The sequence below is a fragment of the Scomber scombrus genome, chromosome 11 (assembly GCF_963691925.1).
Source record: "Scomber scombrus chromosome 11, fScoSco1.1, whole genome shotgun sequence".
In the NCBI taxonomy this organism is placed as follows: Eukaryota; Metazoa; Chordata; class Actinopteri; order Scombriformes; family Scombridae; genus Scomber; species Scomber scombrus.
The window spans coordinates 9748896-9820984 of NC_084980.1; the positions used below are offsets into that span (position 1 = coordinate 9748896).

A 72089-nucleotide genomic window follows, 5' to 3' on the forward strand; every position below is an offset into this window, starting at 1 on the left:
ACTGGTGTTGGAAGGTTTAACCTCGTGTAATCCTGTCATGCCTGTGCTCGCAAAAAACCTTTCCAAATCTTTGAAACAAGACAAAGTGTTGTACATTAAGAGCGGAGGCGGTGGAAAATGAAGATTACTAAGTGAGCATAATGACACTTTCACAGCATGCCATCTTTGATTGGAGCTTTAGTAAGCCTCAGCGCATACTGTATAACAATCAGTTTAAATGCTTGAAAACCCGCTCAAGGCCATTGAATGCCAGCATGAAACGTCCTCCCACATAGCAACCGGTGCTCTTCCTGCTGTAAGAGACTCAGCACTGCCGACTGTCTGAAGCCGTTTCCTGGTGACTCATTACCAAAGGTAGAGAGATCAACGTTCGGTGGATTAAAAAAACAACAACAAACAAACAAAACAAAAAAAAAATGCGTCAGTGATCAAACACACTGAAATAATGTACAAAAAAGACCAATTACAGAAAACAAAAAAGATAAACAGAACAACGAGAGACTGCCAGCTAAATGATGCACTAAAAATAACATTAGAAACATATACTTTACCCATCAATTTAATACTAAAATATGTAAAAAATGTAGAACTTGATTTGACCTAGAATTTCCCATAACACTAATGAAGGGATTTACTCAGTTTTATACATTCTGGCTTTTATGATAGTTATAAATTTCTTATTAAATGTATTAAAGCTTTTAGAGTCTGACAGTGCTGCTGTTTGGGTGCTGTCCATCTTTTCTTTGAAAGTGAATTAGACAGTAATGATCAACAAACTTCCCATCTTGCCACATTCCCAGCTTGGTGGATTCCCTCGGTGTCGGAGTGCAAGCCACGAAGTCATGTGTAGGAATATTTGTAATCCTCGCGGGAGGGATACCATGTATCACTGAGTGAGACACAACATTTGTCACATGAGCGGCAATATTGTTTTTTCTAGAAGATTAAGCATTGTGGAAATCATATCCGGCATTTATCAGCAGTCAGCCCCAACCTCTGGTTTCCCCTCTGAGGGATGAGAATTCTTAGTTAAATGCCCCCTGGAAAAAGTGTGGGTGTATTTTCATCTATAAAAATTAATTTCTTATGACTAATAATAGTAACTTAAATGAATCAAAAGTCAAAGATGCACCTGACAAATCGACATTAATCACAAAGTAAAGATGCACTGTCCTTCGCCCACTGGCTGCGATAAGGGAGGTTTGCCCCTTTTACCTAAATGTCATACAGGTTCATCACACCTCTGTCCTCAGCATGTGACATATCAAAACATAAAAAGGGATTAAAAATTGGTTGTCCTTTCACTATATTTTGGTCTAAAGCACAAAGAACTTAACTGGGTTAACTGACAAACACGAGACTGCTTCTTGCTGTTAATTCAATAATACCCTCCCAGATGATTTCTAGGTTTGTAAAGTCAAGCAGTTGTTTCTGTTCCAGTCTCACTTTGTTTTCCTTGGGTTTCTTATTCCAATGTTTTGTTCATTCACTGCAAGAAAGTAGTGCGAGGGGAGTATTGGATGTCACATACCATGTCATCTCTCATACTGGCGTGGTCCCTGGGTGACATTACTGCAGCAGTGATGACAAAGGACCAAGTCATGAAAATCCATCTGTGGTCTCACTGCTCACTCTCGTGTTCACCCTGGAGACCACTGATAAACCAGTGTGTGACTCAAAGTGTCTCACACAGGAACACTGTTTCCTCATTTTGGAGGTTTTCATCACTCCGTCCAGGCCTGTATTTATCAAACTTCTAAAAATGACACTTATACTCTAGAGTCAATTAAGGAGTGACACAGTTCTCTGAAATAAAGTAATAAGACACATTTATCCTGTGAATTACTCCTAATTATAGCAAAGTAAGAGTTAATTGATTATGAATTGATTGAACAGCTATTCCATTTTTTTTATTACTTGACAAGGTTTCAGTGTTTTTTCTCTTGTGTTTGTATGTTGTATCTGTTTTTTTGGGGGATGGCTGATCAGAGAGGGGAACTGGCATAGTAACACAGGATGTGACGGTTGTTTTCCAGTTTTCCTTCTTGTTTTTGCTTTGAATGTTTGATAGGCCGAACACTGGGTGTGGAAAGTTGGAATATTTATATTTAACATTAAGATTATAGATAAAATATAAATAGCACTTGATAAGTATTCACTTCTTCCTACCCCTTTTAAAAAAATGTTTACTTATGTTGTTCATTGAGTTTGATGTATATGTTTGCACTTAAATTGAATGGTTATTCTTGTTTTGTTTGTATTTTTTTATTATTTTAATGTTCAAAATCAAAAAAAATCTATTGATGTTAATGTAAATGTATTTTAAAGTTTTTCTTTCAATATTTTGTGACAGATCTTGTGTTTCTGTTCTTTGTTACCATTTTAAAGTGCCATAATTGCATTACTACTGTATTACAACTACTACTACTACTAATTATTATTATTATTATTATGGTGATTAATGGGATAAGAGAGAATCCAAAACATATTTCCTCTACACAGGGGTCACATGTATACAGTGCTTCCTTTTAAGAAGAAACAAGCCAAAACTGCTTTCCATCTGCTTGCACCATTTCATCATATATAGTAGCACACACACAAATCTTTTTTGTACTGTATGTGATAACCATCCCCTTCACGTCTCAGCTGTGATGTCTTCACAGAAACACGTTGTCTCTGTCCTCCTTCTGTTTCCTCTCCCTCTGATCAAACCAACACATCCAGTCTACTTTCACATCCCTGCTTCTGAGACATGTTATATAGATGGTTTCCTCCGAGGCTTACGCAATGAACCACTGAATCTTTTAAATTAAACGCTTAAACACTTGAATTGTGGGTGAAAGCATCACAAATAAACACATTTACTATTGTGAGAAAATTAACTGCAAATGATTTGAGATTTTTAAGTAAAAGTGAAATCCTACATTTGACTTTTGGCGGTTTAAAATGCAGCTCCAGAGCATGTGTGTTTCAGTGTTCAGCCAGCAGATGGCAGCAGAGTCACATCTCTGCTGTGTCGCCTGTAAACACATCCTGACAATCCTGCAGCACCTCTCATTAACGCACCGCTCCTCACTTACCATTTACATAACAACAATCTGTCGGCTGCATTCAGTCTCTCCAGGTTCAGGAAATAAATGAAAACGGACTGCTGAAAAAAAAAAAAAAAACAGTTGTAGCTCTAATTTTCTGTTGAGTCTTATGTCTGTGATTGATATGTGAGGACTTAATATAGGCAAACAGCCTTCAGTCCTAACAAAGGACCGCTTTGAACTATAGTTACTGAAGAGACATTGGGCACCAAGCACAAATGAACCATTAAATACAGGCCGTAGACACATTTAGCACGCTTTGTGTCATATAATAGGATTGCAAGACTATGTATGCCTGCAAGCTACTGAATGTGTCTTAAGCACTGTGAATGGAAGTTTTGCATTATTTTAATACACAAACCGCTTCCTTCAGATATGAGAGATGAATAGAAACAGGCAAGAGAATGCTGTTTTTGTTTCCCTGATCAATTTTCTTACCCTGCGGAAACCCCTGGATACTTTGTATTGCGTTTGTCTTGCATCTCTCCCCCAAAGGGCCACATTATCTTGCATATTTCCATAGCAGACAAAAGTGAAAATGTTTATAATGCTTTCATGTGTTATCCACTGGGTACAGATGTGCATGCATAAGCATATTTAGCATGTATGCCTGTGTTAGGCTTTAAATAAATCCAGTCATTTCAGCGGCGTCTCTGCCGTCTCCTTTTTCTCTGAAAGCGCTCGAACAAAAAGCCAAGGTGGATACCTCAGTACACTACAGTCCCATGTGTAATTTTCTTGTATGAATATATTGTGGTGAGGTAAGTTTAATACATCTTTACTAAAAGGCTGCATTCTTCTAGACCTATTTTGTCTACTGGGATCAGTGGGTGTGATTGAAGCCTAATGGGAATGGATGATGGCTATAAGAGCACCTGTCTGAAGATGATAGCTTAAATCAGTATTCTCTCTTGCAATGAGAAGTGGAAATAGGGGCTGCAGTTAAGGCAATAGTGATGTCTATCCCCTGGTCTGTGAAATGGCTCAATCTCCCCGGCCGATCCACTGTTTGATTGTTATAAATCTTTTGGAATCACATTATCTTGGCAAACCCATTACCGATGATTGTGAGCCTAAGGCAGTGAGAAATATAAAGAAAGAGGGGTATATTTTCCAAACTTCTGAGGTAATAAGGTGCATTTACAGTTTTTCCTGTAAAAAATCAATATTGCTTTGCAAGTCCTTTATAAACCCTTTATAGTTGTCTTAGTTCACACCGCAAGCAAGATATTATGTCAACGGCAATGCTACAGTAACATGCTCACAATGCTAATGCTAACATGCTGATGATTAGCAGGTATATTCACAATGTTACTGTCTTAATTTAGCAAGATGGCATAGCTCAGGCTGATGGAAATATCATTAGTTTTGCAGGTATTTGGTCATATAATTATTGTTGTTGATTACTGTTTGTTTATGTGAGGTTGGGCTTGTAGAAACTGAATTGCCCCTCGGGGATAAATAAAGCTGAATCTGAATCTGAATAATTAAGACAATTTGAAAATTTGACCTAGTAATGGCATTTGATGAAAAGTTATTCCACTTTAGCCTTAGGGAAACTTCAATGTGTGAACCAAATGTCATGACAATCTGTCCACTAGTTGCAAGACGTTTCACTAAAATCCAGACATGTCAACCTCATAGTGGTACTAGAAGGAATGTCAGGGGATCACCAAAGTCAGTAGGCTTTATCATCTGGGGACCATGAATGTAAAAAAAAGTGGAACCAGCCAGAACCAAAGCATTGGACAGACTGACGGATTGATCCTCACTGACATTGGGGCTAAAAAGGTAATTCACAATGATAAACAGCAAGAAATGCCTACCCTTTGAACAAATGTAGAGTATGCTATTTCCTTGTTTTATGAATGATGTTGTCCTCAAATTGAAACAGTTGCATTGTCTGTGTTTAAACAGTCAGCCCTGCAAAACCCATCCTATTAAAGTTAAAGAAACTGGAGCAAGAACAGTTTTCTCACTAATTGTTGCCCCTGGTCACTCTGGACAAAACTCAGGTTCGGTCCTTGAGTTCTTTAAAAGTTTTTTAGGCCCCTGGGAAAGTTCCCGTAGGGGAAAATACAGTATTAAGAATTAAATTCTAGCAACAATACTGTAAAAATAATGTTTATTATTATTTCCTGCCCAGGTATGACAATAAATTATCTTCTCTTCTCTTCTCTTCTCGTCTCGTCTCGTCTCGTCTCTTCTCGTCTCGTCTCGTCTCGTCTCGTCTCTTCTCTTCTCTTCTCTTCTCTTCTCTTCTCTATAATAGCAGTTTTCATACTGTACATAAACTGCAGGAGTCGGGTAGCAGTCTGCCGAGAGTGATTGCTTGACCTCCAAATTTACAGTCAGGCTGCAGTGCTTCGCGTGTATCTATTAAATGTTAACAATTTTAAACTACCATTTACGGCAGAAATCCAAATAATTTTCTGGATATGTTAAAAGAGAATAACAGTGACATGGGGAGGAAATAAAGGGTAAAAATACATCTTCAGTAAATACAGCTTTGAACATATTCATCAGAGCACTTACACTAAAAGGGTAATTTCATAAATGGAGACGAAATCCATTAAAGTGATTTGTCTACCTTCCAAAGAGATTTTGATAGTTTTTTCAGTAAGAGGGAGCTATTTGGAGTACTATGTTCATATAGCATCATTAGTTATAACAAAGAAGTCTTTTTCAACAGACAACACTGAGAACATCACTAAACGCATCATATTTACATTGCAATAATGAATGAATGTATGCTCAAAGTGTGGCACTAATATTTAAGATCAATATTTTCATGAAAGACATCTCAGTTTATTAAGAAATCCAACAGGACTAAAAAAATGGATATGTTTCTTTGCTCACGTGAAAGCAAGAAGCAGTTATGTGGGAGAAGGAACAATATTCACAGCCATGCTATTGTTCTGGGAGCTCTGTATGTTGTCAGCATACATAATGGACCATTTTAATTAGATACATTGAATATTTTAAGAAACATGGAAACAGCTTTCAATATTAAAACATCCCCACTGTCTCTGGCTGTCAGTCAGGAGCACTGACAGGAATTTCAGGCCACAGTGGAACATGTGACACAAGGGCCCCGGTAGCCTACGTGATTTTGTCTTCATGATGTATTTAAAATATTTCTGAGCTCTACGAAGACAGAGGGCTGTTAAATTATTTGTCCCCTTCTACCCATCTTGCAGGAACCCTGCCTGGAGTTTTTAGAGTTTGATCATTATAAAATATTTTATCATTGTTGAGGGTCATTAACCATCTGCCATAGCAGTAATAAAACTTACATATAGTTCACCCCCTTAAGTAATTCACCAAGACTTCAGTTGCCAAATTAGCATATGGTCCTCTTGGAGGCCCAACCCAAATGTGAGCCAGTTAATTGCAGCGCAGCTTAAAATGTCAGTTTCAGACTCTGAAGTGAGATGAAAACTCTGGAGAGCTTTAACAACCACATCGGTGATATAAATGCATGTTCCCTCGTCTCACTGGGGCATCTGAGCCTGCTAAGGACAGACTGCTGAGGACGAACAAGGGCAGCAGGAAGGAAGCAGCGCTTAAAGCTAATCGTAATCCCCCACACTGCACGTTAGCTCTCACTTTACCCAAGAGAGCTCGTATGGCTTATCAAGACAGAAATGAAGACTTAGCCTGCTCTGATCATGTTTAATTAAGAATCACTTGTGAATGCCTTCTATGGATGTAACATCTCACTAATAGAGGATAACATGCCTTCAGAGACTGGGGTCACTTTTGAAATAACCCCTATGGCCACGAGACTTAGATCTCTGATATGGTGTGTAAAGGTGATATGCAGGTTAATCATATCAATCATCAATTGTCAGTCATTGCCTTAAAGTATTATGCATTAGTGAACATTTATTTCAATTTCCTGCCATCAGAAGTAGGTATCCCAGTTCCTTTCTGTGAGTATAATGAACTAAAAAAGGCTGCTGAATGTTGGCTATTTCTTACACACCAACTAACATGTTATCTGTTGCTTAGGCACAGCAGTGCTTTTGATTTCATATTTTTCAAATTAACGTATTGAATGTGTTTCAAAGACGTTGCTTGTAGTGTTGTTTTCAGGTGCAGTAGGAGGTTGTTTTCGGAGAAAAACCCAATGTACCTGCACCAGTACCTATCCAGCAAACAGACACAGTTACAGTTGCTTCTGGCTGGAGAACATAGTGGAGTATTTAGTGGCTAAAGATATTCCCCTTGGTAAAGACCAAAACAGTGAAGGTTATTCTAAGTTGTTCTTTCATCTGAATATTCTCTTACACATACAAATTATATGCTTCTATTATTTGTAATATACTAATGATTGCATTAATAATACAGTCATATTTACAAGAGTAAATATTGGACCTATATTCACAAGATGGAGAGAAATACCACTGAAAATTAATGATAATGTTGCTCCTTAACTGATGTGTAAACAAGCAGCTGTCACAGTTCTACATATCAGCTTAAAAGGTGATGATATGACAGTGCTGCACTCACAACTTATCTACATTGCCCAGTGGGTGATGTCGCACCACCCTACATCCATGCTTATACAGTCAATGATTGCAACGAGCAAGGTGATCAGGTATTTACATAACAACCAATCAGCATCGAGCATTAAAACACTGAAGATGGTGGAAACTTGCTAATCCATAAAATGTCTTCATAAGTGGAAAGAAAAATTCCGTTAGATTAAGATGAATGAATGGATGGATGTTTTTTTCTATACATGAAAATGAAATATTACAAAGAACAAATTGTAAGTGAAAACACAAGCAGTAAACAAGGGATTATCTCTTTCTAAACGTATAGGTTGTGTTTTTGTTCAGCTCTCAGTCATGGTTTGAAGGGAAAAGACTGAAAGACTGAAAGGCAGGAATTTATGTCTCTTCTCGGGAGTGTCTCAGAGCTCTACTGGAAGTCTGTGCAGTGCAGGAAGACGGGTGTGGTGGAGAGTTGTGACTCAACACGTATGCAAAAACAGACAAATTATTGTGCTTTTGTATATTCAATTAAACACAAATCTATTTGTTTGTTGTTGGGGTTCTGGTGACATGAAATTATTTTGGGTACGGCTTCAGTATTGGTTTTGTTAGGTGTAATGTAACAATAGTCTTTTTTATTTTTTTTATTATGCACCTATGTGGTACAAAAACATAAGAATTGCTACAGCTTTTAGTGTGATTTGCTGCATCGATTTCCATTTTGAAGTGAATCGAAAAAGCAATTCAGTCACCAGTAAGACGACTGTTGAACAGGTGCAAATGCATCCAAGTATATTGCATAATTTGAATCAGATAGTGTCTGACAGGGAGTAAACACATTCAAAATAAAGGATAAAAGCAAAATACCGACTAACCAATGAAAGATGTTTCCTTTTAACAGTTTAGTGGGGCTCATTCTCAACATTCTCACAGTCCATCACTTCACAAAACACATTATTCCCCTGACTTTTACCCATCTAATTCAATACTTGAAGTGGGATACTCAGGCCACAGACTTTGAGATATCATTCATAAATGACTACATCAACTTCTAAGGGATTCATGAGGATGATGTCTCTGGTCAGACCTGTTATAGTCACCCTACATGTCTTTGATGCTTTCCAGTCTGTGAAATACACCTGGCAGATGTTGTTTCAAGAGCTTGCGCTGCCTTCTTTCCCCATCTTTTCTCTGGCTCTGGCTCTGGCTCTGGCTCTGGCTCTGGCTCTGGCTCTGGCTCTGGCTCTGGCTCTGGCTCTGGCTCTGGCTCTGGCTCTGGCTCTGGCTCTGGCTCTGGCTCTGGCCCACCCATTAGATGCTGTTGTGGTCCTGCTTTTACTGGACCCAGATGCAACATCTTCTCAAACTTCCAACTCTCCTCCACCACCTGCAGACACTGCTCAGAAGATTCGCCAGTCGACCATGGAAAAACGGAGCAAAAGAGTCCTTCCAATGGTCAAGTCCTCTTTCTCCTCTCTCTGCAGGTTGCTGAAGGAAACAATGATCAGGAGAAGTTCTGGACATCTCATTCATATGGAGACAACAGGGAACCCTTCTGCTAAGAAGGATCCACTGGTGCACACTATGGATGCTTAAGTGCTCTGTTTTGTCCTGACAGAGCCCATCCCTCTGCTTTCTTGGCTGCTTTTCTACCTTGAAAACACTGATTGTCAGTGATTCCATAATTATGAGGCCACTGCCTCTGACATTCTACAAAAGCTTGACAGTTTACTGTCATCATTCCTGTCCTCCATTACGTAGTATTTAGTCGATGTGGAAAGTCTGTTTTTATCTCAGGTCCCATTCCTACAGTAGGCTGGGGTACTGGTTGTTTTAACAGACTTAAGGGCCATCCACACTGGCAGCAATAACGATAACTATAACTATAACAACAACGATGTGAGTGTCCACACTTATGAACGATAACGTCCTGTAAACAGCGATGTCAAGCATGTGCCGTGCTCTCCAGTTGTGTCTGCAGCTAATTATTAATGAGCTATTATTGCTGTCTGTTGTATGGAGAAATAAAAAGAAAACCAGGAGGGTTCAGATGTGGGTGCTGATCAGAAGTATTTCAGACACTAGTTGCTGTGATGTTTCAGTATTTACAGACCAAACGGACCCGCAGCATATGTTGAAGCACGGTGTGTAAAAGTGCACTGCTGTGGCAGTGACACACAGTATTAGCATAGAGAACAAAGTTCCAGCATCTTTGTAATAATAAGGACCTATCTAAAGAAATCACCTCTGGGTGTCATCCTGCTCCAATTTACAGCACATCAGTTGGTGGTGAAAGAGGAGCAAAGCTGCATTAAAATACATCAGTCAGAGGAAGGATTTTCATTGGCTGTCAGCATTTTATCATTCATCAAATCGCTCTGAAAGTGATTCCAACGATATTGTTCTCCTCTATCGTTGTTGTTATAGTTGTGGTTTTACTGAAAACACTGCCCTCCCCTTCTTCTCCAGTTTCATCTCAGTCGACTGTTGCTAAGCCCTGTACTATCTTTCCCTGGCATTAACACCGTCACTGGTTCATCTCCCTATTCAGACTGCTGTTACAGATAGGATCCCCCCACAATGAGACGTTCCACTGTGCGCGGCGGATCAGACTCTTGATACCTGCGCCCCTTGGCTAGGGCCTCTGCTGTCACTTAGCAGCGGGTCTGTGAATCTCAGAATGGACCTGATAAATGCTTGCTCCATTGCAAATAAGTCCTTCATGCTGAATGATTTATTCATCTCTAAAGGCTTGGATTTCCTGTTTTGGCCCCAGACTTGCTAGAGGAGCACGGCATATGGCGCCCTAATTGACCTGTGCTCATGGGATTGTAGTTCCAGCACTCACAGGACCTCAGGCTGGGGTGGAGGGCTTACTGTCGTTTTCAGGAACTGCTTTCCAAGTTGGACAGTGAGCACTGGATCTTTCTCCCTGTTTGAACTGCAGACAACCAAAGTTGGTCATTCAAATCAGTTTTATTGTATTTGACCTAATCCCTGATTATAATAGTTCTTTCATGTCTGAATTCAGTGATTGTTCATCCTCTAGCATCAGGTTGGACACAGTTATTATTGTTGGTGATTTTAATATTCTCATAGATGACATTTCTTGTACCTTTGCTGTTGATTTTCTAGTCCCACACACATTAGGGTTAGGGATTAGGGTTAAACTTGTCTTTTAATTTACATGATCTGCCCAGTAAACATGTAAATTGCTCTTGCATCTTAAATCACTTTTCAGTTGAGAAGTTTTCTGCAGCTTTTGACCCAAGCGCAGTGTTGTTTTCTCACACTGACATTGCTGATCTGGTCCACTCCTTTAATACACATTGCACTGCTGTTTTGGATAAAGTGGCTCCTAGTAAAATGAGACATCCCCCTTGTGAAATTACACTATTTGTTGTTTCCAGAGTAAATGGAAGGGTAAAGTGACTGTGGAAATCAGCCAAGTTCCAGTGCACTGTCTCCATTTCAAAGACCTTCTTTACTGAATTTGACAACATTGTTAAGGATGTGAGGGCTTCTTGCTTTGCTTACCTAATTTCCTCCAGTAAACACAACCCTAAAGTCTTGTTTGAGACCGTCAACACACTTGTCAATCCTGCATTTCCTGATGTGTTTGTCTCTTCAAATAAGGATTGCAGTGACTTTATCTCTTTCTTTGTGGATAAGATTAGAGGGTCAGGGTTAGCATCATCCCTTCTTCTACTCCCTTTTCTGCTTATTCAACTTGGCCATCAATGTTGGACAGCTTTCCTTATTTCCCTGCAAGACCTTATTGATCTGGTAGGCAATATGAAACCTTCCTATATTTTATCAACTCAACATGTTTCCCAAAATGTACTTGTATGTATTGGTGTATTGGTCAATGCCTGGACCCATACACTCAATAATATAAATATTAAAATAAATATCTCCATGCAATATAAATACCTCCCTGCAGTCAGGATGTGTCCCAGCTTATTTTAAACATGCACTTATCAAGCCTTTGCTGAAAAAAAAAACTAACCTTGATCCATCCCTTTCCAAAAACTACTGTATCTAAGCATCTTTTTATTTCAAAAGTCTCAGAGAAAGTTGTTGCCAAACAGCTCACTGCTATCTTGACTGCTCACAACATTTCAGATAAATTCCAATCTGGTTGCCGTCAGAAGCATTGCACTGAAACAGCTCTTCTCAGAGTCTCCAATGACATAATGATATCTTCTGATGTCAGTGAATGCTCTGTTTTGGTGCTGCTGGATCTTAGTGCAGCTTTTGATACTGCATATCACAGCATCCTGACTGAAAAGCTTAGGCAGTGGGTGGGTGTCTCTGGGAGCGCCCTGCACTGGTTCTCCTCCTTCCCTCGGAGCCTTCTCTCGGAGTTTTTCTGTGTTGCTTGGTCCCTAGATATCAGAAAATGCTGCTCATTCCTTAGGTGTACCTCAGGGTTCTGTCTTGGGTTCTGTCTATATTATTTGTATATGCTTCCCTTAGGTCATATTACTAGCAAATTTAGAGGTATATCATATCACTTTTACATGGATGATATCCAGCTATATGTCACTTTAAGCCTGATGTGATTGACAAACTATGCTGCACAATTGTCTGACTGCCATTAAGGACTGGATGGCTGACAACTTTTTACAGTTAAAGCAGATAAGACTGAGGTCCTTATCATTGCTTCAGATAGCATAGCTTCCAAGGTTGCTCACTGTATTGGGTTCTTTTCTTCTTCTGTACCATCTAATCTTATAAATCTACTGCAAATCTAGGCTACTGCAATTCCCTGGGCCACCTACAAATGGTCCAGAATGCCGCTGCAAGGCTGTTGACCAGGTCCAGCAGTGTGACTCACATCACATCCATCATAACTTCTTTACATTGGCTTCCCATAAAGTTTAGAATTAATTTTAAATTTGTTTAAACATATAGAGGCCTCCATGGACAAGCCACTATATAGCACCAGTAGGTCACTTAGGTCTTCTGACCAAAGCTTAGCTACTGGATGTCCCTTGCACTCATAATATATTAAAGGTTTATGCTAAAAATGTCTAAGTGGTGTAATCATAAAAACTTTGTACCAAATAATTAAACTTGCTTAAAAACGCTGAATTCTCAATAAATCACCATATCAACTAGTTTGGCATGATCTTACATTATAACTTTTTTTATACTAAATAAAGGTAATGGAATACAGTTTTTCTAAATATTAAATTTAATCTGGGGAATCTTGTAGGTCTAAATCAGTAACCATTTTTCCCTCTTTTTTAAATTAACTTAAATACACTGTAGGTGGATAAAATATTTAATATTTTTTTCATTCTTTTGTGGTTACACACTTCAAAATGTTCAGGAGCATTCAGTCTTACCTTGTGTTGATTCCAACACTGTGGAACGCTCTTCCTATAAACATACCATATGCAGTCTCTGTTGACACCTTTAAAAAGCAGTTTAAGATTAATTTATTAAATTTGTCTCTCCTTGTACTGCCTGGTGTTTGTAATTTATTAATAATAATTTTAGTGTTTTCAAGGTCTGTTGTTGCTTATGCTTTGTTGTTTCTTTCTTTTTACAGTTTTTATGGACTTATTTATTAACAATCTTACTCTCATGATGCACTTTGTGACCTTTCTCCGTGAAAGGTACTATATTAGATAAAATGTACTTACCTACTCTTCTCTCCTTTTTCTGTTCTGTTTTGTTCTCTGCTCTCCTCTCTTTCCCTGCCAGGAGATGAGTGGGCCACATGAGAAGGATGGCCAGTGACAGATAGAGAAGAGACAAGGTTATCAACTCTGTCAGACAGTCAATCAGGATGACTAACAGTGTAATGTCAGGTTAGACCATCAGGTAGACTCTCATTCCTGAGCCTTGTTCCCTGTAATTTTTTTTCTCTATCTGTTGTATTGTCACATTTGCAACATCATGCACAGCAGACAGAGAACGAGGTAAATACTTCATACTTTTCTGTCCATTATTTTCAGAGGTATTACATCCATTGTGCAGTTTCTTTCAATACCTGCCTTGAAAACTTTTTTAAAAGGTATTTTCTCAACACAAGGCAACCATGATGTGCCACATTAAATACTCTATATTAAACGCACTAACAAAATATATTAGCTGCAAACCAGGCATTCAACTAATTTTAATGGTTGCTGGAAGTCATATTTATTTATACAGTAGAGTCCTTCATCACAAAAGCCTGTCTGAAAGAAATCTGCAGAGACAGGGTAACCTAGATCTGAGGAAGATTCAGTCAGAAAATATAATGATGGAATTCAGTGGAAAAACAAAATAAAACACAAGAAAACGAAAACAATGCACAAAGAAAAATGGCACTGTGTGCAGCCATCTAACCTTGTCCAATTTAGCCGGCAAGAGGCAAGAGGAAAACATAAGTTTGACAAAGCCTGTTTCCTGTATCCTGCAGGTGTGAAATAAACCAAAAATGGGAGCATTCAAACAGATGTGACCTTCAGTTTATTAGAGAGTGTGAGTGTGGAAATGCGTTTTGCAAAGCATTCATTTTCTGCTAAATCCCTGAATGTTGAGAATGAGATTTGCTACAAGGAAATCAGTTAGTGCAGGGTGGCAAACTACAACAACCTCTGTGAAATTCCACAGATTTGTCTCAATTTCCCCATCAAAGTCCTTTGAGCCTCATTGTGATCCTATTAGTGGACGTCTCTGGGTGAAGATGACTTCACTGAGCCATGGAGAGGGATCTGACAGCTGAGTGGGGGTTTGAATTGCGATGTGAGGGTGAGGACAGGAAGGTGGAAAGAAGGTAGCAGAGGAGAGGAGTGTGCAAAAGACACCTGAATTGAGAGTAATGAATCCAGAGAGGAGCACAGACATCTCTTTCATCTTCAGGCAGACTTGAACCGCTCTTTCATCATCATCATCTGAAAAATGTGCATGCTCATACTGTAGCTCAGATGCATTCACCTGAAGGGAGGAAAGACACATTTCACTTTCAAAGAATATGCTCTCCCACTTTCCTTCTTGTTATATTGCTTTTCAGGTCCTGCAGACACAAACACACCCCCACTGCGAGGAACACGGGCAGGTGACAATTATTTACCCTGAAATTAGCCTCCTTATTGTGCCTGATGAATGTGTGTGGAAATTAAGAGTGAAAGCTCAGATTGGCAGGCTTACAATGCAGCATAACAAGGCCATGGGAGTGTTTGAAGAGTCGCTCATCAGGGTGACGGAAAGAAATGTGAGGAGCTATAGTCACTGCTACAATTCTGAGAGCTGAATAGATTTAAAGGGAAATGAGGTTTAATTGTATTTGTACAGCTGTATTTTTATTAGCCATGCTACCATTGTGGCTATGGCAATGTCAATCTGACAGTACCACAATTTTGCTTAACTATCTCAATAGCTATTGAATGACTTGACATTCATGGTCACCAGAGGATGAAGGTCACTGACTTTGGTGGGCAAATGCATTTGTTAGTGTCAACTCACATCTTCCCATTGACTTTATATAACTGCACCACATAACACACAATGTTTGCCTCATGTTCTTTCTGAACACACATTAAGATGATGCTTTCAGCTAAAAGAAAGTAGCCTTACAGAGCTGTTAACGTGGCTGTAGACAGCTGTGGACCCTTGAAGTGCTTTCAGACAGAGGGTCCCTCACAGCTTTCATTGTTTTTAATGTAAACACTGCTGTTGAGGCAAGGAGAGGCTGGCCTTCATGTGAACATTCTTCGCTATTTGCCAGAAACAAACTTCTTCAACTTGCAACAGCAGTTTCATGTGTGACCATGGCAACCACAGAAAGTACAGTGAGGGCGCAGGAACTGATTTCACTGGTATCGGAGTTCATAGAATCACTGACTACCCCCTTTACAAGCACTCAACTTCTTAATGAAGAGAAAGGTCTTGGAGGAAAGTCAGCTTCAAAGTTTGATTTTTTGGTCTGGGCCACTAAATAAAATTGTGATGTTAGTTAAAACTTGCTATGTTAATTGTGTCATATTGCTAACCATTTTGTGTTGTTTTTAGCTGTGTTATAGTAGGTTTATAGCAGCATCCTTTGGTTTATGGTACAGGGAGTAGGATCTGAGGTAATCACAGGAGTCAATTGAAAATACAGAACACTGATGTTGATGGTGCTCTCTCAAAGCACCTTTCTTGTTTTGTATCTTTTAATTTAGTTAAAAGGCAAGATGTTAAAAGAGAATAAAAAGTCAATGCTGTCATCTCCCTTCCTCAGGTGATCTGAACCGTATTTGTCACCGTGTTAGTGTGTGTGAGTCAGTATGTGCTGCTGAACTAAAGCTCAGTGGCCTTACTTGGTCTACAAGCAAAAGATGTGCTGGACAATCTGACTGGATTTACTGTGACCCAGTTAAGCTGAATCCTTGGCTGCTGCTGCTACTGCACAGACAACCTGGCTTTGCTTTACTAAACTTCCTCTTAATTGAAGAGACAGCTTAGCAAGGGGAGTCACACCAACTTTCAAAGGGCATTTAGGTAAGTAGTTCATTTTCACTTGAGGTGAGCTTAGTCACCAGCTTAGTCATCGGTAACGTGACTTCACCCTGCTTCCCTCTGCTCCAAGAACACTGTGTCTCTGAGTGGAATTACTACAACAGTTTTTACTGTGATGGCAGAAATACAAATGTAATCTAAGCAATTGACAGTCTAAATCTAGATCTACTTATGAATTCTGCTGGTGAATAGCATTCGGAGAGATGAATGACTTGTGATTTTGAAACATAATTACTACATCCAGTGGAGGTTTTTTCTGAGCTGTCCTTGGATATGCCTTTTTCCTCAATAATTGGCCACAAGATTCCCGGCTGTGAGATTGCTGTTTGTCCAGTTATGGCAGCTTCTGCTTTCAGGCAGTCCCCACAGGCTGAAAGTGCTGATTCCAAGTGCTTTTATAAGAGAACTTATTCCCTCTTAATCGCAAAATGGTCTCCAGATGCCTTTTTTTTGTGCGAGTCAGCCCCAGTTTGATTAATGTGATCGGGAAGTGCTGAAAGTGCTGCCAAGCTCAGAGGTGTGACCCGACACTGATGAATAAATGAACAGAACTAATTGTTTGTTTATGATCTGAAATATTAATAACACTGAATATATGAGGCCATCAGTTGAAATCACCATTTGGGACAAATATGCAGTGTGGCTGATGTAGCTCTGTATAACTGTTAACAGTCACAACATTGACCGCCCTGGTGTTGGGACGCAACTCCTTTCATAAATGTTGAAGCTACACTACTTGGAATTTGGTTTGATGTAATTATATTATTCCCTTAAGAAAGAAAAACTGTGACTATTTATAATTAAAGTAGCTTATATAATGTTTTTGGGAAGTTTTGGGGGGTAAACATTTGAAGGGGAAACTGCTAGAGATGGCAGTGAAGATAGTGGCTTCTGTTAATGAGATGATGAAATATTCTCCAACAGCTTACTGCATATTGCACATGTGCTTCACATTACTGCATGTCATTCACACAGAAAAACAAAGGGCAACGCTATATCAGTTACGGCTACATGGCCATAGGGATGTTGCATGCAAGTGAAAGCGGCCTTGACAATTATCATTAAGTATGATCGCACTTCAAAGATCCTCAAGTTCCAGGCCGACAAGTATTCCCGAGCCACTGATTAAAGGACTATTATACAGTATGTTCTGCTCTCGAGCCACTTATAGGAAGCATCAGGGTTTCCAGAGGCAGCAAGATCATGAGTACAGAGACTGTACAGTACTTGTGTATGAACTCCGCAAATCCAAACCAAGTGGTTTTGTTCAAATGTTGCAGTTTGGAGCTCTGTTGGGCCTCATTTCTGCGAGTTTAAAAAGGATGACGCTGAATCAGGAGACTAAATCCCATCTCCCTGGTGGTGCAAACCCCAGGCAAAGTTTTGTTTACACTGTGCTTTATCAGTGATCTGGGAAGCATTGTAAATCCTTTACATCCCCTCTTTCATCTCCATATAGCACCTTGATCCTCACTGCGTCATTAGTGCTGCGGCAATAATGAGAAAGTGGAGTGAAAAATTGCAACCTTCTGGTTACATTGCTTTGTGTATGCAAGTGAGTATGTGTGTGGAGGAGGAGGGGGGGGGGGGCAGCACAGACACACAACAACATTATAGAAAGACTTTATGTAAATCCAAAAGCCTCTGTTGTTGTTAATCTTGGTGAAGAAGCGATCCTCACCATTTTATTGTGCAGCACACAGCTCTAAAAATGAAATAAGATGATGATTTTGATTGTGGCTGATAGTGAGGAGCCAATAGCCAGGTCTAGATTATTCTGAAACATATAATCAGAAACATCATTTTGTTGTATTACACAATGGTCTTCTAGGGTAACAAAATATCCATATATTGGTTTGCAGTTGTATAATGTGAATACTTGGCTTTTAAAAATATTGCATATTAGTCAGTGTCTGTGTCTTTTACTGCTGACATGATTTCCTCACTGGCCACAATCTCTAAAACCTAAACGTTTTATTTTCTTGCCTTTGTTTTTATTTAGGTATTTCTAGTTCTGATTTTTGAAAATTGACCTTATTTAAACTCTCACTGCATGTTAGTATTTCCCGTAATAAATATGAGGGGTTGTCACCCTTCCTTACTGACAGAATTTCATCATTCCATCAGTCTCGCTTATGTTGTTTTATTTTTAGTGTGAAAAGATGATCTACAGTAATGCTGATTGAGAGGATTTTCCACCCTGTCAAAAGTCAAATCCCAGAGAAGTTATTTTTGGACACATTTTATGTGACTTCAGATTTTCCTTCAATCAAACACTAAAACAAAGCTGATCTTTGATGATAATAAGGTTCAGTGTGGAGTGGCTGCATTGAATATCTTCAAACGGTGGTGAGTCGGATCTCATTTGGTTTGCAGATGTGGTATTATATTGCTGGATAGGCATCACATTACTTTATGTGTTATCATTATTCCATTCTACATTAGACCCCTTATTACTGCTGGCAGAACATAGCCACACTCTTAATTTTCTAAATGAACATGTCCTTATGCAAACTGAATGGGGTTTTAATAGCTCTCAGTAGACTGCATTTAAAGTGAAAGAGAGAAAAGCTTTTTGAATGCACCCATGCCCACCCACATCTGATAGCACCTATGAGTATCCAAGTAGGACACAAAGCAAACAGATACAGTCACAACAGCCACAATATTTGCCAAGGCTGAAAAAAATCTTTTTGTGATTTAAAATCACTTAATCATTTAAATTCTACTCCTTTGTGTGGTCTGTTTGTCGTATAAAGGGCTACGTACTGTAGAAGCAATGCTCTACAGTTAGTTTCTAAAGGAGAACTCCCTCTTGGCTTTTAAAGCAAGCTGTCTGGGCTGCTCTGATGTATCGTCAGCTATTATTCCTGATGCCTCCCATGGGGTCGTCCTCTCCATAAACTCTTCCCCTTCACTGAGCCCTTGCCTCCCATCACCAGCATGCTTGTTAAACAGACACACACATTAGTCTAACTCATGTTTCCTCCGAGGCCCACAAGCCTGCCAACCCAAAGCTCCTGCTTATCACTCAGCCTTTGCCCCCTCGTGTGTATATATATATATATATATATATATATATATATATATGTGTGTGTGTGTGTGTGTGTGTGTGTAGCTGCTTGTACACCCTGCCCTCAGATAAAACCTCTCAAAGTATGTGTACTCTTTCTTTATCCTAGCATCCTGCATCTTAATCGCTGTGCGTGTTTGGTTTGAACTGTGGAAGATTTGACCCAGAATCCATTATCAGAGGTAGACATATGCAAATTCTCTACATGACTACAAATAGAAATACCCTCATAAAAAACATCTTGTAAAAAAAACAACAAATTCTGATATGTGGTATATTCAAACGTATCAGTGCCAAGAGGAATACTGTCTTTGATGCATAAATCTCTAAAGGTCAAGTAGAGTTTGAAGTCAATAGCACCAATGTGTCTGCGTACATATAAGTTCCTCAAAAGCGTCGAGGTCAAGCAAATCAAAATGATTCTCAATTACAGAAAATGACCTTGTGGTGGGCTAAGTAACTCTGAGCAAAGCCAAACCAAAACATCAGTGCGGTGAATTAATCTGCAGAACTAACAGACAGGATACGTTAAAGCATCCGGGCCTGTTCAAATCAGTGGAGCATCCTGTTAGTCAGCGCCTGCATGAGCACAAAAAGCCTGCCAAACACCAGACGCAGGCCACTACATTGCTATTAGTAAGGAAACAAACAGAGCAAATCCTTTATTGTTCCAATCAATCTTTTGGTAATTTTACATAATGATATTCTCATTATTGTCTCAGTTCTTTCCAGTTGCAACAGCAGAGTTCATCTGATTGTTATTTAAAAATCAACTCTTACTTGTTAGCTGCTGCCACTGCTCATTTTAGGAATTTCGCTCATGTTGTGTTTATTTTTCTTGTGTTGCCATGACTTAACAAGAAGGATTTTGAAATTGCATGCAGTGAGTAGAACATTTTTGTCACATTTGTTTTTGAAGAAAAAGGCTGAAATATTTGGTTCAAAAGATTATGCTGATGTCTAAGATGAAATAATGAAACTCAAATGAGGAATTATGCATAAGCACAAAACAAAAAGACAAAGAAATGAAAGTTTTGTTTGGCCTCAGTGGTCAGGTAGTATGGATAGCAAGTAGCATACTCAATAAATATCATTTGATTGATATTTATTGATATTTGCACATCAGAAAATCCAACCACATGTATACATTTCAAATGTATGACATAAAAGACCCTTCTCAGCTTTAAAAGAAAATAATAGTAGAGAGATAGATTATTTGATTCCACATCTGTATGTGGAGCTACAGCCAGCTGCTGGTCAGCTTAGCTTAGCATATAGACTGGAAACAGCGTGAACAGGCAACTTGGCTCTGGGTAAAGGTATCAAAATCCTCCTACCAGAACCTCTAAAACTTATTAACATGTTAAATGTAGTGCAACAACGAGTCATTAGCTTCTCTGTGCTAAGCTATGCTAAGTGGCTGCTGGCTGTAGCTTCACAGTACAGAGAGTGGTATCCATCTTCTTATGTTACTGAGAAAGTGAATCTGTGTAATTCCAAAAATGCCGAACTATTGCTGTCATGGTGGTTAAGTCTTTCCTTTTTATTTCTGATCCTAACTTTTTCTTCTTTGAACAGATGACCCGGAAGTCTTCAGTGAAAAGCTCTCAAAAGGTTTTTCAGTTGATTGTATACGTTTGAGCACTTGGAGGTGTAACCCTTGGGTCATGCATTCATTTATTTAGCTTTTGTCTGTGTAATTGCTTTATTTTTGAATACACTAATGTGGTATTTTTATTCAAATCAACCATAAATGAAAAAAACGTTCAGTGCATTAAACTCTGACAGAAGTTCAGTATATGGTGCATAATAAAACAAATCAACCAAAAATATGAAGAGACTTTCTCAAAGAGATTGAGAAGAGAACCTGCTTTCTAAGCCAGAGCAGCTCATAACGAAAAACTCTTTCTGTGTTTTCCCCACATTAGATTCACCCCAGAGGTTCACTGGACCGCTTCCAATAAGACTGCACCGCATTTTCACCCCCAGATGCAATATTTGCTTATTAAAAAGATTTTAAAAAACACACCAGATGCTCGCTGCTTAACCACGGGATTTAACCCTTAACTGGGACGAGTTCCAGATTCAATATCTTCCTCATACACAAGCCTCTCCCTGCAGTCAATTAAAACACACAGTGCAGGTTTGTAGATTTTGGCATGTTAAACGCCTGACTAACTGACTGACTGACTCACTGCTGCAACTATTTCCAGCACATAAACTGCTATAAAGTAAGTAAGTATAACTTTTTATAATAGAGCATAAGAAAAAAAGAAAAGGCAGGGTTGTAAAAAAGGGAATTTTAAAGGGTGATATGACGAATCCAGCCAGTACTGCACTCCTGTGAAGTACGGTAGCTCAGTAAAAGACTTTGTAGACATTATAGCCTGGAGACGAAGCAGCTGTCTTAAAACTGGTCAAGAACATTGTAAAATCAATCTTTAAGCTCAAAGACAGCCTATGGAAGATGCTAAAGAAATCAATGCCTTGAGCACATTTTTGAGCTCATCTTTTCTGTGCCTCATAAATGGATTTAATAGTTTCTTATGGTAAAATGGCTGCACAGTTCATCATATAGTAATCTGAATGACAGTAAGATAATGGTAATATGCTCCGCACCTCATTTCACAATCAAAACTGCATCAACAATCTTTTCACATTCATTCTGAATGATAGCATCAGAGCAAATAGTATGTGGCTTTAATCTCCGGAGAAACATGTCCGTTGAATCTTGATTAAGCTTCTTTCCTTTCCTACAAGCTCTTTACATGCTAGTCTAATCAAAGCAGTGCCATGCAGCTAGCCTGCGGCTGCACTGTTGACAGCTCATGGGGGATTAAAGCTGACTTCCCTTTTGGTCAGAATCACTCTTGTTAGGGTCCAACTCACTCCGGCGCTGGGCAAGAGTATCCTTGTCACTGATACCTAGCTTACTGCTGTTTGATGCTGGGCATGTCTCCGCGACTCCCTGGCTCATCTATCACAGTAACTGTGAATGGCGGACAGGGACGGCGGAGGAACAGAGGAAGGCTGCTTCCAACTCTCCCTTCTCTCACTATATACTTAGTAATCTGTGCCAAGGCTGTTCCCTCAATGGAGAATGGAGACCTTGTGTTCTGAGGCTCCAGATGGGCAAAAACAACACAGCACACACCACTACAGCTCTCCAGTGACATAGATGGTAAAATACAGACTCAGAAAGGCTTTGAGGATATTTTGATGCATGGCAGCATTTTATGTAAAAATTACTAAAATGTAATAAAGTCCCTGACAACCTATTTTCTTCGTCAGCTTCTTACTATGAGTCCTACATGAACACACTAGTCAAAATTATTATTATTTCTATATTTCTGTTTTCATCTTTGCTTTTCTTACTGGTTCAAACAGGGCAATGGAAAATGTGATGTCACGCTGGGTTGTTTGCTTGTGTTGCCAGACCGCGATCAAATCTGACCAATCCATACCCTTGCAGTATTGATATAGCAACTGAGTTTTTGAGTGTCAACCTCATAATAATAATTAAACACTTTAATTTTGATTGTTGCTTTTTTAGCCTTAGATATTTCATGTTTTAGAGAAATACTTAAGATTTGAAACCATGTTTTCAGGGGCTTTAATCCATAAAACTACACTGAAATTATAGAAACATCAAATTTAATTGCACATAGTGTATGTACAACAAAGCCTTGAACAATATACCACTCACTTGACACAAATGGATCCAGCTGACAAGGGTACAGACCTGTCTGTGGCAAGGAAATACAAAACATCAAATGGTAGCCACTAACTACAGAGTTTATTTGCCTCATACTCAACGTAGTTTGGTTGTCTGGCACTGAAAGCTTGAAGGGCAGTGAGTATCCTGGTCACGTCTGCACTGGACAGTTTGAGTCTGTGGCGAAGAAGACAGGCGAACAGATCCACGTGTGGGGCCCCTGGAGGCGAGAGGCGGTTCACCCTGTAGCGCAGCTCCACCAGCTGCAGCAGGGCTGAGTCCTGTGATCCCTGAGTGTACGGGTAGTCTATCTGCAGAATCAGGTCCTGGATTGCCTCAGGGTCAAAATGCACGCTGTATCCGAACAGCTGTATGCTGTTCACTTTCATGTAGCCGATGTTGTTAGATGGCTCGGTCGCCTCCACAGGCTCATAGTACAATGTGGAGTTCTTGTTTCCTCCTGTCGCTCCCTCCCTGATGCGACTCCTCAGGTAGAAATGAACAGTCTCAAAAAAGCTCTTCCATCTGTTTCCAAGAGACAATGTCCAGTTATAGCAGTCCAAGTGGATATCCAGTTTGGTCCGCTCCCAGTCCGGGTATCCATGCTGACCTATAGGCATGGTCCAGCTCTCTGAATGGCTGCCCCCAAAGGGATTCACAAACACAGACAACGCCGGCTCCAGAGTGCTGTTCCTGGTGAGGCAAAACTGCAGGGCGAGTCCAAGGAGCATATGAACACGGTTGGACTTCACCCGGTTGCTCTTGAGGGTAAGCAGCATTCGTTTCCTCCAGGAGGGGTCGAACCAAGTGTTCACTCGCACATCGTTGCTCACAAACACAGCATGCAGAGCGATACGCGAGTCGCGTCGCTGAAGCAGGTAGCGCAGCTCCAGGTCCTGCAGGTCTCGGTCACTTTCCAAGCCCAGGTAAGGGTCTGTGGGGTCTGGCACGGCAGGTCGGCAGGCTCCCTGGGTCAGGGTGAAGCTGGGGTTGCAGCTGGAGCATCGTGTGCGGTTCTCTGAGGAACAAGAGGCACAGCGGGGGCCGTCACCCACAGAGCAGGGAATGAGGCCTTGGCAAGGTGGATGGTTGTAAGGGCAGGAGCAGCTGCGGCTCTCGTCATTGTAAACACCAACATGGTTGTTCTCACTGCAGTACAAAATGGAGAGGGCGTAGCTCAGCCAGAAGTGCAGAGGCCTGAGAAAGGGACAACAGTTTTGTTAAGGTTCCTCAAGTCTGGAGACACTACTATACACTGTATTGGTTATTACAGGATATATCTCTTATATTTGTCAGTATGTATATTTTGCATGTTTTTGTGATTAGGTAGTGAAGAAAAGGAAAGGAAATGTGATTCTTTGATAAGCAGTAAAAAACAAACTCAGACATAGCTGGTCTTTCAGAAGAAAAAAAGATATAAATGAATATTTTTATCTATTGCAGTGTTCCCCTATAATTGTACAGAGAACACCCACCAGGCCAAAAATAATGCCAAATATCTATTCATTTGGAAATCAATAGCGTTTGGGAGCCTCTCTGTTCGGTACTGTTCCAAAACGTGAGTCAACTTCTGTGTTGTTGCCTTGGAAATTCTTGGTAACACATCTCTTTTAAGGAAAGGGGCAGTGCGTAATCTGGTAGAGCGAGAGAGTGAGCAGCAGAAAAGCTGATGGTGAATGTGAGTGAGGCAGAGGAAACAGTTAGCAGTAATTTGTCAGTCTGGCAGGAAATGTACAGTACAGACTGTTCAGACCTAACCTGACCAGGCTCACTTCAGGTGAACCAACTCTAATTATTTTCGTCCAACTCACAATCTCAGAGAGTGAAGAAGGAAGACTGCTGAGTCTCTCCCGAGTATTGAATTCCCCTTCTGAGGTGCAGATGATGTCACACACACACACACACACACACACACAGATGCACAAACACATACATACTCTTAAAGTCTCATAGCTCTATCATTCAAGTTTATACTCCTTTATAGATACACTTACAATGTAAATGAGAAAATAAATAAGCAAACAAATAAAAACAACAACAATGTTTCACTTCTCAGGGATATGAAAAAACAGACCTAGCAAGTAACTCTAAACCATTATTGAAGACATTTTTTACAGGATCAAGGGGTGTGATAAGGGTGTATAACTGGATTGTAAAAACAGGTGACAAAATAAAGGAAAACCAACATAAACTGTCTTAGTAAGGTGTTCAGTCACAATGTGCTGCCTGAACAGCTTCAATGTGCCTTGGTATTCATTCTACAGTTTCTGAACTCTACTGGAAGGATGAACATCATTCTTCTTAAAGATATTCCCTCATTTGGGGTTTGGATGATGGTGTTACAGAGCGCTGTCTAACACATTGGTTCAAAATTTCCCATAGGTGTTCAATTGGGTTGAGCTCTGGTGACTGTGAAGGCATATGATTCACATCATTTTCAGACTCATCAAAGCATTCAATGACCCCTCATGCCCTTTGGATGGGGGCACTGTCATCCTGGAATAGACCACTCCCATCAGGATAGACATTTTTTATTATAAGAGAAAGGAAATCAGGACACAAGTGGATGATGCCAGGAAAATGCCCCCCACACAGACCCCCTCACTCTCACTGTAGGGGTTAAGTATTGAGGTGTATATTGTCCTCTTGGTGTACGCCACACATGCACTCGCCCACTTGTTGACAATATGGTGAAACATTATTCATCTGACCGTATCACTTTTTTTTCACATCTCTGTAGACCAGTGCCTATGGTTTATGCACCACTGAACTCTCAAATGTGCATTCATCTTTGTAATGAGAGGTTTATGCACTGCAACCCTACTATAACATCCCTCTCTGTAATTGTCAACAGACTGTTCTTGCTGACACAGTCTGATCACGTCCTGAATTGACATTTTCAGCCATCCGAGGAAGAGTGGCTCTTCTGTTTTTCCTTACATATCGCACTAATGCACAAGCATCATGGATCCTCAAACGTGTGCTGTCGACCACAATTTCTGACCTATTTACCGATGTCTTTCCCACAGATCTAAATGCAGATGTCACTTTAGTCACAGTTAAAACACCGGCCAGTTGAACAGTCTTTGTGAACTGAAGCTCCTGCCATCTGTGCCCCAACAATGAACCCTCTTTCAAAGTCACTTAGATCTTTTCCTCTTACCATGATACAAAATTAGAAACAACTGGGCCTGCTCAGCATTTTTATACATTTCACAGAGCATGATTGGATGTTAACTGCTTAGGTTAGTGCACCTGTGTGGAAGCATACATTTGTTATGTTTCTCCGTTAATTTAGTCAGGTTTATCCTTTAATTTGTCACCCCGCTGGACGGAGGAGGCAGTGGCTGCATTTGACGAGTAAGCTGATGGATTTTGTCATGTAGTTAATTTCCCTGCAAGAAATAGCTATCAACACAGAGCGTTCATGGGAGAGGCATAAATCTGACTCACGTTATGACCACGGCAGTCTCTGATAGACTGCTGAGTGCGTGCAGGTGGGAGTGCTGCTGAAACAGCAGCTGTAACAGTAAAATATACTGGAATAGATATAAGTGAAGAAGTCAAGTATTACTGTCAACAGCGGCTAAAATTCCTGGATGTGTGTAAAATAAATGGATTATTATACGAGCAGTTTTTAGATGCAGGATTTATTGTAGTGCAGTTTCAGGGTGACAGTGAAACGTGTCTGGCCTAACATGATCCCGTTTGTCTTTTCCCCTGCTGGGACAGCGAAGCAGCTCTGTTCCTGTCAGCACTTTTCACCTCACTCCAAAACTCCTTTTCCTCAAGTGTGTTCTAATAAGTACTGTCTCGCTCTGCTGCTTTCTACCAGTGCCTGGTGCATAAATCATTTTCATAATTATAAGTTTTTGAGAGCACCTTGGATTAACAGGCTGTAGTCTAAATATTCCTCCTTGCTCCGGTTTTTGCTTCTTACCTCGGCCTCTGCAGGACTATTCTGGGCTGTTTTCTGCACCTTTTGCTGAGGCTGAAGAGCTTGTTAGCAGTGCGACGAGATTTGGTGAGAAGCTGGTTGCTGCTGGTCTCCAGCTGCCTGTAGCGCTGGAGCAGGCTGGCATCCGTCCTCCACAAATGCTCCACGACAGATGTGTTTACAGCGTAATGGGTTGGCAGACTCCCAACAAAGCTTTGGAACTCCTCTGGTAGGAAGAAGAACATGAATAAGTAAACTCAGCCGGTGGATATGAGCCACTGGATGACAATATCTAAAAAAATCTTCATTGTTTGTTCCAGAAAAGCAAACAGCTCAAGAGGATAAATAACAGCTGCAACATGCCAGGGAAGTATGTTTTGTTATTTAGATTTTTGTTTGGATGGGGGATTGCTGATCTCATCAGCATGTCAGAGAAAAAACCCCTTTCATATTTTGTGTCTGTGTAAAAATATATGTTAATTACCACCTGTTGTCAGCATGCAGCACTGTACACTTTCAGAGAAACTGGTCTCTTATTAGACATGAGTGACAATGTAAGCAAAATTGCTGCTCGTGAGACAGGCTGCCATGGTGAGAGTAATCTCTTGTGTCAAACATAACAAAAAAAAGTGTTTCTGAAAAATTTCTTGACACTTTTTGGCGTGGGAGGAAACTTTTTTCAGCTCTCCGTTCAAATTATGTGAACACAGGTGCACACATCACTGCAGTGCTACCTCTGCCACTCTCTCTATATATATTATTTTAAATTCAGAAACACACTCAACATAAAATCTAAAAACAGACTGTATCAACACCACAGGGCCTGTGTCAAAAGTGCGCTACTTTATGTTGCTTTCATAAAACACATCAATACATCCTACCATGATACTATAATAAGATACTATTAAAATAAAGTAGTATAACCTCAGCTTTGTTTCCTCCAACAGTAGGTTCCTCCTGATTAGTACCACATAATGATCAGATTTGCTGCTAATATCTATTTAAAATGCTGTCTAAAAGCCAGTTGAGGCAAATAATCTTCTCAGCAATGGTATGGTACATTTATAGTAATTATAGCTCTGTTTCAAAATGAATACAGTAATACATTATTAGGTGCTTGGACACAGGCCATGCTTTGTTTGATTGCTGGTTCATTTCTTTACATAGTGGCCTATTTGCAGTGTGTAAAGCTGGTGGAAATTACTATAGGAGCCCCGAATGAGGAAAACACAATGTGCTCTTATACACCAGACCCTTGGGTCGATGTCAAACAATCAATAAAAGAGCTCTACAGTGGCACGCAGTTACTTTAACCACCCTGGATGATGAGTTTAGTGATGTTCTAACTGTAATGGTGAGGTCATGACATAAATTCATCTTTTTCTTTAGTGGTTTCTCAGCTGCAGCAGATGGACTTTATAAAAAAAGTCTGTGTACTTTCACACCGCAGCCTTGAGCATCTGGAGAGCACCAGAAACATCATTTGATCCGACACTTTGACTGACAGGTCTCTTGATTCAGTGTCTGGCAGCTGGCGATGTTTGACAGCTTAGCATGAATTTAGAACAGAAACAAGACGTGTGTGTTTTTTTTTGTCCATGTTAGTTCTTACATCTTACATCCGAGTTTATTCTTTCAAGTGAAAAATGACCTGTATCCTGAAATTCACAATTTTGCAAACAGCTTCAAAAGCTGGATTTCCACCTGTCAGGTTTTATATTCCTAACAATTTCTGACTCACCAGATTCCTCAAACTCCTGGTTGGTCTGCCTCCAGGTATCTCTGATTCGCAGTAGGTTGTTTTCCAGAGTGTCCAGGTCAGAGTGAGGACAGTTGCACTGAGGGAAGTCCCTGCTGCACTCACACCAGCAGTCACTGTTTCGGCACACAAACTGGCCCTCAGATTTACAGCCGATGTAGTTGAGAGCAGCCTGGATGAACCGGCTCCGCAGGTAGCCTGGGAGGATGACCTGCAGCCCTGTGGAGTGTGAAAGACAGGATGCAGGTGGGCTAGTGTTAAGTGAAAAATAAAGCTGAAAATACATTTATTTAAAAAATGCAAATTATTACACTAAAAAACATAACAGGTGGTATTCTATGCATCAGACCCAAACCAATGATGAATTGATCCAACTAACAAGTATTGTCTGTGTAGCCTGATATAGCTTATTCCTCTGTGCCACTGAGCTCCAAGAACTATCACTGAGCCACACTGTTGCATTAGGTGACATGTTCCTTGATGAGGATTAACATGGGCACTATAGTTTATTTTGAGCCGATTCCTTTTACACCACCCTGCTGCCAGAAATACTCACTATAATGCAACAAATGTGTATTAATCTGGTGCTGAAAATAGTCTTCAACAAAAGCTCTATTTCCTCCTGCTTGAGTAGTGTTTGCTGAAACCTGAAGCTGTTTTAAGAAACAACTTAGCTTTTAAAGAATGAATCTTTATTTATGACTCATTTCAAAAGAATTATTTTAACAGTGAACAAATGGCTTGAGGCTGAGTGCCACAGATGTTAGGGACATTGGATAGAATTGAGAGACGAATCAACTAATTTCTGTGATTAGATTAGTTTCAGATGTATATCCAAACATTTAAAACATTGAAAAAAAAACAAAGAAAACATGAGCATCATGATACCTTGTAGTTGAACCTTGTTCTCTGGACTGTGAACCAGTACAGAGCTGACAGTGTCCAGATTGTCATAGTTGCTGCATCCGAGCGGCCCAGTTCTGGTTTCGGTCACCTGAAAAAGTAACGAGAAAATGAATCTTCTGTGTTGTGATTGTGCCTTTTTTGTCATTAATTAATTTTTCAGTAAGTTTAGTGTTAGTTGTGAGATAGTTTGGTTGATCTGTGTCTTTTCTTGAGTTTGTGGGTTTTTCGCCCACATTAACTCCAAAGAACAGACAACTGGATAATCTTAGTCAGTGGAGGCAGTCATCAGTCATGTCACTTTGACATATCCTGCATATATTGACACATTCTGCTTGTGTGTTTAAAAAAAAAAAAAGGTCAAAAGAACATAAAAAGCCTCATCAAAGGCACTCCATGCCTCAAATGAATTTTGAATGCTGTGAGTCACTGTGAAGGAATATTGAAAAGGTCTTCAATTAGAAAGCTTTCTCTCCTCAGACAGAATAATTTGTTCTGATCTGAGAGAAGAAATCAACTTCCCTCCGACTGAAAAACTTTAAACTGCTTACATAATTTCTAACAGTAATTTATCTCGATGTTAAAGTTAGAAATTCCAAAGCTGGTACACAAAAACACATAACTTACTGCGTATTAGCATACATTTATGCTCAAAATCCATCCTCACATTTCTCACTGAATCCCCAATACCATATGTGATTTTAATTAATGGCCGTGCAGTGCAGGTGCTGCTTTACATTCCCCATAAAATGTAGTATTCATCTCTCTCGCTTCCTCTGATCTTCAATCTGCTCGAACTCCACACGCGCAGCAAAGGGGCAAACGAATGGAAGTCAGCCTGGCTGGAAATTAATGGAATGATATCTCTAATCCATCAAGCTGATGCATAACCATAAGAACACATTCTCAGTTCGGGAGGGCACTTGTCTTCATCAGTGGCTACTCACTTTAGCATCTACGTTTGCCCCTCAGGCTGATTAATGTGTACACTCTAATAGCCACTTCAGATGATAAAATGGATGATTGGTGTTTTATAGTTTAGGACGCACAACTGCTGCTCTGTTCTGCTTCTTCACTCTCCTCGGGAGTCGATGTTGGGCAGCAGATATAAACCTTGTGTCTCGCAGTATTGTTTTCTACTGCTTGAAAACAGTCAGCCCATTTGTCTATAATGAATTTGACCTATAGGAGTGAAGACTATAAAAGTTACAATCTGCTAAACATCAAATAAGGTGCTTGTTCCCACTTCCGTTTGCACCCATGTTTTCTGTGATAATAAACTGCACGCTGGAGAGAAAAACAGGAAGGAGGGGCAGATCTGACAGTCTTGCAGCACCCCTGCAGTCACAACAGGTAAATTCCTTGTGTAAGGCCAACTCTGTAAATAAGCATTTGTACTTAATCCTACATGATGAAATATGTTATGGAAATAAGCTGGTATTAAAGGATTTGAAAGTGCTTGTTACCTGCAGGATGAGCTACAAAAGTGGCATGAATTAAAACTTTGCTCTACATGCATGTGAGTGATGGAAAGTTAGTCTTGGTTACATTGAATTAAAAGCTACTAGATACCTTTTCAGATTAAGATTTATCCTGCAAAACGTACTTTACATTTTTTTTTTAAATGTAGTAAATTCACAGAATATGGTACATTATTACAAAACCCACTGTGTGTTACCTGACTGGCACTAAATAACGGGCATTGGAAGTTAGGGTGAAATAATGACAATAGTGGAGCATTTCACAGCTGAAGAGTCCGATATTTCCATCAGGAATAGGTGGAGACCAAAACAGAGCTAAAAGGAGAGTGAATATTGAACTTACATTCATCAGGTGGACATAAATTTGACCCCAAATAAATGCTTATGTTGCTCTATGTATACTGGATCTGTAAATAAGCAGTTGTTTGCCTTCTTGCTTATATCAACTTTATCAGGTAATGATAAAGCTGTACTGCTTTCAAGTGGCCACAAAACCTACAAAATCCATCTATCAGTATGTCTAAAGCTCACAAATTAACATGTTATATTGTATTTGTTTGTATTTGTAAAAACAATTAACAGTCTTACAGGGGTTTATGTGCTGAACCATTTTCTTGGCTCTGAGCAATTAACAGGCAAATAGTAAATTATCATTTTTAATTTTCAGTTTTTATGTGCATTCAACAAATGATTTTACTGTTTTATTAACAAGCTTTAGAAGGGATGCTACTTCTACAACAGAATATAATCCTTATGTTTAGTGTACAGACAAGAGAGTAGTTAATATCTTCACCTTCAACTCTCCATCTGAAAGCAAATAAACATATTTTCCAGTATATAACATTTCAAATGAAAGACTTTTACTTGTAAGTAGTGCTACTTTTATGTGGGCAAATGATCTGAGTACTTCTTCTACCACTCATCTCAGTCAGTAAAATCAATAATTACATAAATATACCTGCATGTATGCATCTATTTATTTACTGTTTAAGACTGAAATGATTTTCATCACCTACAGACTGAACAAGTCATTCATACATGTTCAATGACTTCAGCTGAACCCCAAGCTAGTCCAACACAATCTGGAGGCAAACAAACCTCAAACCAGAGGAGCAACACAGCTGCCTTTAGGCGGTGAGTATGTGGTTCATCTCCCAACAGACTGCTGGTGTATTTACAGTTTTCTAGACTTGCACGTACCCGTATGGCAGTGGATGCGATCTGGAGGTGGTGCAGTCTGCGCAGGGTGCTCTCTCTGTCAGTGAAGTAGGAAGCAGCCAGCTGGTGGAGGGCCTCCAGGGTCACTGGCCCGGTAGTGCTGGAGTTCCTGTTGCTGCTACGGCTGCCCTCTGCCCCCGAGGGCGAAGACTCCTGGCTGAGCTTCCTCTTGTCCACAAATATCGTCAAAGACTCCTCCCCTGGTGACAATCAGGCAGAGTGAAGGAGAGCTTCATTAGCTCTGACAGAGCAGCACTAATCACCTTTCATTAGTATCTTTGCAGATCGGATAGAAAAGTGCAGTAGTGATTAAGTGCTGTGGGGGAACCGATGGTTTGTATGATTGGGGGAAAAAGGCACAGACAAGGTCTCTGCATCTATTAAACTCCTCAGGAACAGAGAGCTAATTCAAGATCATTGATTAAGTTCCCTTAATTATTTTAATTATCTTAATTATATTTGATAGAAACAAAATAGATCTCAGCCCTCCCTTCTCTGGGAGACATGTAATTTATACACACAGAAACATCTCTAACAATTACAATTATTACATGAGTGATATAAAAGTCAGCCAGGGCCAGCAGACTACCACAAAATATTCATTAAGTCTTTTCATACTTTTAAGACGTGTTTGATTTGTTAAATCAAATTCTTGAAAACTCCTGGGTCTACTCCAAGAATATTTTTTGTGATGAAGTGATGTGTGATTTGCTTTTTTCTTCAACTTGCCTCATCTACTTTTATTGCAACAGTTGTTCCCCCCCCCCACATTTTTCAGAACCCATTTCAACACGTCCCAGAGAAAGACTAGGTGTAAATTGCTTCATTCAGCTGAGAGTTATTACATTTGCAGGTGGAAACAGCAGAAGCAACAGCATAGTGTCCAACCTGTGACTAACAGGTCAATGATAAGTCCATTTATTTCCCAAAGGGCTGCAGTTCTAGGAAAATATAGCCAGTAGCTAGGATTTCAGTAACAAGACAAAAGGGACAAGTGCATTCCGAAAGGAGGATGTAATTTCAAGTACAAAGCATGTTGACAGTAGGCATTCCTTCATGAAAAAAAATCTATGTTTCAACAACTTGTCACTGCCATTTTCAATATATGTCTGTGGCCATATGTCATAGGCCTTCCTGTCTCATAGGCCCTCCTGTAGAAATAAGACATTAATCAGGGAATCACATTTTTGCTCTTCCTCCTTTCACTCCACATATGATTTTGTTTCACCAACTAAACTCTTGCCTAAGAAGTGGGAAGTTCACATTTTACCTATCCAAAGCTACTGAGTTTAAAAACAAGAATATACAGTATAATAAAGGATGTTTGAGTGCAAAGTGCACTGCCACTGGGTAACGCCACACCTTGCTCCGTCCATCTTTATACACACTCTCTGCTGCAACCATTGCTGAAGTGTGTGAGTCATTTTATTTTTGCTTGTGTCTAATTTAATTTTTGTCTTCTGGCCAGACATCTGCGTTATGATGGTGTTCCATTACCAAAGGCACAAGTCGTCTACACTAAACCATAAAATCCTTCATTTGTCACCGCCTTCCAAAACAACACGTGTTTTCTGATCTGATGCTTCTAATGGTTGGATGACAGAATTTGTCAATACCTTCAAAACACCTTTACATATGGTACTAAAACCTGGAAATGAACAGCGGTCTCTCCATTAACCCTGATGGTCTTCAACCTACAGTTTTATAGCTTGTCACTCTACTTTACTACTCTGTTCCTGACAAACAGGAGTCATGACTCACATAACTACTAGAGGTAATGTGCCACATGACTGGTATTAGACATGCTGTCTTCTTTTTTATTTTTCTCAAAGGAAACCTATACATTTCCAACAGATATATAGATATCTAGATATCAAATATCAGCTAGAGTCATTCAAAGTCATGCAAAGTTATTTCATGTGATTGCTTACTCCGTATGTAGTCTGCATTGCACTGTGGTCCGTTGAGTCCACTCTCAGTGGAAACAACTGCATATTTGTCTTTTCTATGATGGACTCTGCCTGTGAGATTTTTTAAAGTTGGTATGAAATGGACAGAATATAAAGAAGTGCTTTATCTTCAGTTCTGAGGTACTGAAAGCCAAACTGTATGTTTGCAGTTGATTTTTGGCCAGTTCTGTATCTGTATGAATAAGCCAAACCTGGACTGCAAGGTACATCGCCAATGCTTCAACATAATTTGCATTTGGATAGAAGAGAAGCCAATCACATATAAATGTATGTAAGTAAATGACAGAGTATACAGCAGTGATGATGCTCTGTTTAGGGGACCATGCTGTTTTGATGGCCAAACAAAAATATCTGCCCTGTCCAATTTATTTTTGTACACTAAACCAGAATGATTTGTTTTATTTTTTTCCTGAGCAAAAAACACTGATCCAGAAAAATTATTATATGCTTTGTTGTTCAGAAAGCAACAGACGGTAAAATTGGTGCCCCATATGCTGAAAAATAAAATCACATTAGAGCCTTTGTGAATGAAGCTTGCTTTAAAGCTCTGCGTTTTTGTCTGTACCTCCCAGAGCTGCAGAGAGGAGAAGGTGGGTGCCATATTTCTTGATTAGATTCTCTGTAATCATCTGGAGGGTTGGCCTCCTCCCCAGCTGGCGGATGGTGTGCATGAAGTCGGGGTCGAGGGGCAGAGCCAGGCCACGGCTGCCACCGTCTCGTTTCTCCACCGCCAGGCTGTTGACCTTCCATCGACCAAACTCCCTGGAAACACGGAAACACACACGCAGACATTTGCTCACTTGGCCGTGGCCTTTAGTTGTGTATACTGCTAGGCCCCGGGCTGCTGTTTAACAAGCTACGTTGAAAGCAAAGCGTAAGGTGATTGTGAGTTACATTCATTGTGGCACTTTTAGATTTTTACTCTCACTTTTTCCCAGGGAATTACCTTTAGTGTATGTATTTTATAGGTCAGTAGTTCCCCTGAGCGCCAACTACCACAGTATAAAGCTTATGGCAGAAGTACCTTAAAGTGCAACACCACTGACGGTCGCTGGATGCTGGCTCCAGTACACTCCCATTCAAAAAGCATCGACTTCTCTCTAGAAATACTAAGTAAATAATTGTTTCAGCTAGTCATTATTGTCTGAGTTGTTAAATTCGGGCCATCCAATAAGTGTGCTGGTGGTCATTTTGGAATTGATTGCTCCATTAATAAGATTTGAAAAGTTATAGTAGCTGTAATGTCGGCTGTACGGATGTTGATCCACAGCTGTGACAATTCACTCATCTGCTGCTCTCCTTGGCTCTGGTACTTACTAAGTCGGACTGTGATCGCAAAGTTTTGGTGAATTTAATATAACTTGATAACGATACTCTCCCTTTTAGCACAATTTAGCTGGAATTGTTAGTCCAACTGTACCTCAAACCGGCTCCGAGGCAATGCCATCTTTATATACAGCCTATGGAAGCTCTCATCCTATTTTGTCTCCCACATTCCCAGTTGTTTCAGATGATCTTAAGTACAAAACACCATCATGGCACATTCAAAATGTGTTCATTCTTTCTTTATTCATTGGAACTTTTGTGCTTAGATTATTTGACACAAAAGTGACGTTTGCATTTGTACTACTACAGTATCACTTTGGATTTGCAGAAACGGAATATTTCAACCATTTATCTATCACTTTTATCTTTCCATTTCGTCTTCTCTACTTGCTTGGTAACTGGTTTTCATGCACTGTCAATCACAGCCAGGGACTTAAAGCTACCATTGTAGACATACGGTTATATCCTTTGTAATTTTTCTGAGATTTTGAAGGTTTTATAAAAAATTATGGAGGATTTTTGGGACATACATGGAATACATAGGAAAATCAGCAACCACTCAGCAAAGTCAGTATTTCTAAAATCTTGACTGTGGCCTTGATATCATCACAGCACGTCTTCAAGTTGGTTGGACAGATATCTGTGCAGTCGCAGCCATCATAGCTGGAATGTTATTGGTAAATGTGACGGTAAATATACTAATGGTCACATCCCTCAAATTTCTACCACATTTGGGTATTTATTTTCCCTCCTCAACACAAATATGTGTCTATATAAATATGTGAATTTTTTACTCATTTGAAATTTCTAGCTTTCAAATTAGCTGAACTCCTCCACAATCCTTCCACGCATCCCCTGAAAACTGCAGATGTATCTCCTGGGAAACAGGTATCCCTCGTTGGGAATAACTGTTACACTGTAGGGCCCACTGTTGTCAGCACAAGCTTGTCACAGCTTTAAATAACTCCTGCATGTGAAAAACACAACTTACTCTGATCCAAAGCTGCAACACTAACAGCAAAACACAAAAATCATCAGTTTCCATCATTTATTACCTTGTTACCTTTTAAAAAACATCTCGGTAAACATTATTATTCACAAACTGGCTGGGACATACCGCCACTGTCCTTCTGTTTCTCCCTCCATCCATGGCATCAGCTAATGTCTACCTCGCCCACAATGCTTCCTACTGCTCTGTGTACCTCCCTCTCCCTCTGGGAGGCAATCAAATCACTGCCATGAGAAAAATAATCGGCAGAGAAATAATTGGGGAACCGGGACATTGTGAAGTGTTCCATTACAGCCAATCATAATAACTAGGGGACAGGCTGAGTGTCCGTCCATGGTGGACAGATGGGCATTGTATATCCAGCCTTGGGTTTAGCCTACAGCTATTCCATCAGCATGCATTGCATTATGGCAAAAGGGGGGAATTTGCTGTAGTGATGTAATCAGATATCTAAACATAAAGGATTATTGTATGTACTGTAGTGCACACAATCAATAGTGATGAAAAAACTCTTTAGAGGGGAAACAGCTATAAAAGGAGCAGACTTGGAGAGCAAATGGACAGCTTAATCGCATGCTGCTGTATGACTGACAACATAAGATGATGGGGTGTTTCTGCTGTTACAGAGGTCAGAAAGGTAGTGCAGCAGTTTAGGCCCCCGTGCTAGACACAATTCTGTTGGGTCTTTGTGTAAAATATACATGTGAAATATTTCTAAGAATGAATGTGTTTGTACATCTTTTTTTCTCATTATGTATAATCTTTACAATGCATTCAATTTTGTAATATGCCAATCCAGAAGAGGACCTGAAGACTGGCTCAAGTGGACTCTCCTATCAGTTATTACTTAGTTACGGGAGGTATTTTTCTAACCTTGGATGGGCATTATTTTGGATTTGTCCTTAAAAATCCTTAATCCTTAATCCTTAAAACAGCCTCCAGGTTAGAAATGTGAGCAGGCAGTTTATAGGTTGCAGGATCGACTGCTTCAGGCTGAAAGACCTTGGAGTTGCAAGATGTCAGCCAGCCAATACAGACAGGGGCCACCCTCAACAGTCCAAGCTGTCCGCCTCTTCGTCATGTTCAATGATTTTCACTATTTAAGGCACAGGTTTAAAAAAGAAAAGAGCTCAAGCCAGGGGACTGGACTGGGATATTTATGCAGCATTTCTATTGAAAAAAATGCAGGTGACACTGAGAGATAAACACCATAGCCTAAAAGATTCCTGAGAAGAGATAATGGACCAATTGATTTACACACTAGATGCACACCATAAAGCATTTTTTCACTTAAGTAAAACCTTGGAAATGTCCACCACAGAAAAGGAAACATAGTGGGCCTGAGGCATTGACAACGACACCACAGAGACTGCAGGTACACTGACAAAATATACACAGACACTGTCTAGTAAACATAATTGCCAATATGTCTAATTTGTCATATTGTATGAGCATAACTTCAAACACCGAAAGATGGTGATTGAATGCATCAATCCACATACTACCAGATCCAACATAACAACAAACAGTGATTTATTGTAAGTTGTAAGACTGCTTGTGAGGAATGTTTAGACGAAAGAGCAGCTCGGGGACCACACAGTCTAATGGGATTCATGAACTCTTTCTGCAGGGGTCATTTTGAAATAGACAAAATACAAGAGACTGAAATAAAACAGTATGATGCACACCCAGACGCAATTATTCAGATGACTGATCACTTTCCAGTCAGAATACTAACGACAGGAGTGAAGGGCGAATTTTGCATCGCTACAGTAGTTCTTCAGATTTGCTCATCAGCAGTTGCAACTAATTCAGTGCAGGTGTGATAGCCTGTGAGGGCAATCCTGAGAGTGCGCAGTTTTTCATACCAAACACTACAGCAGCTGCTGTCACTGATTAGTTCCTCTCTGGCTCAAAGTGCTCATCAGAGAAATTATCCAGTGGCACGTTGGGTGAAATGAGAACTTGCAAATACTCACAGCCCACATCCCTGAAAAATATACAATACATGCAATGCAGTATCATACACAAAAACGCCATATACATTACATAGAGTAGGACACACACATGCACAGAGTTCCCCATTTGTCTCACCTGTAGATCTTGTATCTGGTGCTGAAGCCCTGGTGTTGCCTCTCGGCAGCCTCCGTGAACTCCAGGGACTGGTGGAAGGGCCCTTTATCCGACAGCAGCCAACCCAGGGAGCCGGGGGCGCCGTCGCCTTGTCCGGCGGCGGCCGCGGCCCTGGAGGTCCAGCAGCAGAGCCAGAGGCTGAGGGCCGCCCCCTCCCATAGTAGAGACAGCCGCTTATGACTGATTCTCTGACAGCTCATGCTTCACCCAGCGACACCTCATTCTCTCCGGACTGACAGGACGACAGAGCAGGAAGACAGTTTTACAGTTTCGTCATTTTAGGAAGAAAGAGTCGCTCTGATTTGGAGGGTGACAATATATACCTCTTTATTCTGTGCTCCAGAGTTAAACAGACTCTTACGATCAAATGTTTTATTGGACTGAAAAAGGCACTTACCTAATTTTGCAACTGGGACCAAACGGTGCGCTTTCAAGAATAAGTGAACTCTTCCGATATTGCGAGACCTGCGAATAAAACCTTTCCTGATCAGTGATCCGGTAAAATCCATTAATTCGTGACGAGTCTTTTCTCTGAAGCGCCACTCCAACTTGATTTTGCGCTCTCGCACAACTTTATTTCAAGACAAAATCCCCCAGCATCCGCGTATCCATCCGCTCCGCGGTGAGAAGTTGCATCAGTGGAGGCGCATTGAGCACAGAGGAGTTCATGCTCAGGATGCCCGAACGGTCAGAGGTATTTCCAGAGGTTGAATGCAAAATATAGATTTCTCCATCCTCACTCAAACCCCTCTGGTGCACTGTATGCTCCTTCAAATTGCAGTGTTGTTGTCTTTTTTAAATTCTTAATAAAATGTTGCATGTATGCTGCTGCTGCAGCAGCTGTTGTTCCCCCCTCTGCTATGTGAGCTGGTGGATGAATGAGCGGCTGCTTCAACACAGAGAGCTTTTCTTCCACCCTTTTTTTCCAAGTGAGATAGCAAGAGGGCGACCAAGTGCATCGCGATGAAGGTAATATATACAGTCTGAGTGTTTTTGAGTTTTGAGGACAGCAGGGTGATGAGGATGGTGATGATGGCGCACCAGGGCTGCTTCCATCATTCACCATTACCCTACCTTCACATAATTCCTCCTTATTATTTGCTATGACAGCGTTTTCCCTTCTCACACACATTAAAAGTGTTAAAAGGAACTTGGTAATAGGCACAGTTTTCTCCCGTTTATTGTTCTGTGCCACAGCTCCAGAGCTTGGAGCTTGCATGACTAAACTGCCCACACTGACCTTTCTTATGATGAAATGCACATCACTGGATTTACTGGTGAGAGTAATTACAGGCCATTATCAGAGAAACAGGTTTCTTGGGAGATGTGATTCAAGCCCATGAGTGTACTCAGCTTCCCACCTCCAAGCACAATAATTTGCACAAAAAATATGCTTATCATCATAAAAAGCAAAAAGTCACAATTATGCAAAAGAAGTGTTTTACCTGGGTGGCTATTGCTAAAATGGGATACTTTATGAAAATGTGTTTTCTGGAACAATTTACTGAATCATCTCAGTGCTCCCAACTTGATACAAACTAACCTCATTACTCTAATATACAGAAGAAAAAAGATAAGAATAAGAATAATCAAACACAGAATCAATGATTCATCACAAACACAATGTGTCCTGAGACCACTTATTTAACAGGCGCTTCTGGCAAAATGGGACACCTTGTTTTGATGTTAAAAAAACAACAGAAATGAAAATTTTTAATGTTTTAAAATTAAAAAATACAACAACACAGTTGAAATGCTAATGTCAACATTCAAACAGGACTTTCAAAACAACTTGATAAAAGCACCATGCTAAAATGAGAATAATTTTTCCTATCAAAGGGACTAAGAGCAGTGTCCCTTTTTAACAGTAGGTAATTGGCAAAATGTGACACTGTCAAAATTTACATTTTTCAAAAGGGTGACAGCAGTATAGCATTGATTCATAGTAATTTAGATAAACAATTACATCCCATTACACCCCCCCCCCCCCCCCCCCCTTCTTGCAGCAACATCACAGCTAGCCTACTTGACACGCAGTCGACGAATCTTCAGACATGTGAAAGCTGAAAGAGGAAAGTTAGCTGCCACAAGCCTTCAAATTAAGGAGGAGGAGATAGCTGGGACATAGTTCTGTGTGTGTGTCTTTGCGTGGCGGGATGGGGGTCGACAGGTACAGCAGATGAATCTCTAATTAGACTCTTGTGTCTGGTTTTCAGAGACTACAACAATAGAAAAAGCTAAATTATCGAGCAGAAGTTGTTTGATCTTGACTCCATTATACTTTATGTTTGCCAGGAGAGCGCTTTGTTTCGCTCTTTCAAGTCATCTTGTCACTATGCATGTCATTCACAATGAAAACCTGATTGACAAAGACCTCCCTGTGTTAAATGGGCTGTGAGGAGAGTGTCTGTTATCCATGATTGGTTGAATCAATAGTCTGCCTCTATCGATTGCCTTTTGGCTTTAATGTTATTTGGCAAGGATGCCCGGGAATGTTTTTTTTTCTTTGTCAAGCTCAAATTAAGGCAGTCAATTCAATAATGAGAGGTCACTTCTTCAAAGCCTTAATAGCTGTAGTCACTGTCAGTGCTGTTGACAGATGTCTGGACCCTGTCTTTCAGCTGAAACAACTCATTTTGAAATGTAATGCAGAAATGTAATGCACTTTTTCTTGTAATCTTCCAACAAGAGGATTTGCCTCTCCAGGTAGCTGATCTTGGCATTTGGGACATCTGAAATGATAGGAAAGTCTGTGTTTGCTTGTACAACAAAAGGAACTCATTAAATATTCCAACGTGTAATTTGTGTGGAGAAGGGAAAGACGAAATGAAGGAGGCTAAATGAGCTTTTCCCTCCGGGCTGCAGACTGTTATAGTCTCTTGAAATCTGGGTCTTTGTTGTCTGTGTGTGCTGTAATTGAAAAGTTCCAGCCCACCCCCCCACTCCACCCTGTTTCTTTCTTCCTTTGCTTTCCTCACACTCTCTCTATCCTTGCAGCTTCCTCATCTGACATCCCTAAATTCCCTTCCACCACCCCCCAACCAGCAGCCTCTCTTTCTCTCTCCTCCGCACCCCGCTCTTTCAGCATCTTTGCCTCTTCTCTCTATTTGAATTCTCTGTCATCTCTCATTTGACTCATTCTCTTCCCCTCCCTCACATTCTCCCTCTTCTCTCGCCAGCTCAGCCGCCTGCTGAGCTTTAGGACGAATGTAGCTGATTTTGATCATTTGCGCCCCAACCATCCCCTGAATCAACCTTTGCCAGAAGATGACAAAAGGGTAGAGAAAGATGAAGTGAAAGAGCTTGACGTGTTAATGTGCCTGAACATAAATGCCTCTGGTAACATGCAATGTGCCAATGTAATCACAAGTCTGGAATGACATTGTGATTTCCTCCCGTATTCAGAAGTAAGAGTTTCTGGAAAAGAGGTTCAACCGCACCGCGTGTGCATTTGGTGTTTGGCATCATCTCTGTTGAAATGACATAAAAATGACTAATTTTGCTCAAGAGCACTGTCGTCTCCCAAAGAGTTGTGCACAATTCTTTCTGGTCTGACTGATAACACGCTGTAGCTTTCCCCTGACTACAAATGTCTTTTACTGAGTAATTACTTCTTCTGCACCTTTTATTGTGAGAGAATGAATTGTAGTTGATGAGCACAGTGTAAAACAGATCATGGCCACACTTATGCTGTGTGCCCATTGTTCTCTTAAAGTCTCTCCAAAATGGAATGGCGATGTAACTTGGCAGGTGGTGAATGTGAAAGTGTGAACAAAATGGAATAGATGATGATGAGGTCTCGGCTTTGCTAATTCCATTTAACCCTGGAGTGAAGACAGCAATTGCACCAAAACCTCTCCAGTGTGAGTAATTGGACTGGCATTGCAGAAAAGATGTTTGGAAACGAAACAGCAAATGCCCCCACGCTTTCATGGGAGTGTGAGGGGGCTGAGGCACATTAGCAATCGTTTCAGCACATTAAACATGGTCTCAACGCTTAGATGTATTGAAATAAATGAATTCAGTTTTGATTAGTTTTCCAGTTAGCCGTTTGTTTTTTAATAAATCGGTGACTGAGCAAAATATTGTGCCAGCTTCTCAGTTGTGGTATAAAAAAAACAAAAACAAATAAAAGTGCAGATGGATGAGAAAGAAAAACAGCACTATCCTCCGACATGTCCAGGGTCCACCTGGTCGAGTGCTCCGGGGCTCTCTTGGTTATTCAGGTCAGGGAACACACATGTCCAAGGCTTTGTCAAAGCTTTGGCGTCTGTGGCCCAGCTGCTATTTTTGCTTCTTCCATTTATATGCCTTTTCATTCTTTGAGTCACACTGGAGCATTGGAGGGCTGACCTAGAATACTGAAAGCTTGTCAAACAACAGGACATAAACATCTGTGCAGAGAAAAGGTAACTAAGCAGTAAAAAACTCAAGAAGTTAAACAGCTTTCCTATCCATTAAATAGCCTCATGATTGCAGAGCTAATGAATGCACTTAAAGATTATTGGTGTATTTCAGCCATTACACATATATGCAAATGTATACTTCATGGCCTTCCTGAGGTATTTAGTGCTAGAGTTCAATCTACTGCTTGTAAGGACACTCATAAAGAGGTGTCACTATTCATAAACCTGTAATATTATTTTTTAGCATGTGCTAATTCTGGTAATGTGGAAAAAATCAAACAAACCTAAGATGGATAAATCAGCTTCAGCATGTCAGAGGCAACATGTTTATTTACACCAAATCCCTGTTAGTGTTGAATAAAGTCTGATTTAATGTTTTTTTTCTCCTTTTATTGTCTGTTTTTTATGTCATATTTTTGGTATTTGCTTGGATGAATACTATTAATTACACAGAGGTAACATTTTCTATTGTGTGAGCTTTAAATACATTACATCAAAGTAAGGCTTTTTTAATGCCAAAAATTAGATGAGAGAACAATACTACTTTCATATCTGTCAGTTAAATCTAAAAAGTATTGCTAGCAGTCAGCAGCAGATTAGCGTAGCTTAGCATTAAGACTGGAAACAGCTAGCCTAGCTTTGTCCTAAGGTAACACAATTTGCCTACTCTTAAACCTCACTAATTAAAATCTCTTCTCAACTAACTCTCACTTGTTTAATTGTTATAAAAATTGAAAGCACAATACTGTTAATTTGTGGGTAATATGCAAACTCTAGGAAGTTATGCTGGACACAGCAAAGAAGTAGTTCACACATAACCTCAGATGAAACCATAATGTGACATTTTTTTACTCTTTGGTTTCCAAGTGCATTAAATGAATGAAATATAATATAATAATTACTGAAGGTTGGCAGATTTTTTAACCACAGCCAGACTAGCTGATTATATCTGCTACCAGTCTTTACCAGTCTAAGCTAAACTAACCAGCTTCTTGCTAGCTTCATATTATCAGACACATAAGAGACATGGTATCCTTTTTTCTTATCTAACTCTCTACAAGAAAACAACTGTCGAAATATTCTTGTAAAGGACCAGCCTGTAAAATTTCAGGGGGACACTTTGAAGGGGAGGGGCAAGAGAGGGGTATTCAGTTGGTTGCAATATGCAACCTCACCACTAGATGCCACTAAATCCTACACACTTGTGTTTATGTCCAGATTAACTTTGGTCAACTTAAAGTATGAGTAACTGTGCAGTGAAAGAAAGTATTTAATGTGGTGGAAGGGTGGAAAGATTTTGCAGGAAAATGAACCAAATGAAAGAAAAAAAGAAACAGAACATCTTACATTGACATTATGTAAATTAAAGATCTTTTTTTCTGGCACGTCCATACAGCCACCAGAGTTCAAGAGAGGACATTGCTGAAACTTCACTTTTCTGTTCAGGGAGTGTTTATTTCTTTTCCTTCTACCTCTTTCAATGTGATCATTATTGGGAAGCTGGTTGGTAATTTAACTGCATTTAAAGAGTAATGAGAAGCATTGAATTATTCCTTTCCTTCTTCATTATACGACAGACTGAATGTAAAGTGATTTGCAAGTGAACAAAGTTTTCATTAGAAAAAGAACATATCAGCATGTTGTCTTCTTGCGCCAAAATAGTCAGATCCTTGAAATCCACCTATTGGCATATATTATTATATCGCTAATGCTCTGGAATGGTATCAGATTAAATTACCATATTGAGGTTGATTGATTCATGATTTCCTTAATAAAAACGCTTGTACATTTTACAGGATATAAAGGATCCTGTTTAAAGGATATCAGCAACTGGTGAGGTTATTCAGTTAGCACAAATTCTGTTCTTTTCACTTCCTGTTTCTTGGCTCAGTCGAGATAAAAAAGAGTGGAAAGATAGTGCATTTCGAGTTGTGTTTCTGTCCACCTGATGAATGAATGTTCACTCTTCACCCTCCTTTTAGCTCTGTTTTGGTCTTCACCAACTCTTGAGGGAAATAACTGGCTCTGTAGCTGTGAAATGTTCCACTATGTTCACCAGCTAGTTGCTAACTTTTTCTGTCCACAATTTGGTGCTGGGTAGGTCGTGTACAGTGGGTTAATCAGAGCTTCTTGATTAAACTAGTTTCCTGTTGCTGCTGAAAATGACACAAATGACAGCGATGATACTGACCCAAAACAGTAAAGTTTCAGACTGGGAAACCACAACAATGATCTAAAAGATGCTAAAATCACACAGTCTATGTCTTTGTAACTACGAATGACACCTTTCACATACAAGTAATCATGTTTATTATAACACTGGTTATAGTCTCATACTTAAGGCAGTCTTGTTTTCACATTCACAGTATACACTGTTTTTTCTCTTATTGTGGACTTTTCTGCATATACAACTTTTAGGAATACAAGAACTTGCCAGGTGGTTTCCCATTAAACCAGTATTTGCAAAGAGAGCTAGAGTGTGCAGTCTTTCTTTTATAACTTTAGCTTAGAAAATCAGTTATTATTCAGTGGATTTCTACTTCATACAAATGATTTCATACATCTCTTCGGCCAAATGTATTCTGTTAGCAATAATGCAGTTGTAAGTGCTGCTTGATATAAGAAAAAGTGTCCACTGCATTGCAACTCAGGACTGACTTCACCTTGACAAAAACAAAAGCACATAACATATGATGTTCACTGTGATGGATTATTGATCTCAAGCAAGAAACAAATCTCTGCAATGTGATTTTTATAACAAAGTGAACAAAATGGAATCAACTGTCTGAGAGTAGGGGGAAAAAACACAATTACAAAATCTGAAACTTGAGAAATGTGCTTTGGGAAATTGTGAGTTTGTGTGTAAATGAGCTAAAACCTTTAAAAAAAAAACCTGGCATAGTTCTTCACCATGCTTACTGAAACATGTCACGTAACACATGTCACTGTCAATAAAACTGATATTTTTATACTTAGATATTTTTTCAAATCATTACTATTCTCAGCTGCAAGTATAAAATACTGTAATGAACCTGCACTTCCCATGCTGAGCTGCTCTATTGATCAACGCAATTGGCCCCAGAATCAGGGCTGAACTCACTGGGTGTTTCAGTCAGACAGCAAGCCGCTCAGAGACACAAAGAGAGCCACTGAGGATTATTTGATGAACTATTCAAGTCACCTTGTTCATATGGAAGAACAAAGTCATCATTTGATTATTATATAAGATGAATGTAGCAAGTGCTCCATCTGACAGCCTTACGATGTTCCTCATGCATCATAATTGCTCATAATGTATTTTTGTGAGCATTTGCACAGACATCACTTTGCAGAGCTTTAGTGAATATGTAATGATTACTTGGTCAGTGGCGCATTAACACGTGAAAAGAAAACATCATGAGCATTTTGCCAGGGTGGTGCCATTTGAATACATCACATAACGTCTAATTCAAACAATTGCTAATATATCCATCCTTGCTGTTGGCAAAGCTGTGTACACAATCAGAAACCTGTTGCAACACTTTCCAAATAAACCCGTTTGCAGAGCACCTCCAAACTTACAGACAATACAGGTGGCAGTTTTCTTAAACGCAGCGTGACCTTCAGCTCTCATTAGATTAGGTTGTGTTACTAATTTGCTTGAGATGGGAGATTCAGTTGCCAAAAATGCCTCTGCAGAAAACACAGGCTTGTTACACCAAAAGAATATATAATGATGTATTCTAGCTGCAAGGTCAGACTTACCGTATCATGTATTTTCTGGTCAGAAGAGGCAGCCCACCCCCCTTCATGATTTCATAACATACTCTTAATGTGGTTCTAAAATTGTTAAAATGCCTTGTTGGAATTTTGAGACAGAACGTGAAGTGAATTTTATAGGTGTCGTAACTCACATATAAAGTCAATGGAAAGATGCAAATTCTGCTTTTATAAACGTACATAGAAGTAGAAGAAGAAAAAGAAAAAATAGAAGAAAAAAGGAGAGACTGGAGGGAAATAACAGAAAGAACAGGAGTCTCTGCTGAGTTCTGAGTTCAGTTATTTAGAAGCTGAACTGAACACAAACACACAGGCACCCTAATGAAGGCATATCTTTGCCAAAATCCGCACATGCAAATGAGATCCATGTGTGCAGAACTGTGAAAATATCATACAATAAAATTAGACAGCTGAAAACAGTTGAAAAGTTCCATGAGGTAAACCTGTGCATGAGATTATATTTCTGCTTTATGTCAATATATTCAATATCTTTCCTACACTGACATTTCACTTAAATCAAATATCCAAAAATAACTACAGGATCAAAGATAAACAAATAACCAGGGTTTTATCAAATTAATGTCAGCAATGGAAGAAACAAAAGACAGAGCTCAGACAAACACATTTAATTTCATTGCACTGTGTAAAATTTTGCAAACATTCAAGTCAAGTTAAATCAATTTTATTTATATATCTGCAATTTCTTATTCCAAAGCACTTTTCATATAGAACTGGTGGTTTGTCTATGTGGTTTTGCTGTACCTAGATGTCCAAGATGGTGGACCTGCTTAACCAATTATATTTAAGATAAACCACTTATGAATGAATAGGTGAAAGTTTTGCGAGCAGGAGAGCAATCATAGAAATTGTGTGCTCAGGGATGACATGGTTTTCTCCATCTTCTGAGCAGAGATATTCTGTGCGCGATCGCTGTGAAAAGCTTGCTAATATGCATGCGTGGCTGTTTGAGCTGCGTGTGTGGCTCCCTACATCTGCAAGCATGGATCTCATTTGCACTCACAGATTTGGGTAGCAAGTCACCATAATATACTCTCCAATATATACAGTTGGTACACCTGTTGTTAGTGAGCTTTAAGCTAAAGTACAGTTGGTATTTTGGCTGTTTCAGGTGAATAAACAAATTGTCCAGTATTCAAACTCATGCAAATGACGCAAGGTGAAAACTCAATTCCAAAGAATGTTTCGATCACAAGGACAAGATGAACATATCAGTCATGATGTGACATAGTGTTTAAAGTCCATTACAGTCCATAATTGCACGATAGTCCACAGCTGTGTTGGGGGCGGGTGCATGATCACACACAACAGGTTACTCATTCAAGATTCCTTCGACTGTCAAAAACATAACAATATTCTAATTTTACACATTCAAAAATCCTTTTGATATTAGTAACTAGCAAAATTACATAATTTCAAGTTAGTGTTATAAAAGACATAGCCAAAATCTAAACTTAACCAAATATGTGATATTTATCAATACTGAAACACATTTTTGAGAGGAGCAAAGGGAGGAGCAAGGTGAAAAACCAACCATGATCCAATGGCTTCAAGGGGCATTAGTCAGCTAGTGACTGTCACTCCACGGGAATAAATTATTTCTGGGTGTCATTAAATGTGTCTTAATTGTATTTCATTCCAGTAAAGCACCTGTTTTGCTTCTAAAATGTAAAGAGTCCCCATCTCAAGTAGGACACATTTTAACTGGGATGTCATGTAACATTTTATATTTGGCAGTGAGTTATGCCACAGTGAACGTGTTATTGATGTGAGGAATTGTTGGGTTTGGTGCTTACAGACAGACATGACATTCGCTCTGACCCCCTTGCTGTCAGGATAATCTGCCCTGTCAGCTTCCATAGAGAACCAAAGGACACTAAAAAGAGTCTTTTGACTACAACTAAGCCTCTTACTTGAATTTTAAGTCGTTGCTCTTTTCATGTGCTCTTTTCCCATTCTCTGTCACTGTTTATATCTCTCTGTCTACTTATCTCTTCATCTGTGCTCTAGCCTCTCTCTTTTGAATATGTCTGAAACTTGTTTAAGGAGGATGCAAATTTATTGTTAACTGTGCTGTTTCATTTTCCAAGGGATAGTTAAAAATCTGTAAGCATCTGTGTACAGATGCAATGTTTTTCTTTCACTCAGTGGTCCTCTTGTCTGCAGCAAACCACTCATTATATGAAAATCACTCCCTCTCTGGCTCCAGTACCTGTGGTCCTCATTAACCTCTTGTGCTGTTGTTGTATGTTTTCATGACAACTCTTGCACCACACACAGCAAACATACCACCCATGCTTTCATGTGCATTGGAGACAGTGAGTTTGAGATTATGCTGTCCAGAGGATGAAGTGTGTCCAATCCCCTGCCTCAAAAAGAGCTCAAGAAAGAGAGAGAGAATGTGTGTGTATGCGTATTTCTGGATATTGGACTTGTTTTGTTTTGCTTGTGACTGTCATTTTGAGCTGTGGACTTTTTTGGGAAGTAAGGTCATTTTGGCCGAGTCCTTACTTCACCCGGTTGAGTTGGCAGTTGAGGATTAGGATTTTGGATTAGGGATTAATTTTAGAATTAGGTTTTGCTCAGGGTAAGAGTTCAAGGCAAGACTAAACCCTAAGAGGCTTCCGGTTTGATGAGGCAGTGAACAGGAGTTGCATGTGGGGGGTTCCAGTTGAAGTTTTCATGTATTTTCCAATTCTAATAAACTATCAGCAGTTTTTCCGACAGATTCACGTTTTTGCACTTCTATACAAGAATGCTGTGGCCCAATGAGTATCAAGCATCATGGCTAAGCTAGCTACCATGGCCACCGCCACCGCCACCTCGGCTAGCAAAGGACAATTATCCACTGACAGCGGGAGCAATGATGACCCAGTCACCAAGAATGACTTTGAGGCTATACTCCATAAGCAACATGATAGTGTCGAATCAGACATGGCTATCCTGATACAACAGTCATCAGAATCCCTAAAGCCTGCCGTTCACTGAATGGGACAACCAACCATCTCACTTAAACAACACGTTTTGGTGAGTAGAAACTCTGAAAAACTTGCTAAGATGGAAACCGTTATTAAGTCTGTACAGTCTCAAACCACGGCACTCAGGGGTGGTGGGAGCATATGTGGGTGACTCTGATTACCCCCAAGGATCACACACTATTGTTGCAAATTAATGCAGAAGTGCGCAGGGGAAAAGGTGAGGCTGATTAAGACATTTCACACTTTACGCACAGGGTTATTAACATGAGTACTTTGCACACAGAGACAATCAGGGGCTTGTTAGAAAGATCTGAAGGGGCAGTTTAACCAGCAAGTCACTAACTTTAACCACTGATTAGTAACGATGCTGTGAAGACGGGATAGAATCTGGGGGTGATTAATATTACCCATCGCTCACAGTGCCAGCTTGTCTGTTCCCAACCATGCTGTTACTCAGAATCGTGCGTTGAACCAGGCCACCTCGCCACAATGTTGGTTAATTACATTTTCGCATCACATATGATCTGTACATTGATCGAATGAAAATGTTTCCTGTTGACATATACAAATTCATCATGTGATGGCGCTTTTATAGCAATGTGTGTGCAGTCGATAGCTCCATTACATTAGGAAAACTGGCTCTCGCTGCAAATTGCACTTTAATGTTGACCTGTTCAGCTGCATTGTATGGGAATTTGATATAGACCTGGCTGACATGCGGATAATTCCGTCCCACACGGCTGGCATAGCTCGGCTCAGGGTCGACTGGCACAGTCCCGATCGGTATGCACCGGTTGCTAGGAACCCCAGTGTGGTCAGCACCTGTATGGATACAGGCAGTGCATGGCTCCTTGCTGTGTCGTGCTCCAAGGCCGGCCTCAGCTCTGCGCACAGGTCCAGGAGGATTGCCCTCGGGAACCTAAAGCGGCTGATGAGCCAGTTGTCATCATGTGCCATTAAATCCTCTCTGTCTCTGAACATAATTGTTCATGTGTCTCTGATGTGCACATCACTCAGTCTGAGGACTAATTGTTTTCACATTTATTTATTATAATGGTTTCCCAGCAATCACCTCTAAGTGTCGCCAAAGGATCAACAGCTGTAGAAACGTGCGTACGCCAGTCATGAAGTTGGCGTGAGGCACCGCACGTTTCCAAGGTCATTTCACTCTTGATACATCTGAACTTTGCTGTGAAAAAAGAACGTACACCAAGTTTTTGTGCATACGCACCCTTTGTACATGAGGCCCCTGGTTGTAAAAGGCTTTTTCTTTTGAAATCCAGGTGTTGCTGTGGGTCAGGTTTTGCCCTCTGCTAATTCTCTTTATTGAGTTGCAGTTTGTTTTACGTTACAGTTGAATTTACAGTAATATCATCTTTCATTAATGAAACCTTTAAAACATTCTACTCTGAGCTATAAACCTCACAATCCCCTGCTGATGATAAATAAAGTTTCTTGACAACCTGGGATATTCATCCATAACTTCTATTCGTGTGAATGAGATGGATCAACCTTAAAAACCTAGGGAAATTGCAAACTCAATTAAACTAATGCAAAGTGGCAAGGCCCCATACTCCATCTGGTTATTTAGTATATTTCTTTGAAATATTTATTGATAAATTACCCCTTTCCTTTTAAAAATGTTAAATGACTCTCTGGACCCTGGGGCCGTGCTTCAAACTCCCACTGAGGCTTCAATAACCTTACTATTAAAACCTGGTAAAGAAAATGTATTGTAGTTCTTGTTGCCCATCTGTCTTTTAAATGCAGACTATAAAATTCTAGCTAAGGCATTAGCCTTACAGCTTGAATCAGTCATGCCAAATATTCCATTACCAGACCAAACTGGGTTTATGAAACACCGACACTCCTTACCTAATATTCATCATCTTCTCAATATTCCTTTCTCTCCTGCATCCACTGAGACACCAGAAGTCATGGTCTCTATGGATGCGGAGAAAGTGTCCAATAGGGAGGAGTGGGGGTATTTATTTGAAGTGGGGGTATTTATTTGAAGTCTTATCAACAACATTTCTAGCAAGAAATAGAAATGTTGTTGATAATACTCCATCAAACCTTAAGAGGTTTTGCATTGGTCCCAAATTTATATCCAGGCTAACACTTTTATATTCTTCACCTAAGGCTTCTGTAAGCATTAATGGGGTGAGATCCCAATATTTCAAAAAAGGTAGAGGATCTCGCCAGAGGTGCCCTTTGAGCCCTTTGTTATTTGCTGTGGCGAACGAAACTTAATCTATCATGCTTAAATCTGCCAGTTTTAGTCAAAGAATTCTCAGATGTGGTTCCTAACACTTTCATTATAAATGGATGATTTATTATTGTTTATTTCTTACCCGATATCCACCGCCCCCAGTCAATCGAACTGTTATACAACTTTGGAACTTTGTGCTGCTTTCCTGTAGTAATATATACCCCTTCATATCCCTGATGGATACTTCCTCTTTAGGATGTCTGGAAACAGTTTCAAGTATTTAGATGTGATTATCCATTGACAATTATCAGATCTTTACAAAAATAATTACCCGCCTTTAATTGACAAGCTTAATTGGACCTGGAAAGGTGGAATAGTTTTCATATAACTCTTGTTGAAAGGGTAAATTGCATTAAAATTAATGTGTTTTCTTGATCTTTGTCTTTTCCAGTCAACCAGAATCCTTTTTTTGTAAAAAAAAAAAAAAAAAAACTTTTTTCTAGGGAAAGGCAGGATCCCCTGCCTCCCCTGGATCAGGAGAGATGTTTTTTTTAGTTTTTTTTTTTTTTTTTTTTTAAACAAGGGCATAGATCTGTAGGTGAACTGGCACTTTCTAACCTAAGAAACTATTATTGGGAAGCCAATATACACAAAATGACTATCTGGCTCCAAGAACAAACAAGTTGGTATGAATTTTAAGCCGAATGCTGTGCTTCTTCTTCATTCGTTTGGCATTGCCTTCATCTAATTCAGCCAACCCAATTTGACTGTAACCCAGTCAAGAATCTGGTCTCAATTTAGACTGGGTTTCTGACTCCAGGGATTGTCTAACCACAGTACCATTTGCAATAACCATCTCTTTCTCCCTTCTGTCACTGTTATGGCTTTTTCTCTATGGCAGAGGTCAGGCCTTATTAAGCTTAGGGACCTTAACATTGACAATGTCTTCTGTCGCTTCAGTGAACATGTCAAATATTTATCTTGGAAAATCTCATCTATTCTGATACTTAGAGTTCCGTACCTTGGTTAAACCAAATAACACCTCCTTCTTCAATATGCCTCCCTAACCCAGTAAATGACTCAATCTTAGACATCCCTACAAATAAGACTGGGAATTGCGAGCGAATGACAGTACATCTTGTTCCCGGGTCAATCTGCTACTTTTTAAGGTTGTTCATCGCATCTATCTGACCAACTCCAAACTCTCCAAAATGTTTTCAAGTGTCACAGATACTTGCAATAGATGTCACATGTGACTCGCAAACATTACATACATGTCCTTGTGTATATGGTCACTGGACAGCTACTGTATTTTCAGACGCCTATTTACTCATGTTCACTTCAACCAGGACTTTTGGTTGCCTACAGTAAATCAACAACACATGGGATCAAGGTCACATTGTGTTCATTTGCCCTAATGATTGGATACCAAACATTAAGAAGGTGGTGTTATGAGTCTGCCTTTAGCAGATGCCAAAAGGAGAAACGACAGAGAGGAAGAGGAAGACAGTTGGCTTGTAACTCCATTTGACCAAGATAGACCATAGAATAATAAGCCTCACCAAGTATTTGATTAGTTATTAGTATTAGGCAAAACAAATTAGTTCAATAACGAGAGATCAAATGGAAGGGAATAACAAATTGAGGTTAGCAAGAAATAGAAATGTTGTTGATAAGACTCCATCAATGTGAAGCATCTTCATTTAAGGCCCATTTGAGGTAAGTGACAGGACAGGACTCCCATGGAGTCTAGACGCTGGTTGTGATGGAATGAAGTCAGCAGGTGGTTGATGTATACTTTAAGTTAAATATCCCTGAACATCCTGAAGGTCATGGTAAGTAAATGAGTGAGTAAGTAAGTAAAGTTTATTTAATATAGCACTTTTAACCGAGCAAAGTCACAAAGTACTTCACCAGAGTAAAATGGTTGTGATGCGAAAAAGGTGGGTTGTATAATAATACAAGACAGAATGGCAGAATTGCAATGATGTTTAAAGGGGGCATATGCACATTTCCAGGTCTATATTTTATTTTGGGTCTCACTGGGTACATGTATTTTATACTGGCTGTTTATCCCCTCAGTTCAGCCTCTGTCTGAAACAGGCTGTTTTAGCTCCTGTCCGTTTAGGCTCCTCTCCCAATGAGCCACTCTGTTCTGATTGCAAATGTGGAAGAAAAAAACACATTATAAAAGGACAAACAGTTAAAAATGGTCATTAAAGAGCTAAGAGAATAAAAAATAAAATGAACCTAAAATAGAATAAGACAAAATATGAGAATAAAAGATACAGTGCAGGGAATGAAATGAATCAAAAACCTCAAATTTGATTTAATAAAAGGCAGCGGTAAGCAGAATAGTCTTCAACCTTGATTTAAAAGTGAGAGATGTGGCAGACCTGTCATTTTCTGGGAGTTTGTTCCAGATATGTTGGGATACAAACTGAACACTGCCTCTCCCCGTTTTTGACTGTGAGGACAGAAAGCAGATCTGTCCCGGATGACCTGAGAGGTCTGGATGATTCATAATGTAGCAGCAGCATCATAAATGTAGAAATGCTTTATAAACCAGAAATGCTTTATAAACCACTCAAATCAATTATTTGAAACAAGGGAAGCCAGTGTAAAGATCTGTGAACTGGAGTGATATAATTCACTTTCTGGTTTTAGGATCTGAGCATGGGCTTAAATCAAAGCAGTGTTCTGAATCAGCTGTAGCTGTCTGAATGATTTTTTAGGGAGACTTGTAAAGACATTGTTACAGTACTAGAGTCTACTGAAGATAAACCCATGGACAAGTTTTAATATATCCTGTTAAGACATAAGTACTTAATTCTTAATATATTCTAATGGTGATAGTAGGCTGATTTTGTAATTGTTTTTATGTGGCTTTTGAAAGACAAGTCTGAGTCCATGACTACAAGTACACCAAAATGTCTGGCTTGGTTTGTGTTTTTTAACATAACTGAAGCAGAGCTGACTTTTCAGCGTTCTTCCTTATAGGAGTTGTCAAACTAGGCAGGGAAATATAAAACATTTTGACATGCTAGACTTTTCGTCGGGGTGTCATGGGGCATCCCAGATCCATGACTGCTGTAGGATTATCTCACACTATATGCCCATTTGTTGTTCCTGATGTTCATAATCAGGCCAGACACTGGAAATTTGTCAGCACAGACAAAAATGCTTTTACTGCTTGTATTGGATTGTAGTCCCCTTGGTTATGTAATGGTTATGTAAATGTGTGTACCATCTGCAAAAAAAAAAAGTTTTCCATAATTTGAGCAGGTGGGAGCATGTAGATGTTGAGTAGAAGAGGCCCCAGAAGGATGCCTTGGGGAACTCTGCACGTCATTTTTGTCCTCTCATGTGTAATTACCTATAGACACAAAGTAGTTTTTAGTATATGAGTAATCATTAGTATATGAACACATTTTGTAGGAAACAGAATTTTGTGTGAGACCCCTAGGCCTCTGATCTGCACCGTCTGGGTTAATGAATCATGATAGTGCAGAGTCTGGATCTACGGTACATCAGCTGTACTGATGACTACTCTGCATTTTAATAGAGTGCTTTAAAGCATTTGATGTACTTCAGCACACAAAAACAAATTCTTAAGAGACTGGAGAGTCTTCATACATACGTCTGCTTTCTGTTTCACTCTGATGAGTGTGTTTGAAGATGCTGGTAACACATCAGTATCAAATGGTGTTTAATTTGATTTTTCTCTTAGTCTTTTGTTTATTTTGTTTTTTGGTTTCTGTAGCACTTTGAGATTACTTTATGAAAAGTGCTTTACAAATAAAATTTATTATTATTATTATTATTATAATTTGAAGTTCAGGTTTTATCAAGACAGAAAGGTTTAACATCTTTTCCATCTGTGTTGTTAACAACTAACTTCAGATCACTGACTTTTTCAAGGGCATACATTAACACATATATTTATACTTCTAAAAGAGTCCAGCCACAAAGTATTTTGATTTATTTATGCTTTGAAATTAAAGCTTCCAAGTGTAATGTCGGCCTACACTAAGGTCTCTTTGACTATTTGTCAGTTATTACTGCTGATGTTTATTCATTGTAACAGTGACCAGCATACAGATCAGTCCTGGTCTGGGGAGGCAATGTTGCTGCAGGTGTGAGACTGCCAATGCGCCACTTGTGGAAATGAAATGAGAAACCATCATCACCTATCATCAGGGATTAAGAGTCTCATTTGAAAACATAGAATGACACATTAGTGGTATTTCTCCTCTTGAGTCTGATACTGCAATTCCAATTGAATTAGTAATAAGTAAGCACTTGCTGTTTTTGAGAGATTAAGTGCACATTTTCACATGGAGGTAGACTTTTTATTTATTCTCTGTTTGTACAATAATGTTTTATGGTCTGTTTACAGTTACTCTGATCAAAAGGATTCTAATTTAATTCAATTTAAATCATGAAGATGAACAAACTTAATACCCAAATGCAGAATTTAAGTGAGCTTATAGGAAAACTTTTTTTTCTTTTTTTGGTTCTTTGTTTTGAAGTGAGTTCCTTTCATGAGCCCTATGGGTTTTTAATAGCACCTGCACATTTGCAAGTTTCATTGTATTTTCCCTCTGTGTGTTTTTTCACCACTACATTTTAATTATATTTTTCTTGTAACTTGCTCCTATGCCATAAATGAACTGAACTTGTTCACCTTGAAAGAGCTCTCTTCAGCAGCACTGATGTGACACTGTACATCCCAAACAACTGAAACCCGACAAAGTGCAGCAGCACTTTAAGGTAAATCTCCACCTCATTTTTAGCCTTTTGTTTAAGATGGTACTCTTGTAAATATAAGTACTTTTCAAGGACCTTTCGTGGCATGGAGTGCATAAATCTGCAGACATTTATCATAGTGAGTGTCTCATTTCATGGCGTTTTTTGCCTCTTGGCTGTTGGAGGCTGGACGATAGGTGGCCCAGAGTTGGAGTGCAGGTCAGGGGGTGCAGATACAATCATCGATCCCTCTCAACTGGATCCACGGGAGCTCTGAAGTTGGGACATCTGAGAGGAGCGTGCACATGTGTGAAATTGTGCGCACCTACAATATGTGTGTGTGTGTGTGTGTATCAAGGGGAGTTGGTGGGTGCAGCTTCACTCGCAGTGCCTCAAAATAGAGTGAAATTCCTGGTGGGGAATTAAAACAAATATTAGTTCAGAGGGATGTGACATTCAGCACTGATTTTTATATGTAATTACTTATCCATGAAGCAGCAGTTTATAGCAACACTGCCTTAAAGGAAATGTAAACAGGGGTCCATTTATCACAGGAGTTATTACACCTAATGACAAGATTTATATCTGCTTAGCTAAATTGGGAAATCTGCAGTCCGAGCTCATTAAGGTTATCCTGCTGGTCTGTGTCAACATATTATTTCTGTGTGTTACCTTTAAGCTTCGAATCTGTTATCATAGAAAACCATTTACTAATACCTCATTAGGACAAAGCCAAACAGCTAGTGCTAAAATACCAGCAGTGAAGCTCATCTGCATTCCAAATGTGCAATACAAATGGAAGTATGAAATGAACACTGATGCAAGGCGTGAGTCCCCATGCTTCACTAAGCTAAATTAAAGAAATGTTTTGTGTGTACACAGGCAAATGCGCCACGCACACAATTACATCCCCCTAAACACATACACATACAGATGCGAGCAGACTCACACTTGCAGTTTTGCTGCAAATTACAAAGAAAACCATCAAAATATTTCTTATAGCACAGAAGACTCGCAATCAATATCAAAAGTGGTGGAGCATAAAACTATGAGAAAATAAAGAAGAATGTATTCCAGGGTTTTTGTGTGTGTGTGTGTGTGTGTGTGTGTGTGTGTGTGTGTGTGTGTGTGTGTGTGCGTCTCCTCCTCTGTTGACAGCATCAGCTTTGGTGTGTAAGGAATCTGCGTTTCACATCGCAGTATTGATCATAGCTGTAATGATTAGGGCTTCATATCTTGTGAGTTCTCAGCTTGTTAATTATTTAGACCACTGGCCAAAAGATACCTGGAAACAACAGATTTGAGAGCAGCCACTGACTCAGAGGTAATGTTTCACATTACAGTGGTGTCCCTGTTATTCCTATTAATGAATTCTGGTGAGTGTATGTAACCTTGGTCTTTAATTTCCCTCATTGGGCCCTTTGGTCTTTTGAGTCATGTTTGTATCAGTTTGACCAACACTTAAGGTTTGACATTTACATTGTGCAGCAGCCTGCATCAAGGTTCAGAGTTCATAGTGGGTGGCAAACAAACCCTTTTACCAGTCGTCGCTTCAACAAGGCTGCTCCATTCGAGTCTGTTGCTTTACATTTTGTAACTGTGGATGCCTGCAGCAGGCAGTTATCAGTACACAAACAAAGAATTGTATCAGATAATCTTGTCTCACCGTCTCTGTTGATTCCACTAGGTTCACGTTCGTCTGCTTTCTTGCATACAAACGATCCTGCTCACAGTGATTTTTGATTCGCAAAACAAGCCTTACGGTTCATGATTCAGAAAAATAGTCTTAAGTTTTTCAAAAATAGAAACCTCTTTGCCCCTTTAAAAGAAATGTATTCCACCCTTCTCCACTGGCATTTTATTTATTAAACGGCAACAAATGTCATTCATACATTAATAACGTGTTTCCAATGCACAATACAAAAGCATACATGATGAATACCCATTTAAAAAATGTTTACAGCTTGGTTGCCTGAAGGCCGAAAAGCTCTTTTCAAAAATGTTTGTGTCTCTTTTGTGTCTCTTATGATTGTTTATTTGCCAAACAGACACCTAGACTATCTTTTGCAATTCATTATGAAACAATAGCCTGCAGGGATAAGAAATGAATAACTGCAAATAATTTATTTAAACTAAAAGAAAATCCCCATCCATGTTCTGGCTCACTGCTAGCAACAAAGGCAGAGATAACAACCCGATGGCTGCGATTATAAACCATGTGCAATAAAAGAACAGACAAAGGATCTCAGCTATAACAAGGGCCAAGAAAATAATGCACAATCCTCTCATCAGATCAATGTCAAATATTTTTTTTGTGTAATTTTTACAAATTGAACTGATGTGGCTATTACAACCAGTCATGTAGTATAATTCACCTCTTCTTCTTTTTTTCTTTAAAAAAAAAAAAAGATGCACTTTGCAGTCTCATCAAGTGTGGGGGGTTACAAAGAGCGTTTTGCCCAGAAGTGACTATTAGAATAAAGAATGCCAAAGCATACAATTATGTTTGAGTCTTGCAATTTGCATTTGTTATCTGTAAACAGATCATAAATGCAGCTACCGTACAATTATAATGACTGCAGAAGTCAGCCCTTTATGTGACTTGTGTTCTGTGGGAAGGTAAAAGCACACTTTTAATGTGATTGATGTCAAAGTTTCACCAATAATTAATGTATTGTGATTTTATAGCGTCAGTGGCTTGGCAACACTATAGTTCATAGTACCATATGTTCAGCACTGAGATCTCATGATGACTTTATAGCTCTGAGTGTGCAATAACCTGGAATAATTATTATGCAGTAAATGGTTGGAGTGCTTTGAAAATACAAAGTACCTCTGTGTCACTGGTTTGGTCATTTGTGTTGAATTTATTTTTCTTATGTGCCTTGAGTCATTTCTTGAGGGTCACAAAGTCATTGACACTAAAATTGAAAAGTTTGAGTCAACAATTGTTTCAAAGCAGCTGGGATGCAGGGTCACTGTTAGCTTTAGTGCAGCCTTAAAATACCCCGCTTCTGTGCTGCCAAAGCATTGTCAACATACTGTATTGCATTGTTTGTGTTCATTTCATGTGGATATCTGATGTGTGAGAGTTGCTGTGGGTATTATCTTGGATAAAATACCAGCTCTTACTTTAAAGCTCCTATTGAATCTAAACATTGCCAGTAGCTATTGCACATATCAGACTGATATAGCAGAATAAATATGGGAATAAAAGGGAATACATTTATTAGTTATTAGTTACAGCTAGTTTGCATTTTCTGGAAATTAATTTGGATTTCACAGGCCCATTTGCATTTTTTGCCATCAGTGTTGGGCAGTATCACATAGTAACATGATATCCTTTGATTACAATTTGAAAAATCACATTGTAATTATAATTACTCATCCAGCTTTGTTAGATGAATGTCCAGCTCTCTCTGGACAGTTTGGGAGTTTGCTTGTTTGCTGTCTTATCAGGAGTTTGATGGATGATTGGTACCAGTTTGGTCTCTGCTTTCAATAAAAACACTGGTCCGCCACGTATTAGCTTTGTGTTGGGACTGACCAGTGGACACGGTAAGCAATAAGAAATGTGGCTTGCTACGGCTAATGGTTTTGTTAAGAGTTAGAGGGTGTGTGAACACTCAACTTTCACTTAAAGGAGTGCTCAGTCACCAGGGCGTAGCTTACATTAGTGGTTGATGGTCAGCAAATATCTCCCAACTTCCATAGGCAGGCCTCTTGTTCTGTATTTTCTACAAATGTTAAATTCCATCCTCCAGACATGTTTAAACATATACAGGATGAAAACTTTATTTATTAACTGCTGGACAGAAGAAGTCTCCTTCACTGTTAAGTCCATTCTCAGTGGACTGTATGTGCACTGAAGGTGTCAAGTTTCCACATTACAGTCTGTTGCATATTGGACAATGATTGGCTCCCAGACTACTTGCAATGTCACAAAATCCTGCTCATACATTTATGCGTTAAACTCAGATTTAAGGTGAGCTCACATAAACTTGGAAAACAGCCTTCTGGTGTCAGATTCTGCACATACATCAGTTATTGTGAGCTGTTAAGTAAAGTAGCAATAAGCAAAACACATTTTTGAGTGGAGGGAGATTTCAAATACACAGCATGTAACGTGGGTATGGAGGTTTGGGGGTTTAAAGGCAACTTTGGTGGAGCTGTGCTGATGTAATACAACAAGTAATTGCACTAATTACTTGAGCTGTTGAGTCATTTTAAAAAGATGGTCAAACGCCTGTTTCAGCAAAGCACTAAAAGAATGAATGGATGTGACAGCTAATATTCTTTATAGAGATTATTTATGGTTGAAACTCTGACTTCCAACTGTGCCTGTTGTTGACTGACAGGAAGCACAGTGTTGTGTATCAGAATGCTTGACACTAACTGAATAGAAACCTTGAGGCCAAATCTAAGGATATCGCTGGTGATTTTCTTACTATCTGATATATTTTAAACCTCTGTGCACTGGGTAACATGTTCCTTTATTACAAAGAGTTACGGTAGTTTGTTTAGAAATGGTTCCAAAGACTAATAATGGCAATCACATTTTCAGTCTCCGGAGAGTAGTTCCATGCATAGCAGATGCCGCTACCCATGTGCAAGAATGCAGTTCTTATTATAGAGCTTTGCTAGCTTGTTGGGCTACATATCACAACCTCTTGACTTTGGATCGCAGTTCTTTGAGAGATTTACAATGTCTGGTTGATAAGACAAGTATGGATATACAACATGTCTGACGCACGAAAAGAAAGTGTGTGCTGTATTCATAGACTTCTACTTGTATGAATCAGAGTATTCAGAAGAGGAAATACAATAGAGACATAATGAGAGGGAGAGACTGAAAGCAACAGGTAACAACCATATCCTCTAAGGCTTCATGCTGACCATTTTACAAAGTACATTGTGTTAGGTTTGACAATATTATTTTATTGTTACAGTACGTGGCTAAGCAGCAAAGACTTCAAACACCCTCACAATCAAGACATAACATAACAATAATGGCTGCTGACAAACTGAGAAAAACATTATAAAGGTTGTAATTGGAAAGTGGTTAGCAATAATATAATAGTGTGAGACATGATTTGTAGCAAATAAGCTAAAACATGTAAAAACACTGGTATAGTCCTTTAAATTTGAATGCCAACACCAGCATCCCAAGTTTAAGTCTTGTATTAGACAGTCGTCAAAAAACTAAACTAAACTAAACTAAACTAAACTAAACTAAACTAAACTAAACTAAACTAAACTAAACCATACTATACTAAACTAAACTAAACTAAACTAAACTAAACTAAACTAAACTAAACTAAACTAAACTAAACTAAACTAAACTAAACCATACTATACTAAACTAAAGTAAACTAAACTAAACTAAACTAAACTAAACTAAACTAAACTAAACCAGTTTTAAAATATGTTAAATATATAGACTAAGACTGAAGAAATAGAGGGGGTGTAAGTACAAAGAGTCTGTGACTCAGTCATGTCACTCTGGAAGTTTATTCCAGCTTTGTGAGGCATTGTGACTAAACGCTGCTTCTCCATTGTCTGAACAATGACGGCAGTAGCAGTATATTATTAGAGAAGGTTCACATGGTTAAAGACAGATGTGTCCTGTAAACATAAAGTGTTTTATGGACAAGCAGTCATATTTTAAAATCTTTTCAGTGACACACTTAAAGCAGTGCAGATATCAGAAAATTGTTGTGATGTGTTCAGTTGACTTCAGCTCTTGGACACTGGCAGCAGCTTCCTTAAGTTGAAGTTAATTGTCCGACCAGCTGGAAATAGATTTTTTTTTCAAGTCATGGCAGGATTTGTATCCTCTGATTTCTTCTATGTTTCTTCAGATAATACTAAGCAGACTTAGTTATTTATTTGAGGGAGTTATTAAAATTTAAAGCCATGAAAACAGTGAGAGTCTTTGCACCAAAAACTCTCTGAGTTTTGCCTGTAATGAGCAGATGGATGTTCAGGGACATCCAGTCAGTAAATAGCTCACTGCACTGGGACTAGAATGTATTTTGTAAATACAAAATTGTTGCATTTAAACACAGTTCATAGGATATACAGTCTCTACTCAGTGAACAGACTCTACCCATGTTGTTGCATCTTAAACACTCTTTAAACACTATCCAAGGCTGCCCTTCACAGAGTAAAGGACTCCAGTCTTGGACTTCTACCCACGTATCAGTGTGTTTTCAGTTATTGTTTTTTGTGTTGAGGAGCATAGACAAGCAATTCGGTCACACTTTACTTGAAGGTATCATCATAAGAGTGACATGACACTGTCATAACTGTTACATGACACAGTCATAAACATTATGTCAATGTCATGAACGTTTATGATGTTATTAAGTGTCATTCGGTTTTTGTAATGACAAGTTGACATTGTTTGGGTTGTCTTGATTATGATAACTTGACATTAATCAAAGTGACATGACCAAAAGTTGTCTTTGTAATAACAACTTGACATTAAATTTGTTTGGGATGTCCTTATTATGATAACTTGACATTAATCAAAATGACATGACCAGAAGTTGTCTTTGTCATGACCTCTTGACATTAACAAAATATGCACCTATTTTTGTGTTTATGGCAAGTTGACATAATAATAATTATAATTAGATGTGCAAGGTTACAGACCAATTCTAGCACTTGGTCATAGATGTTTGACAGGATACCGACAGGATACCCAAAACTGACTGTCATGACACCATTATGACAGAAATTTGTTGACCTCAAGTAAAGTGGTAGCATTTTGATTTGTCATTAACATATCATGAAAGATAAACTGACTGTCATGACACCATTATGACAGTGTAATGAAGGGGAAGGGTTAGGGTTAGGGTTAGGGTTAGGGTTAACCCATTTTCTGGTAATATCGCTTTGATTAATGTCAAGTTGCCATAATAAGGACATCCCAAACAAATTTAATGTCAAGTTGTCATGACAAAGACAACTTCTGGTCATGTCACTTTGATTAATGTCAAGTTGTCATAATCAAGACAACCCAAACAATGTCAACTTGTCATCACAAAAACCGAATGACACTTAATAACAACAGTCATAGACGTTTATGACATTGACATAATGTTTATGACACGTTCATGACTGTGTCATGTGACAATTATGATAGTGTCATGTCACTCTTATGACGACACCTTCAAGTAAAGTGTTACCACAAAGGGTATTACCAAGGATGAGGTCTTTCACTTGGCGTTCATCAAGACAAAATTTGGTAGCACTACTTTTCCAGTCTGGTGACAATAAATCATTACTGAAGAAGAGGACACAGTCAGATGTTGTAATTAAAGAGTGTCACATAAACCTCAAACCATAGAAAACTGTGTGGAAAACAAGATGGTAATAAGGTATTTGTTTTATGTGTATGTTTTAATTTGAGGAACCTTACTCAGTCCACACAGATCTGGTGTGGCATGGCATTTTTCTCTCTTTAGTGTCAGTGAGGCTTATGTGAGATTAAAGTCATATGCTTCATACATGATTTAATTGTGAAGTGTTTCCTTTGCAGTTTGTTGCATTTTAAGTTTTTGTTCCAGTTTTTTGTTTAAAAAAAAAAAATGTTTTTAATGAATTTTTGGCTTTTCCACTCACCTTTCCCACTTTCCGCAAATTGAAAATGCATATAAAACAGGTAGATTTAAATGCACTTGCAGAAAAAAGTACTTCATGAGTTAATCTGATGGGATAAGAAACAAAACAAAACCCCAAACCAGAACACATTTGTGATCTGTACAGAGAAATGTGGACTCACTCACACTTTATTTGATGTCTTTGTTATCCTCCAAGTTGCCAGCTCAGGCCAAATTGCCTGAACCAAAATCTGCTTCAATCCGGCCCAACAGAAGTTTAAACTGACCTAATAAATTCAATTATTCATTTGGAAACGTTTGCAGTACCAGACTGTCATTTCAAAAGATTTATTCTACTCTGCTATGATTGTGAGCACACACACACACACACACACACACACACACACACACACACACACACACACACACACACACACACACACACACACACACACACACACACACACACACACACACACACACACACACGCACACACACAGACACACACACACTACACTGAATGTTACAATTGTACATTCATGGTATTTTTAGAGGCTTTCTTGCCTCACTGTAGGACCATTTCCATCCACTCTTTTCCTTTCCCGTCTTCCCTGAAAAGTCATTATGCTTCTAAATACAACTCAATAAAGAAATATTTCTGAATAAAGAACTAACTGAATAAAGAAATCTCTCTCTCTCTCTCTCTCTCTCTCTCTCTCTCTCTCTCTCTCTCTCTCTCTCTCTCTCTCTCTCTCTTCTCTCTCCACATATCTTCTCTGCTCTTCACTTTTCAAATGCTTTTTTTCATTGCTTTATGTCTTCTGTCTCCGTCTTATTTCTTTTTGTGAAACTTTTGATAACTAACCAAGTTTAAAAGCTGCCCAATTTTGGCAACATGGACATCAAGGCTGCACAGTGGTCATGATGTTCTTTCTGTTTGGAGTTTGCGTGATCCAAGACACATCCATGTTAAAGGGGCCAGTATATTTCTTCAGACATGCCCATTGGATGATCAAATGTCAGTGCCCATGCCAACCTGTGGTACTGACAGAGTGGATGCTGTATGTGTTGTTTTTTGTTTTTTATTATTATCTTGTGGTCTTTTTGTTGTTGTTTCTATGTGACCTGAGGCTGCAAACTGAATTGCCCGGGGATAAATAAAGTTGTTTGATTGATTGATTGATTGATTGAAATAGCTCTCTCCGCACACCTTTCTGTTAGAGTATTAAGGTGGGCTGTGCAGAGCCATTTCAGTAACTTTCCGACACCGACTAGCTGACATTCACACCCACTTAAGCCAGAAATTGACCAGCTGTGCACAGGTGAGAAAGGAGTCACAGTTTGAACTTTGCTTGCTAGCTTTCTCTTTCTTTCATGACTCTTTCACATCTTTCATGACATGACCTTGAGAGACTTTCATCACCATACTTAAATGATATTTTGTCATAAAAAACAGTTCTAATTGACCATAAATCCACCTTTGGTATTGGGAACACCCTCCCATGGTCCTTGAGCAAGGCCCTGGGTGTTGCAATCCAGCTGCCCTCTGTTAATAAATATGGGTTAAAATGCAAATTTCCCTTTGGATATTAATTGAGTGAAGTTTAGATTTAGATGTATACTAGTTGTCACTTTTTTGCGGTAGCCTTATTACTTAGAAAAGAAACCACATAGGTAATTCTAGATAAACATTTTTTACATTTAGGGAAACATGCTCATTTGCTTTCTTGCTAAGAATTAGATGAGAAGATCAATACCACTTTCATGTCGGTAGAGTAAATATGAAGCTACAGTGATCAACTGGTTAGCTTAGCTTAGCATAAAAATTGGAACTGGGGAAACAGTGCCTAAAGGGGAAAATATATTAATTAGTGAGCTTTAAATGTGCTGGTAGGCTGAAGTGAATAAGTGTATTTCCCAAAATGTTGAAATATTCCTTTAAAATTACTCATCTGGTTTCTTTTCCATGTAGGTACCTAAATCAAGTATTTCTACAACAGACATCAAACAGGGAAAATGAAATGAACAAGACTAAGTTTCAATACATTTTCAGACAAAGAAAGTACACTCAATACAGAGTCCTCTCATGATGCCAGTCCAAATACACTGACCAAAATGTTCAGATTTCACTAACTGACTAAAAATATGCCCTTCTTGGTTCTGAGATATGGTACTGTGTTGGGATGTTTTACGGTAACCAGGTTATTGCAGTGCATTTTCAGATTTGTTTTTCCTTAACCTGATTTCTCCCAGTAATATGGTTTATTGTGTGCATGTAAATGTAGTCATTAGCTCCAGAGTTAGTTTGCATATCTTAGATGTTTGTATTATATTTTGGTACTTCAACCAACTGTGGTCTAATTTAAGATTAGCCACAAAGGGTTTTTGAAATGTAAAAACATTTTTCAGGTTATTACTATATATTTTGTCATTTCTGTCAAAAAGATAGAAAAAAGAAAAAAAAGAAAATAGTGATAACTAGACAAGACTCATCCTCATAACTAAGTTGTATTCTTTCACACACACACACACACACACACACACACACACACACACACACACACACACACACACACACACACACACACACACACACACACACACACACACACACACACAAACACACACACACGCACATGCACACCAACATACAAAACATTAACATGTAGGCGTGTGAATTTTATTACCATCTGCTGCACCATTTCATGGGGATATAAAAAGTGGCAGCAACCCTCATACATATAAACATATCCTCATCAAGTATTCCTGCAATGCAAGATTATGTGTTAACTTTCTGGACCCTGAGGTAAATTCTACCTTTGCCGTCTCTGCTCGTGGGTTCGCCCATATAATGTTAATTTAGTTACTGTGCTGACTTTACCACGAACATTAACTCCGGTGCTGCTGTGATTTGTAACACGGTGGAGAGCCAAAACTAAACTTCAAATGCTCTGATACAACCCTCTCATATGTCAAATGGGTCCAGTGCCACTCACCAAGTTCTCCTTCTTTTGACCCACTTTTCCCAATAGTTACTTGATGTCTTTTGAATAATGACACTGAAGTGATGGATGCAGCTATCAGTCACAAACTAACATTCAAGTAGGCCACTGCCCACATAAGCCCTTATTTCATCAATTGCCTCGTGGTGCCATTTTATGCCGAACACGGACTGGAAACTGAAATCCACCTGACAGGAAAACTTGTGGGCAGTGTGCGTTAGGATTTTTCTTTTTACAATTTGTCACTTGTTGGCGGTCAGGGTCAAGAGAGGTGAGGGTCAGTGGCTTTTTGCACACCTTAGGAGGTACAGATCTGATGCTGAAGGAGGTGTGATGGATGAATGTGGATGAAAACAACAAACAAGGTCTCATTCCATGTATTCTCAATGACACTCCAAAGCGTTACAGCATGCGGTCGTGTTGACATGGTGGCAGGTAAAGCTGCTCGTAAATGACGAATGATACTAGGAAGTTGAAGGGCAAAACTGTCATTACTCATTGCGTTCATTCAACAGTTTGACACTGATATCCATCAGCTGCTCATGCAGTGAAATCTGTTACGTGTAGTATATCGTTACATTTTAATTAGTTTCAGTTAATAAAACAAGATTAAGTGGGACAAAGGTAAATGTGTCACGATCAGTAAAATATACAGTAGCTTAGTTTTCACATTTCAATAGAAAGCTCCTAAGGGTAACTGCTCTGATTAAAACAAATTATAAAATAATTATGTCAAGTCAAGTCAATTTTATTTATATAGCGCCAAATCACAACAGAAGTTATCTCAAGGCACTTTTCACATAGAGCAGGTCTACACCGTAGTCTTTATTTTACAGATACCCAACTTTCTCCCATGAGCAAGCACTTGGCGACAGCAGCAAAGAAAAACTCCCCTTTAATGGGAAGAAACCTCAATCAGAAATGGGCTTTAGGTGGGCGGCCATCTGCTTTGACCAGTTGGGTTGAGACAGAAAGAGAGTGGGCGTGAGGGGAAAGAACAATAACAAATTATAGTAATAGAAATAAGACTGATGATAATAGCAGGCGTGGACATCAAGCATGACCAGGGCAGCACAGGATTTGCAGCCATGGTCCATGGAAGCCCCGCCACATAACCAGGCACTCCACAACCAATGATCCATAGAAACCTGTGAGACAAGAAAGCACAAAAACATGGGATGAAACCAAATTGTATAACTTCGCACAGTTTCTTTAAAGTCTTAATCAAAATTGGATTGAGACCAAACATATGACACATTGAAAATAATTTATGTTTTTAGAGTGATGGATAGGTGTGCGAAATGAACACAGAAACCTCCAGTGGATCACCTTCTGTTAATGCAGCATTTATAAGCAAAGGTGATTTATACCTGCTGAACCTGCATGCAAGTGATTATACAAACATGATATGATGGATTGCTGCAGTAACATTCTGTCTGTCTGATTCATCTGCATTAAAAACATAGACTGTGTAAAATAATGGACACAGTCACTGTGATTTCACCCACTGGTTTGAGGCTTCCGTTTTGAAGCCTTGAGTTTGGCATTTTGATCATCTCCATCATGGAATTGTGGAGCCAGAGAGGACCACACTTGGACGAGAAGGTGGAGCTTACCCTAATGCTAGCTGTTAGTTTGGTTATCATGATGTATTTGCAGTCTATGGTTAACTGTGATAATGCTAATGCTAAATTTGCTAGCAAAAACAGGCAACATGTATCTATCGGAAAAAACAAAACATCTGACTCCTTTAAGTGTCTTTTAGTACAACCAAACACTGAACACGAATTTATTAGGTGACCAAAATGTGACAAATGACTTTGATGAACTGAAAATACTTTATATTGCAATAACTACGCCTATACTTTGTGATTCTGGGTTCTGGTTGCATTACCTAACCAACGTTGTTACCATGGCAGCAACCTGGTACTTGCCTGTGATAGCACCCACCTGTCGCTCAAAACGGCCATTCCCTTAATTATTGTGCAACTTAAAACCTTAATAAAATTAAGGGTTAGATATTTTAAAATTCACTCCCTGTGTCATGAATGGGGGAAATTGGCTATAGAGTAAAAAGAAGAGATGAAGGTGACATGTCAACACCTTTGCACGATGAATCGGTCTGGATGTCTGTCTCCCTGATGCGCATCGACTCTGTTCACACTTACCACCAAAGATTTGATCTGATCCAAAGAATACTGCTCCAGACAGTCAGGGAGTTGTAGTTTTAACTGAAATGCACAAGTTAATACTGGTCAACTTTATTTCTGTAATCGTATATATAATGCTGTCGCTTCAAGGTCTGGTATGTTCACAAGAATGATTTTTATTTTCCTTTCTCTGGAATCTACCTTGTGCACCTCTACCTAAAATTACTATTGTGTCTTAGTGCTAAAAACTCTTATTTGCCAAATAAAATAGAATCAAAACATGCAACAAGTGTACAGTGGTCTCTAATCTGGACATTGGATAGGCCTGATTGTGCTACGGTACCATAAAACATAATAAAATGTTTCATGTCTCAAGCTTTCATTTGTCACATCGATACAAACATGATACCAGGAAGGTAAATAGAAATGGAGGGTGATCATGAAAGAGAAACATGTTGCATCTTAAATTTGTCATTTTGGTTGAATAAACAGGCTGATTTTCAGATTTAAAAAATCTGATTTGTTTTTTGTTTTTCTTGTATTCTGGTACATAATTTGAGAATATTTTTACTTGATTTCTACAATACGGATAGAACAAGAGAACACAACTGAATAACACAGATTTTATTCCCCCAGATTTGTTGGACAGCTGATATGGTCACAGTTGGTTAAAGACAGAACGGTGTCATCCAGGCAAACATTTTTAATGAGAGACAAACCAAGACATGGTTGAGAAGTGACTGAATACTGCCTGTCTGCCAATGTGTAACATATAGGACCTTGTAACATCTGTGTACATCTGTGCGTGCATTTGCGTAAATTATTTGTCTCAGCACAGTGGAGGGTTGAAATAATATTTTACAAGAAAAACTGCACAGGAGATTACAATTGTATGTTTTTTTTTGCCTACAGCTGACCAAAAAATCACCCTTAAATAAAATAAAATAATATATCAGCAGGTTACTTTGTAATTTGCATCCGCAGGTTTTTTTTCTGTTCAAGGGAAAATGAAGCATCCACGGGAGACACAGTTGCTGACGATTTGACAAGTGTGACATTTACACATAAATCTCTTGGGGCTGTGAGAAAGCACAGACACATTTTCTCTTCTGACAAACTTTGATGAAAGCCAAGGAGACACAATTGATCTTCTCCTGCTGCGTGTCTTGGCATGTGTGTCGGCATCTGTTTTCTGTGTCAGCTTCTGTCTTGTCACTCCATGTCTTGTGTAATGCTCACCTTCAGGCTGGTGGACTGATCAGCGGCCATGTAAACTCATGGCGTCCAGTCTGCCAAAGCAGCTGAGAACAAGGTCTTGATTGCTTGTGCTCTTTCCAGACAGTGTTTCACCAGATGGCTCCCTCTCCATTATAACAGGGGCTCTCTCATCACTGTTTTTTATGTTGTTTACCCGCTCCACCTTTCAGGTATATATATTGTCATCATACTTTTTGCTCTCTGGTGCTTCAATGAAAACATTTTAGTGCTCTATTACTACTCAGAGCAGTTATTTCCAAACACAAAAAAACTTTTCTTGCAAAATGAACGCAAAACAAAACAAACAATCTTATCAAACAGGAGAAACATTTTCTTTGCCAGATGAGCACTGAGACCCTCAGGGACATGCTTCCTGAAGGTGTAGAGACTGTCCTTTAAAACAGGCACTTGCTTGGCAGAGTAGCTGCTGTGCCTTCAAACACACATTTTACCCTGTAATTTAAGCAAAAAGCTTTTTTCCCCCTGTGGAATCATGTGGCTCCTTGGAGTTCACTCTTATAATGACAGCGGTGGGGAAACTGTTAAGACACCTGGGAAATGTATCAACTTCATTCATAAGGTGAAAAAAATGTGGAATTATATATCTGGAGATACAATTTCATCGTAGACCACCTGAAAGCATAATTTACACAGAACAGGATGCCTCCTTAAGGTGCAATGATTTTTTTTACCATATATGAAGTAAAATGTCCCTCAAGCATCTGCAAGCATCTTTCCGATACATTCCCATTCACTGCACTGATCAGGAAATGTATAACATTTCATTTCACATGTAGAATAGAAGCACAACATTCTCTGTATCCCAAACACAAGATAGGGCTCATTACAGATATTTGTACTTTATTTAGACAGGCTTCTTTTCTGGCAATCTGTCACTGCAGACAGCAACCGTACTGCCATCTCCCTCGCAGCGGGGACTGCCGAGAAAGATGCGGTCATGTGGCCGTGTCCCCTTGTCTGCTGCCATCTGGAGACACTGTCAAATACAGGCTGACTTCAGTGATGAGAGTTACATCTGCGGCCAAACAGCCATATTTAATTTTTTTAAATCGTACTGCGTGGGTTGGCCCTGATGTCCGTCCGGATGTTCAGAGTTCATGTAGAGGAACAACCTTAACCCAATCTGGCAGTCGCACAATCTCCATGAGGTCAGCGCTTTCACCTTTTCTGCCATGCTGTCAGCCCATAATAAAAAATATGGCAGAACAAGCTCAGAGTACGTAGAAAATGCAGTTGGCCTTCTGTTTGTTGAATTGCCTTGTTTTTGTAGGTGTTAGTTTTATACCTATAGCGTGCAAGCCTGACTCAAGGGGTG

The 72089-nt window shown here is 39.4% G+C and overlaps 1 protein-coding gene across 1 annotated transcript; it reads right to left on the reverse strand.

Annotated features, from left to right (window-relative positions):
- Positions 1 to 22946: 22946 nt before the first annotated feature.
- On the reverse strand, positions 22947 to 38814 carry LOC133990675 (BMP/retinoic acid-inducible neural-specific protein 3-like). The gene is made up of 7 exons (XM_062429069.1): positions 38576 to 38814; positions 34712 to 34908; positions 32159 to 32376; positions 29463 to 29568; positions 28557 to 28793; positions 26819 to 27041; positions 22947 to 24075 (listed from the first exon to the last, which is right to left on the reverse strand). Exons 1-7 carry the CDS (start codon positions 38812 to 38814, stop codon positions 22947 to 22949), a joined length of 2349 nt encoding a protein of 782 aa, XP_062285053.1.
- Positions 38815 to 72089: the final 33275 nt, after the last annotated feature.

What these genes read in the sequence shown, in the direction of transcription:
- LOC133990675 (XM_062429069.1), bottom strand. Translation starts at nt 38,814, where the DNA reads ATGAGCTGTCAGAGAATCAGTCATAAGCGGCTGTCTCTACTATGGGAG. An exon ending in GAACAAGGTTCAACTACAAG is followed by an intron (nt 28,794 to 29,462) that starts GTATCATGATGC and finishes CACACTCCACAG; the next exon opens with GGCTGCAGGTCATCCTCCCA. An exon ending in CCAGGAGTTTGAGGAATCTG is followed by an intron (nt 27,042 to 28,556) that starts GTGAGTCAGAAA and finishes TCTTCCTACCAG; the next exon opens with AGGAGTTCCAAAGCTTTGTT.